At 41.9% G+C, this 72,089-nt stretch overlaps 2 protein-coding genes and 1 non-coding gene across 3 annotated transcripts; 1 reads left to right on the top strand and 2 right to left on the bottom strand.

The window, feature by feature from the left end:
- The first annotated feature begins 6,439 nt into the window (after positions 1–6,439).
- Positions 6,440–6,604, top strand: LOC125446686 (U1 spliceosomal RNA). The gene has a single exon (XR_007246456.2). It is a non-coding gene; the product is annotated as a U1 spliceosomal RNA (small nuclear RNA).
- Positions 6,605–33,615: 27,011 nt separating this feature from the next.
- On the bottom strand, positions 33,616–62,824 carry LOC132206215 (uncharacterized). Its single transcript, XM_059639520.1, has 14 exons — positions 62,718–62,824; positions 59,940–60,278; positions 57,836–57,949; positions 54,094–54,112; positions 53,686–53,723; positions 50,150–50,190; positions 47,926–47,967; positions 47,795–47,838; positions 45,840–45,877; positions 40,358–40,386; positions 39,061–39,158; positions 38,304–38,338; positions 36,656–36,696; positions 33,616–36,062 (listed from the first exon to the last, which is right to left on the bottom strand). The coding sequence occupies exons 1-14, from the start codon at positions 62,788–62,790 to the stop codon at positions 36,015–36,017; spliced, it is 999 nt and encodes a 332-aa protein (XP_059495503.1). The 5' UTR covers positions 62,791–62,824; the 3' UTR covers positions 33,616–36,014.
- On the bottom strand, positions 62,798–70,166 carry LOC132206234 (natural cytotoxicity triggering receptor 3-like). Its single transcript, XM_059639608.1, has 5 exons — positions 69,904–70,166; positions 68,042–68,088; positions 65,497–65,835; positions 62,958–63,056; positions 62,798–62,814 (listed from the first exon to the last, which is right to left on the bottom strand). The coding sequence occupies exons 2-5, from the start codon at positions 68,082–68,084 to the stop codon at positions 62,798–62,800; spliced, it is 498 nt and encodes a 165-aa protein (XP_059495591.1). The 5' UTR covers positions 68,085–68,088; positions 69,904–70,166.
- Between the last annotated feature and the right edge of the window lie 1,923 nt (positions 70,167–72,089).

The raw sequence follows: 72,089 nt of genomic DNA, 5'->3' as shown, positions 1-72,089 counted from the left end.
AATTCTATGATTCTACCCTGTCAAGACCTCAATAAAACTTGTATGTTTTAATAAGGTTGCCAAGCATTGTTTTAGCATGCAATGAGTACAGACCCAACAGATGCAATCTCCATCTGATAAGACAGTTCTTCCATAGTAGTGACCAATCTAGTGAATCTTTGCTGTACTGCCTCCAACACTTGGACATCCTTTCCTAGATAAGTGGACCAAAGGTATACACAGTATTCAAGAAGTGATCTGAATAATGACCTATGTAGTTCTTTCAAAACCTCCCTATAATTAAATACCATTCCCTTTGAAAAAAAAGCTGCCATTCTGTTTGTCTTCTCTACTGTAAGTTTTTTTCAAAAGAACATCAAACATTTCCTCGACGACAGATGATAAAGTAATCAGACTATAGTTTCGTACTTTCCCCTTCACCAATGTCCCCACCCACACCCTCTACATCATAAAGAAAGTATATTCACTACCATCCAAACTAATAGGACAGCTCTGGAATCAAGTGAGTTTTGGAAAATTAAAAACAATGCACCATGGTCTCAGTCTAAATTTTTTTAAGAACACTAGAATGAAGTTCTTCAGGACCCGAGCTTATATCAAAATACAACTCCAAGAATTTCCACACTATGCTGGTGTTTGCTATTTTCCCGAGTTCCTCCCGCCATGTTCAATTAATTTGCCATTTCCTTATTTTCGAATATCAATGCTGTGCCCTCATTTGCTCTCGATACTGTGCTCATTTTCTTAACTTGTTGCTTCTTTAGATATATATAGAGACAGTTGACATCTAAATGCACATTCAACAACTGAACACCATAAGAACTGTGAAGCTGGAAATCATGCATGAGAACAGAAGCTGTTGGGAAAACTCAGCTGGTCAGGCAGCATCCATTGAGTGAAATCAATTAATGTTTCAGATCCAGTGACCCTTCTTCAGGCTCTCCTAATTTTATATTGTTGGTTAGCTTTGTCTTGTATCCTACTGTTTCCCTCTCAATTGATTTTGGTCATAGAACAAAGAACAAAGAAAATTACAGCACAGGAACAGCGCTCTTGGCCCCCCAAGCCTGTGCTGATCCAGATCCTCTATTGAAACCTGTTGCTTATTTTGCAAGGATTTGTATCCCTCTGCTCCCTGCTCATTCATGTACCTGTCTAGATACATCTTAAATGAAGCTATCATGCCCGCTTTTATCACCTCTGCTGGCAACACATTCCAGGCACCCACCACCCTCTGCGTAAAGAACTTTCCACGCATATCTCCCTTAAACTTTTCCCCTCTCACTTTGAAATCATGACTCCCTAGTAATTGAGTCCCCCACTCTGGGAAAAAGCTTCTTGCTATCCATCCCGTCTATACCTGCCGTGATTTTATAGACGTCAATCAGGTTCCCCCTCAACCTTCGTCTTTGTAATGTAAATACCCTAATCTACTCAACGTCTCTTCATAGCTAGTGACCTCCGTACCAGGCAACTTTCTGGTGAATCTCCTCTGCATGCTTTCCAAAGCATTCCCATCTTTTTGGTCATGTGTCGAACAGAATTGTACACAGCATTCCAAATGTGGTTGAACCAAGTCCTATACAACTGCAACATGACCTCTTGTACTCAATACCCCATCCGATGAAGGAAAGCTTGCCATATGCCTTCTTGACCACTCTATCGACCTGCATTGCCACCTTCAGAGTACAGTGGACCTGAACACCTAGATCTCTCTGTGCATCAATTTTTCCCCAGGGCTTTTCCATTTACCGTATAGTTCGTTCTTGAATTGGATCTTCCAAAATGAATCACCTCACATTTGGCTGGATTGACCTCCATCTGCCATTTCCCCACCCAACTTTCCTAGCTATCTATATTCTGCTACATTCTCCGACAGTCCCCTTCACTATCTGCTACTCCACCAATCTTAGTGTCATCTGCAAAGTATGTGATCATACTGTGATAGCATCATTATATGATTTTGTTCATATTCCATGAAATCATTTATCCTGACACTGTTCTGTAAGCATGTTATATTTTTGTTCATTTTGGCCAGAGCATAAAACATATCACCTTATCTTTCTTATTATTATTGATCTATTTTCTTTCACTATCCTTATATCTTGTTTATGCTTGAATTTTTCAAAATGGTACCAGTTTGTGGCAACAGTTGAAGCTTTTCACTGTACTTTGCAATATTACTCACTGTTAAATGCAAGTGACATTAAATAAATCATTCATCCATTCAATACTTTCCAGTGGTTTTCATTTCTGAAGCACAGTTACAATGGACGTGAAGGTTGACTCTGTTTCTCTATGCACAGAAGCTGTAAAACCTGGAGCATTTCTCCGGCATTTTCGTTGTTTTCTTCCCTACCGTATGTCTCTCACCTCCGCAATACTTCAGTTATGTGAAAAGCCAATCACATTCAATCACTTACAACAATTGATGCATTGACATGTTAATGGGACGAGCTTTCAACTTGCCACCTGCAAAATACTCGCCCTGAGAACTGGACACCCGGTATAGCAAAGTTCTGATATTCGTGGCCGCTGATTACAATGAGGACAAAATTCATCAGTTACATATTGGGACCGAGAACGCATCAAAATTTAGTGATGACTGAATATTGGGTTTAGCACATAAATGCCACTTCATTTTGATGTTTTTGCCATGATTACCAATGGTAGATATTGAAATGTGTGCAGGTCATACATAATGTGTGATTTTACAACGCTGTGGCCACTGCCTGGGAGAAGCAGGTGGAGTCAATGATAGGTTGTCAGTTCAATTGGGCCAATTTGACACAGAAAGTTGCAACTACTCTCCCACAACAAGACTACGTTCTGACGAGTTGTGGTGAAATTTCTACCTGTGTGCTGACATGAACCAGTTCTGTTTAATTTTTAGGAAACTTAATTTCAAAATTTAGCTGCTAAATGAACCAGCAAGGTCATAAGTATGGTACAGGACTCATGATGATTCATGATCAATTTAATATTCACATTGGTTTGCTCTTCAATTATTCCATCTTTCAGTGGTCACTTTCACAGTCATCCAGTCAATCGATGTTGGTTATGTCATCACTTCTTTTTTGGAGTGGAGAGGGCTGAAGGGGGACCTGACTGAAATGTATGAGATTATGAGGGGCATCAACAAGATGGATAGGAAACAACTGTTCTCATTTGAAGGATCAATGATGAGAGGGCATCATTTTAAGGTGAAAGGTAGCTTAATGGGGACTGTTAGTGCCTAACAACAGGGTGTGTGTAGTGGCAAGCTGTGTGGTAACAACGCCCGGTGTGTGGGGTGGGGGGGGGGGGGGGCGCGCTGGGACATCAGGGAGTTTAGGCCCAAAAATTATTGAACTCAATATTGAGTCCAGAGGGCTGTGAGATCCTCAAGTGGAAAATGAAGTGTTGTCCTCCAGCTTGTACTCAGCTTCGGTGGAACACATCAGCAAGCCAGAGACAGAGATGTTGGTCAGCGAGCAGGATGGTGCTTTAAAGTGATAGGCAACAGGTAGTTCAGGGTCTTTTTTGCGAGCAGAATGTAGATGTTCTGAGAAGCGGTCGTCAAGCGTACATTTTGTTTCCACAGTGTAAAGGAGTCCACATTGTGAGCAGCGAATGCAGAAGACCAGATTCTGGGAATTACAGATGAAATAGTGCTTCACCTGGTAGGGCCCTTGGATACAGGGGAGGGAGGAGGTAAATGAGCAGGTGCTCCACCTTTGTTAGTTACAGGGGAAGGTGCCGTAGGGCTATGGGGAGGTGGCAGGGGTGAAGAAAGTGTGGACCAGGGTGTCCCGGAGGGAACGGTCCATGCAGAAGGCAGAAGCGGGAGGGGAATATGCGTCTGTTGGTGGCATCTCATTGGAGGTGTTGGAAATGTCTGATGATCTTGTGGATGTGGATGCTGGTGGGATGGTAGGTAAGGTTAAGGGGAATCCTATCGCTGTTATTGGAGGGAATAGAAGAGGTGCGGGCAGAAGTGGGGGAGATGTGTTGGACCTAGTTGAGGGCTCTGTTGACAACAGAGGTGGGGAATCCTCCTCCAGAATCCTCCAGCGGTTGAGGAAGAAGGTGGACATTTCAGAGGCTCCCTTGTTGAAGTTGGCCTCACCTGAACATGTGCGACAGAGGTGGTGGAACTGTGAGGATAGGGTGGAGTCTTTCCAGGAAGCAGGGTTTGAGGATGTATAGCCTGGGTAGGTGTGGGAGTCAGTCGGTTTGTAATCGATACTAGTGGCCAATCTATCCCTAGAAACGCAAACAGAAATGTCGAGGAAGGGAGGGGAGGAGCCAGAGATAGAATCATAGACTCACAGAACCATCTGGGGGAGCACGGTGGCCCAGTGGTTAGCCCTGCTGCCTCACAGCGCAAAGGACCCAGATTGAATTCCAGCCGCAGGTGACTGTGTGGAGTTTGCACATTCTCCCTGTGTCTGCATAGGTTTGCTCCGGTTTCCACCACGGTCCAAAGATGTGTGGGTTAGGTGGATTGGCCATGCTATGTTGCCTATAGGAATGTGTAGATGAGGTGGGTTCTCGGGGGTTGGGTCTGGCTGGGAAGCTGTGAGGTTCGGTGTGGACGTGTTGGGCCAAAGGGCCTGTTTCCACACTGTAGGGATTTTAAGATTCTGTGAATGTTCCATGTACCCCATGAAAAGACAGGCATAACTAGGGTCCAGAGATAATGGGAACTGCAGATGCTGGAGAGTCCAAGATAATAAAATGTGAGGCTGGATGAACACAGCAGGCCAAGCAGCATCTCAGGAGCACAAAAGCTGCCGTTTCGGGCCTAGACCCTTCATCAGAGAGGGGGATGGGGTGAGGGTTCTGGAATAAATAGGGAGAGAGGGGGATGTGGTGGGGGAAGGGGAGATTTTGAAGCTGGTGAAGTCCACATTGATACCATTAGGCTGCAGGGGTCCCAAGCGGAATATGAGTTGCTAACCCTAACCTGTTCTTCCTCTCACCCATCCCTTCCTCCCACCCCAAGCCGCACCCCCATCTACCTACTAACCTCATCCCACCTCCTTGACCTGTCCGTCTTCCCTGGACTGACCTATCCCCTCCCTACCTCCCCACCTATACTCTCTCCACCTATCTTCTTTTCTCTCCATCTTCGGTCCGCCTCCCCCTCTCTCCCTATTTATTCCAGAACCCTCTCCCCATCCCCCTCTCTGATGAAGGTTCTAGGCCCGAAACGTCAGCTTTTGTGCTCCTGAGATGCTGCTTGGCCTGCTGTGTTCATCCAGCCTCACATAACTAGGGTCCATGTAGGTACCCATGGCAACCCCTGTCGCCTGAGGAAAATGTAAATTTCAACTTGTGTGTGTAAGAGATATCTTTGGTTTGTTGGGATTGAGTCAAACTCAAACATTTTATTTGGTTAAGATTAAAAAAACTGCAGATGCTGGAATCCAACTTAGACAAACAAGACACTGGAAGAATACAGCAGGCCAGGCATCATCTGGAGGAAAGGATCAGTCAATGTTTTGGATATTACCCTTTGTAAGGACTTGTTTGCTTGATAAGATACTGTGTAGAATCAAACTGTACTTGTGACAATGTGTATGCACATTTTCTTTTTAATGAATAAAGTACATTTTTGAAATAAAACTACAAAAAGTAGATTGTAAACCAGTCTGAGGGCATTTAAGAAGTGTAATGTTACTCAGGAATTTAAAGGGTAAGACGGCTTTTGTAGAGTTGGGCACATATGTATCCATCTTGAGATTCGACGATAATAGACGAGGTCTCATGGTGAACCATGTCTCATTGTTAATGTGAATAAGTAAATCAGACACACAACCAACGTTATTTAAATCTTAATCACAGGCCCTTTTTTTGGACACAGAGGGTGATCAGTGCCTGGAGCGTGCAGCCAGAGGAGGTGGTTATCTCAGTTTAATGTCTCATCCAAATCTTGTTGAGAAATATTCACTTCTCCCTGGCACCCCTTAATCTTGAATAACATTTCCGGCGAAGTCATGTATCAAATTGAAGAGACATTTGCAGAGCTAAAGGTAAACAAAGTGTTAACTTGTTCACAAAAATAAAAGCTTCAGGTTTCACGAGGCAAGTTTGGAAGTTGCTTTTATTCGCGTTCACATCAAATTGTGAAAAGTGTTTTGAAAACAGTGAAGTTCGAACTTGCAGCGGGTCTGGGGAAATCTCTCTCCACGAATCAGGAGGCAGCGTGAAGGCAGTAGAGGGCGGAGCGTTTCCTTTTCAGGGATATATGCAAATAAGGAACGCATCATCCATCTTGTGTATTATTCCAGTAAAACATGGGATTTGGAGATGCGCTGTGATCTATTGGAGGAATTGGGCTGGGGCTAAGGCAGGGAAGCTTCATTAGGTGACTTTCCGATGTTAGAAAACGAAGTGAATGTGAGTGTGAGAGGTAGCGGGTGTTGTGGGATGTGAGCGTGTGAGTCGTAAGAGCCTACTTACCTGGCAGGGGAGATACTATGATCAACAAGGTGGTTCTCCCAGGACGAGGCTAGCCCATTGCACTTCGGGTGTGCTGACGCCTGCGATGTCCCCAAATGCGGGATACTCGACTGCAAAATTTGTGGTAGTGGGGTTGTGATTTTTGAATGAGACAGTAGTTACGTAATGTTTTTTTGGTGCAGGCGTTTTCTGCCGTTCTCTGTAACTGTGCTGCAAGTTGTGTTCATCGCTGTTGGTCAGTTTTTTTTGTGCAAATCCACTAGCTTCATACTCAGCTGGAAAAGGAGGAACGTCGAGATTGGACACCAATTTCACTACTGAATGCACCTTACAAAAATCAAGTCTAAGGTGGAACTGAACCTGAGTTCCCGCGCTGTCAGATGGCACTGAGCCAACATTCCACCTATATCATTGGTTAAGATTGAGCAGCTGCTCCAGACAGGAAGTGATGCCATGCTTGGGACTTTATCCTCTGGAATGTTGAAGACAACAAATGGGGATCTTTAACTTTTGGAAGGAATTTGAAAGAGTGGGTTTAAAAAAAAATTCTGATTTTTTGATAAGTCTAGATGAAACATTTACAATTGTTGCATGGGAAAGAATACAGAATTTTTGGGATAGCAGGGACTGCAGATACTGGACAGATAACAAGGTGCAGAGATGGATGAACACAGCAGGCCAAGCAGCATCAAAGGAGCGGGAAAGCGCTTGTTTTCCATGTAGTGCTGCGGGTATGGAACTCACTGCCGAGTGGTGTGTTTGTAGCAGTCTTCATGATTCTTTTGGCAGATAGTTTTGTGCATTTGCAACAGAGTAGGGATGTAATGGATTATAGAGTGTGGCGTATGGGGGAGGCAATGGGAATACCCCCAGATCAAGAGATGTTCTGAGGTGCAGGTCTGAGTCCCACTCTGGCAGATGGTGGTATTTGATTTGGATAAGATCAGCAATTCAATGTCTTTAGAAGTTAAATTTTTGTGTACAGTTGGCAAAAAAGATTATGGGGATAGTGTGGCTAAAAGCAGAAGTTTTCAGTGTATCAATGCCAACATTTTGCTGGTTTTTGGGCTGTTGCTTCAAACAGCTCTTAATTGCAGTACAGGGTCGACTCCAGTGAAGGAGCAGGATGATCCATCTGTTTGGGCCTGTGGAGCTGAATGTGACTGCAGCCTCTGTTTTGACAGCATTAGGGAAGACGTGCACTCCAGCTGTCAGCACAGCCACAGTGGTCGTATCATAACATAATAACAGGAGTGGTCCATCCAACCTGATGATTCTAACCCACTATTCATTCAGGTCATGGCTTTTCGTCATTTATATCAATGCTTGGCTGTAAATGTAGGAAGTATGGTTCATAAGTTTACGGATGACACCAAAATTGGTGGTGCAGTGGACAGTAAAGAAGATTATCTCTGTGTACAAGGGGAGATTGATTAGATGGGCTCAGGAACTGCAGTTGGATTTGAATTTAGATGAATGTGAGGTGATGCATTTTGGTAGGGCAAACCAGGGCAGGACATACACGATTAATAGTAGGGCCCAGGGAGTGTTGCTGAACAAAGAGACTTTGGGGTGCGGGTGCATAATTCCTTGAAAGTGAAGTTGCTGGTAGACAGGGTGCTGCAGAAGGCGTTTGGTACGCTTGCCTTCATTGGTCAGTGCATTGAGCATAGGAGTTGGGATGTCACGTTGCAGCTGTATAGGACATTGGCTCGGCCACTTTCAGAATACTGCATTCAATTCTGGTCTCCCTGCGATCGGAGAGATGTGGTTAAACATGAAAGAGTTGAGAGGAGATTTAGAATGATGTTGCCAGGGTTGGAGATTTTAACCTCTAGGCAGAGGCTGAATAGACTGGGTCTATTTTCCCTGGAGCGTCGAAAGTTGAGGGTTGACCTCAGAGAAGCTTATAAAACTATGAGGGGAATGTACAGGGTGTCCAGGTCTTTTCCCCAGGGTAGACAAATGCAAATATAGAGGGCATAGGTTTAAGATGGCAGAATAAAGATTTAAAAGAGACGTGAGGAGCAACTTTTTCATGCAGTGGATGACGTGTGCATGGAATGAGCTACCAGAGGAAGTGAAGTGGAGAGGTGAGTAATTTATAAATTTATAGAGATTCTGGAGTTTGTATAAACACTGGGCTGGGGTTGTTATAAACTCACTGGGTGTTATTGAAACACTGCGCTGGGGAGTAATAAACCTACTGGGGATTTTATAAACACTGGGCTGGAGGAGCTGTCATAATCTTACTGGGAGCTACATATACAGTGGGCTGGGGAGTTATTATAAACTTACCGGGTGTTATTTCAACACTGGGCTCTGGGAAGTTGTTATAAAATTGCTGAGGCTTATATAACACAGGACTCGGGGAGTTGCTATAAAATTACTGCAGTTTACACAAACACTGAGCTGGGTGTAGGGGGGGAGCTGTATGAACTCCCACTGCTGCAGTAACAGGAGATAAGGCGAAAGGGCCATATGTAGGCTGTACAGGTACTGCTAGGCCCCAGTCCAAATCTGAAAGCCTGAGTTCATGGCAGCCAGGAGACGGGAGGAGCAGTGCTAGGGCCTTGATCCCTGGAGCTCGACGAGCAAGAGAGCTCGAGGAGACCATGAGGGAATGTAGGGTGACAGAGAGAACGTAGGGTGAGGGATAAATGTTAGGATGAGAGCGAGAAGGTAGGGTGAGGGAGAAAAGGCGAGGTGAAGGAGGGAAGGTATAGTGAGGGAAAGAAGGTGAGTTGAGGGAGAGGAGGTAAGCTGAGGGAGAGAAAGTAAGGTGAGGGAGAGAAGATCGGGTGAAGGAGACAAGATAAGATGTGGGAGAGAAGGTAGTGTGAAGTAGACAAGATAAGGTGAGGGAGAGAAGGTGAGGTGAGGGAGAGAAGTTTGGTGCAGGAGAGAAGGGGAGAAGGCAAGGTGAGTGAGAGAAGGTGGGGTGAAGTAGGGAAGATAGTGTGCAGAAGAGAAGGTACTGTGAGGAAGGGAGACACAAGCAGGCAGTTGTAACAGGCAGGTGGTATAGATGGTAATATAATAAAAACAGCAGAAACCTGGAGAAAACGCGAGTTGGTACTGACTGGGAAGTTTTATGAACAGCAGGTAGAGGCTGCAGGACATGAAGCAGAAATCAGGGAAGTGGCACCGCGATTCTAGTTGACCACGACGGAGTGTTGAAGACCGGCACATACCAAAGTACAGAGCCACGTGCTGTGGGACGCACTAAAGCTCGGGGCAGCTGGTGCCGAGGCTCAGTGCGGAAACAGCACCATCTAAAGGTCTTTCTGACGGAGTTAAATGGGTTAAATAAATAAGCGAAATGAATCAGACTTGTTTTATTTCCAAAGTAGAGATTTATAAAATGCCACATTGTCTACAAATTGTGTGCTTTCTGAACAAAATAGAATATATGTCCATATTCGTGTGCTTATGACTGTGTGTGTGTGTGTGTGTGTGTGCGCGCGCGCGCGCGCGTGCGGAGTGTGTGTTTGTATGAGTATGTATGTGCGTGCTTGCGAGAGTCTGTGTGCCACCTGAGAGTATGTGTTTGTGAGGGATGAGTCTATGTGAGAGTGTGTAGTGTTGTAGGGTCACCTGTAGTGCGACATGAACTCAAGATCCCGGTTGAAGTCCTCCCGATGGAGACCGAACCGAAAGCCTCCGCTCGGCCGCTCTGCGTAGTGGTGTGTCCCGAAGTCCGCCCTGGACGGAGTTTACGCGAAGTTCCGAGGCCGGATGGCTTTGGCAGCTGGGAGGGAGAAGCAGTTTGTTTAACATTTCAGATCGACTCCCTGAAGCAGGAGCAACTGATTCCGCAAAAGAAACCATCCGGCCCGTTTGTGTGCTTCTCGCATTTCCTGTTTTAGTGCGGCTCTGCTCTAACGGCAGACAGACCAGCAGAGGTGGCTGTTCAGAGGCAGACAGCCGGGATGAAGTTTCCATAGGAGATCTTCTCATTGACTCGCCCATTAATCCGCAAACCATCGAGTACAATGGTGGCTGTAATTGGAAACACGGAGAATGAAATCTGCTGACATCTTCGTTGCTCACTCCTTTTGCTGACGAATATCAATGTTGATTACCGCTTGTAGGAAGTTCTCAGGATGTCAGGAGCACAAAATGTACTGTCTGGCCGCGGCCTTCGAAGTAAATGACCAAGATCGGCTCGACAGCAACACTATTGACCAAGCTGATCGAGTCCGAAAGGGCATGTTTGTTAACTGAGTCTGTAGCAGATGGTGAGGGAACAAAGGAAACGGAGTGGAGACGTTCCTGACCTCATCTTCACTAACCTGCCTGTTCAAGGTGTATCTGTCCATGTCAATAGATGTCGAAGTGATGACCTCATGGTCCTTATTCGAACCAAAATTCTCAACTTCACACTGAGCGCACACATCATTCTGTTTGGTACTATTGCCGTGCTCAATGTAACAGACATCGATCAGATCAAACAACTTAGGACTCAGCTTCTCTGAGGCCCTACAGACCATCACCCGCAGCAAAATTGTAATCGAACACAATGTGCCCCTCCTGGCCTGGAATATCAACTTCTCTATCATTACCAAAACATCAGGGATCAGTCGTGATTCAAATGAAGAATTCAGGAGTAGATATCTGGATAGAAGCAGGGATGGCTAAAATGAGATACCAATCCCTTGAAGCTACAAAACATGATTACTTCTACAGCAGACAGCACAAGAAAGAAGTGATAGACAGAGCTGAGTGACTGAACAACGAAGGGATCAGACCTAAGATGTGTCTTTCTGCTACAATCAATCGCGAACATTGGAACACAAAATTCACAAGGGAAGGAGGCTTCAAAAATATTTCCATCCTCAATAATGGGCAAGCCCAACACGTTGATGTAAGAGATAAGACTTGGAAAGATACCTCTATACCTCCACTGTGACTGGGTTAAAATCCTGGAATTCCCTACTGTATGGCATTGTGGGTCAACCTGCACCAGTTGAAGAAGGCAGCTCACCACCACCTTCTCAAGGGTAACAGGGATTATTGAGAAATGCTGGCCAGCCAGCAATGCCCACTTCTCACAAAATGGATAGAAAAAATGCGTCAAGTATTTGTGACCATCTTCAAACTGAAATGCAAAGGGGATGATTCATCGTAGCTTCCTTCAGAAGTTAAGGAGCATCGCAACTCACTGTCTCCAGCCTTTTGATTGACTCAATGTGACATCAAGAAACGGATGCAAGCAATGGATACTTCAAAGGATGTGGGCTTTGACAACTTTTCGGCAATAGCACTGAAGATTTATGACGCGGGATTAGCCACACTCCTAGCTGAGCTGCCCCAGCCCAACGAGAATATTGACATGCCTCCAACAATTGCTGTTGCATGCTCTGTATTTAGAAAAAAAAATACACAGGACAAATCTAACCTAACCAAGAGTTGTTCAATCCATCTACTCTTAATCAGCAGTGCTGTCAACAGCGTAATGGTTGAACATTGCCTCCTCACCACTTTGTTTTCATGCCGTTCCAATTGAGGTTGGTTCTACCACTTGTTCGACCATATTATATTCAATGACAGAAGATTAAGTGCCCACCAATTAACCTTCTTCTGCCAATCATTCTGCCTTGAGTTCCTAATTCAATTACTCTAGTATTGGTGTTACTTATTAAATCATCTTGAGCAACTCTATGAATAAAGTGAGCCATAGTATCTAGTCAAAAATGTGTTCATCTTGTTATCTGTACTTCGGGCACTTGGACCAGTTTATGTATTAAAAGCACTTTACCCTTGTACGTTCGTCTGTGAGGTGGACAGAGGGACACATAGCTTAGTTTGCAGTTCTATACAACTTTATTAGCAAAATTATTCCTTATTAACGTCTTGCAAACATTTCCCAAATTCCCACATATTTACTCTATATTAAGCACTATCGGCCTGAGAAAGGATAATACCTGCACCAATTACTTCTCCTGGGCCTTCTTGGGTTGTCTTATTGTCTTCCGTGATGACTCTTGCTGTGTGTCTTTGTTGAGGGAAAAATTGCCAGTGGGGTGATGAGCGGGGTTCAAGGTATCCAATGTGGTCCTGCCAACACCATTCACTGGTGCCATTCCGGGGAGGTGTAAAATGCACATACTCAGGCACTGGCTGGTAGTTAAGCTGCTGGAATTCTGACATACTTCTTTCAACATGCAACCTCGATCTGATTGTACCCCAAAGCCCACCCCCCAACCTAGCTTTGTCTGCCAAATCTGATGGAGTTGTCGCTGCTTGCTGGCGTAGCACCCTGGAAATACAGCCTTGCTATTCCCGGAATCATCACAAAACTTAAAGACTTCTAAATGATCTCAACGTCCCCAGTGTTATGAATTTTCTGACCCATATTGGTCGAAAGCAACGACCAGTTTTCTGTACTGAATAAGAATCATTACTACAAGTGAATTGATTATACCTTCAGGTAAACAATTTAAAATAAAAATGTCAGCATGTACGACTCATTAAAACTGTAATCTCGGTGCCCTTGTCCATTACTCCTTGAAAGTTAACCTGCACATGCAGGACCAAAAGACTCAGAAGTCAAAAGATATATAACCCTTTATCGCAAGAAGAGATTAAGCACAGGAGCAAAGAAACTGAACTTCAGTTATTTATAACACTGATGAGACTGCCTCAGGAGCATTGTATGTGTATATCATCCCCTATTATGTGGATGGACAGACCTGTCCTGGAGGGAAAGCAAAAAATACTCACTAAACTGACCAACTGATGTTGGTACTTTCCTATGATGACTAAGGAGGAGACTGAGCCTTTATTCTCGGGAGTTTAGAAGAATGAGAGTCAAACTTATTGAAACATATGAAATTATTCAAGCACTATAATAAATGGAAAAAAAAGCACGGTCATCCTAGCCACGGGGTCTAGAACCGAGGGTCACAGTCTTAGAATAAAGGTCAAGTGATCTAGAACAGTGTACAGAAGAATTTTCTTCACTGGGAGGTGATGAATTTGCAAAATTCTATGCTTCAGAGGGCTCTGAAACCTCAGTCATTAAGTTAGTTCAAGGCAGAGTTTGATAGATTTCTATTCTCTAGAGATATTAAAGGGGATGGGGATAATGAGGGGTTTTGGTAATGGATGATCAACCTTCGCCTATTCTGTCAGTGCAAGCTCGAGGGGCTAATTGGCTTATATTGCTCGTACGATAGACAGATGGATAGATACACAGATAGATGGATAGATATGCTGAATTTCACTTCTTTAAAATATGCAATCATTTTGGAGATAAAACTATTGAGCAACTTCAAGTTTGTGACATAATTTCCCAAATCCAACGTAATCTTCTCTTGTTCTTATCTTCAGACGTACTGGTTTTCATTCTTTTCATTTAATTTTAATGATCAATATTGTAAATTGTCCTCTGCACCTGTCTGTTTGAGGAAAGTAAAATATGAACATAATTAGTATTACATTATTATTTCAATAATACTCGATTATTAATTCAACAATATTTCTCTTGTGTGTTTCTCCAGCTACACTTCAGTTTGCTTTTCATATATTGAAGAATCCGTGGTACATTGCCATGTTTTCTGTTCAACTGGTTTAGAGTAATTTTTTAGCAGCGAGTGTTTAGAATTCAAACGTGAAAATAGATAACTTGTAATTAACCAGCTACCAGGAACGATGCACTTGCTTACTCTAATTAATTCATCAGTGAACTTGATCTCCATGTTTTATAACATAACCACATTCATCGACCAACGTTAAATTACATCATGGTTAATTCAGTGTTTTGGAGCCATCAGAATATATTAAGGGACAATAACAGTTTTGAGCATTCCACGTAATTATTCTGATGAATTTTTCAGTGTGATTTCTAATATTAATATTAATATTATGAAGGATAGGTGGATACAGACAGACCACAATATTGAACGTTTGAATGAAATGCTTCCAAATTGCGTAATGTCATATATAATTCGGTGATATCAAGGTAAATAACATGAATATAAATCTTTCAACAAATTGTATACCACCTTGTCTTTCTCTAAGATTGTTCGTTCCATTTTTTTAAAGTCCAGTGTGCAACATTGGACTTTATCTTCTCCATTTCCCTGGTTGAACAGAAATAGAATACGTTACAAAATATACCAAGTGGACAAAAATGGTTAACAAATGGCATACAAATAAATCGAAGAATGCATAAATATATATTCATGTTTTCGATATATTCACTCAGTATGTTCGTCTTCTTTTCTGTTTCCTCTGCAAATTGTTCTTAGTCAGCGTTTTCATTCAAAAATTGACAGCCTAATGTTCAGGAATTTTTGGCAAGTATGAAAACAGACCTAATTACTAAGTCAACTATTATCCTGAAGATGAGAAATATTTTAATTTATTGACTGGACATCGTTGTAGGCATACTTTCTTGGAATCAGCTTATAGTGCGATTAAATGACAAGAACAATGAAATGTTTCATTTGAATAAGTCAAAATGATTTCTAATAGTTTTTGTTTTGTTTTTAAAAACTATTTTACGTCTAAAAACATGCAGTTGTTACAAGGGTTGCTTGAAGAAACAATAAATGACGGCAGATCAGGACTCAGGAATTTTCCAATTAACCAGCTCAGAGATATTAATACACACCGCTGAAGGAAGTGGGACCTGAACTCAGGTCTCCCAGTACAACGGTTGGAACGCAATCAATGCATGCCAAAAAGCCCCTGAGGGCAGAGGACGCTAGGCTGTTCATTTTGCTGCTCACAAATGAGACGCTGAGTTGGTTCTACACATAACTTCAGCATTCAATGGCTAGGCCAGCAGAAACAAGCCGTGGTAACTTTGTTAGCTGTGCAATGCCAATAAAAACATGACCAAGAAAGAGATTTTGCTTTGACTTCCATGCATTAGAATCTACGGACCACAGATTCGGAAGTTAGGCGCTAACTGTCTGAGTACTAGGAAACTTTTTTCCTTATTCATTCACGGGATGAGGTCATCACTGACCAGGCAGCATTTATTGCCCATCCCTAATTGCCCAGAGGACAGTTGAGAGTCAACCACATTGCTGTGGGACTGGAGTCACATGTAGGCCAGACTAGGTAAGGATAGCATTTACCTTTCCTAAGATACAATTACTGTTACTGCATACGGTGTTATTGTGTGTTGTTTCGTAAACTTTAAGAAGGCGTAAATTATTACATGGTTGTAAGATCATAAAATAGCTTGAAGAAGAAGAAGATGTCGAGTTAAATATTAGGTTTTAAACCCGGTTTGTAGAACATGTGGGAATTGCTTGTTTTTCAAACGAACGTAATAAAAACAAAAGGGGCACTTCATTTATCGAATCTCTTCAGTGTCGAAGCGAGCCCTTTGGCCCAACGAACGCACACTGACTTACAGAAGAGCGTCCCAATCTACCTCAGAACCCTGCATTTTCCATGTTAATCTACCTAGCCAGCGCATCTCTGGACACTAAAAACAATTTAGTGCAGCCAATCGCCCGAAGCTATAGATCTTTCGACTGGGGGAGGAAATCCACGCAGACACGTGTTCGCTCAGACGGCGGTATTAACCACGGAGCCACCAGGCCATCTAACTTCTTTCATGTGATAAAAAGACAATGATTTGGAACAAGATTGAAATGATTCTAAAGATGATGAGCTGTGCGAGAAAAGCAGAAGTTGCTGGAAAAGCTGAGCTGGTCTGGCAACATCTGTAAAGAAAAGAAGTCAGAGTTAACATTTCGGGTCCAGTGACCTTTTCTGAGAACCGTACCCGAAATGTTAACTCGGATATTTTCTTCACAGATGCTGCGAGACCTGCTGAGCTTTTCCAGAAACTTCTGTTTTTGTTCCTGATTTACAACATCCTCAGTTCTTTCGGTTTTTAATGAACTATGCGAGCTATCCCAAAGGTAAAGTCATTGTTTGTAAGGAAACTATTGTACTAATTGAAGATGTTGATCAGGGTATGGAGACTCTTGGACAAAGTTGAATATTGGCATAGAATGATACCAATCGAAGTGAGGGCATAGTATAAATTGTATATGATGTTGGGTCAAAATTCTGGAACTCACTCCGTAACAGCCTCTCAAACACCCACACCCGACTGTCATACCAGTGGTAACAAATCTATTGAATAGAATTCTGAAGGAGAAATGTAATTTCCATTTGAAGAGGCAAGGTCTGATTATGGATAGTCACCATGGCTTCATCAGAGTGAAGCCATGCCTAACAATTTTCGAGGAAGTGACCAGGTGTGTACATGAGGATTTTTATAGATGATTCGATTGTATGGATTTCAGCAGAGGTTCCCCAAGGAAGACTGATTGAAAAAAAAAGCCACATGGGATCCAGGGTAACTTGGCAAGGTGGATCCCAAGTTGGCTTCGTGCTAGGAGATAAAAGGTGGTGGAGGAAATTTGCTTGTTTGATTGGAGGCCTGTGCCCAGTTGTGTGCCAAGACGTCATGGCTGAGTCCTATATTGCTTCTGATATTTACAAATGATTTACACATAGAAGAAAGAGTGTGAGGGTGGGCAACATCTGATAAATAAGTTTTTGGATGACACAAAGATTGACCACATGGTCGACAGTGAGGAAGAACATCCTAGTTTACAGTAATGTATAAAAAGATTGGTTATACGGATAGCTTTATGTTAGATGGAATTTAATCTTGATAAAGGTGAGCTGATGCAGTTCAGAGAAATAAAATGCCAACCGGTATGCAACGGATTGCAGGGCACCGAGAAGATGGGGTGAAGAAAGGGATCCTAGGGTGCTTGTCCACAGATCCCTGAAGGTGATAGGATATTAGTAGTTGAAAAAACATCGGGGCCCTGGACTTTATCACTCGTAGCATAGGATATGAAAACAGTGAGGATATTTTAGACCAGTTTCGTTCTGCATCACTAAAGAAAAGGTGTCATTGGACTGGAAAAGATGCAAAGGTGAATGTTGATAACTAAGACGTTGTCTCAGGTGGAATGATTTGGCTATGAAGTGAGGCTGGATAAGCTTGGGTTGTTGTCGATACAGCCGCGAAGGCTAGGCAAGGACATTATTGATGTGTAAAAAATTATGAGGCGCATGGACAGGGTAAAATGAAAGCAACTGTACTCTTTATTTGAAGGGTTAGCAATAAATGACTATAGTTTTAAGATAAAAGGTATTTGGAGGTGATTTGAGGAAACCAAAATTTCTCCCAAAAGGTGTTAGAAATCTTGAATGAAATTCCTGGGAGCGTAGTCGAGGCTGGAAACCTTACAACCTTCAGAAAGGATTTGGATAAGCACTTGAAATTTTATAACATACATAAGCCAAGTGCTGGAACATGGGACTTGTGTGGATTTGGAGTAGTTTTTGTCAGCGGAGTCTTGTTGCGTCCAAACGCCTCCTCTCTACTGAATGGTTCTGATTCTACCCCGATAACGGCGTTAAGTTCCAGAATGTAGCTCACCACCAACACCTCAAGGGCAACTAATGCTCCCCTGGAGCATCCAATGAATGATTCACGAGAAATATGGTCTGAAAGGATGTTAAAATGAAGTATGCAGTTCAGAACCGTGTTGTGTTTCAATCGCCGTGTGACTGCAGTTATTATCTACTCACTGTCGAGTTTTACGCCTGCTCCCTGCTTAATAAATCTATGAATACTCGATCCAATGTTTGAAGATTCATTTTGGTTTTGCAGGTTATAGACATCAACAAAGCTAACAGGTACCACAGTGCTGTAGTGATATAACCAAGCTCAGTTATTCTGGAATGCTACGTACCTGATCTTCAATTCTGCACAACGGTCTTCTGTGGAATTTCTCTGCACGATGTGGAGGGAGAAAAAAGCAAAACATCAGAAATGTAAATGACTTGAAATCGCAGCTCAACATTTCCAAACTCGCTTCCGACATATAATTCCCTTACTCCCAAATTGTGACTTTAAGTCATCTTGTCTATAACCCACCATAACTGTCCTATTACATACGTGTGTTACCACACAATAAAAAATACAACTGCAATATAGATACAAGTCCGAGGTAATTTTCATGGCGGGAAGAGAAAACAAAGGAAACATTTGGCCGATTTTTGCATTCAGTTCAGTAAAACATAATTAAACAGTGCTGTAAAACAAAGAATCCTATCCATTCATGCTTCAGTTTTATTTTTGTAGCAATAGATTAATCATAAAACGTTTACCGAGTTGGAAAGGAGAAGTGATTTGATTTGAACATTGAGTTAGGAAGATGCCGTGAGACGCAGGGTATGGGCACAATTAAGTCAGCAGGGACGAAAACATGCAGCTGAATTAAGGCGAGTAGTTAAAACTAGTTTTCGTTGTTAATTGGAGTTGAGAATTCGAAATGGATCCCCAAAATTGTGAGAAAAAGAATTTTTTTTCAAAAATCAAACAACAATGGTACCTGGAACAAGGGCTCGCAGTCTCAGTTTACAGGCTGAGATGAGGGGACAAACAATTTTCACTTACTGGGCGGGCAAAAAGCGTGAGCGTGGCGCTGAGAAGGAGAATCAACCAGGATCGTTTGAAAGCTGCAGCATGATGTTGAGTGGCCCACTGCTTCTCACATTTGCTGCGTTTCTGCGTTTCCCCCTCCAATTTCACTTCCCTTTCTGAAACACTGAGGGCATTACAGGTTTTAAACGTTGCCATCTATAATCAGAACTAAAATAAAACCCACCCCAGGAAACCCTCTTTACGTTCCCAATCTGTAATTGTGGAATTTCCAACGTCGGAGAGCTGGGCATTCCAAACACATAACGTAACATCCTAGCACTGATGCATGGAAATGTAAGCGACATGACGAGCAGTGTTGAAGGATTGAGATTATGTAATGAAGCGATGCGCACCTTTCCTTTTGTATCGGTAGATGACAGCGATTATCAATAAGAATACGGTCAGTAGAAATCCCGCGGCTGTAATACCCAGGACTGTCCGTCTACCCTTGGAACTGATCGATGCGTGATTTCTGCTCCTCGCTGTCGGAAGGACACAAATGTCATTGATATGTTTATCCTAGCCGGCTTTCATAGAGTCAGAGAGTACAGAAACACACCCGTTAGTACAACTCGCCTAAGCGAACCAGTTTCCCATACCAAACGAGACTGACTGCCTGTGTTTGGCCCATTTCCCTCTAAACCTTCCCTATTCATGCACCTATTCAAACGACTTTTAATGTTGTAACTGCACCTGCATACGTCACCTTCGCTGGCAGCACATTCCACAAACGAACCGTATGAAAACGTTGCCACTCAGGTCTCTTTCAAATCCTTCTCCTCTGACCTAGAAGTTATACCCTTCAGTGTTGAACTTCTCTAAACTGATTGCATTGGTACGGGTGGATTACTGGGCAGTATTCTGCAGAACAAAACGCATTTTTTTTTCATTCACTCACAGGATGTGCGCCTCTGGCTGGACTAGCATTTATGCACATCTCTTGCCCGCAGGACTGTTCAGATCTCAGCACGTGCTGTGAGTCTGGAGTACTGTACAAAACTCTGGTGCGGCCGCACTTGGAGTATTGCGTACAGTTCTGGTCACCGCATTATAAGAAGGATGTGGAAGCTTTGGAAAGGGTGCAGAGGAGATTTACTAGGATGTTGCCTGGAATGGAGGGAAGGTCTTACGAGGAAAGGCTGAGGGACTTGAGGCTGTTTTCGTTAGAGAGAAGAAGGTTGAGAGGTGACTTAATTGAAACATATAAGATAATCAGAGGGTTAGATAGGGTGGAGAGGGAGAGCCTTTTTCCTAGGATGGTGATGGCGAGCACGAGGGGGCATAGCTTTAAATTGAGGGATGAAAGATATAGGACAGATGTCAGAGGTAGTTTCTTTACTCAGAGAGTAGTAAGGGAATGGAACGCTTTGCCTGCAATGGTAGTAGATTCGCCAACTTTAGGTACATTTAAGTCGTCATTGGACAAGCATATGGACGTACATGGAATAGTGTAGGTTAGATGGGCTTCAGATCGGTATGACAGGTCGGCGCAACATCGAGGGCCGAAGGGCCTGTACTGTGCTGTACTGTTCTATGTTCTATGGAGTCACATGTGGGTCAGATCAAGTAAGGATGGACGTTTCCTTCCCTAAAGGGTATTCATGAATCAGAGTTGGCATATTAGATATGGGTTGCATTTCAGGCGTTTTTAGATATTTTGTATTGCAATTGGGAGGGGAGTTTACTCAACATTGAAGATATAGTCTCACCAATATAAGTGATTCATACCGGGTAGAGCTGGATGAACACAGCAGGCCAGGCAGCATCAGAGGAGCAGGAAAGCAGACGTTTCGAGTCTGGACCTCCATTCACCACCACTGGCAGTTCCTACTATCTCGGATGCATAACGTACCTACTTTTATTATCGATTTTATCGCATTAAAAGACCATCAGACCAGAAATCCATGAGACATAGGAGCAGAAATTAGGCCATTCGGCCCATCGAGTCTGTTCCACCATTCAATCGTGGCTGAGGAGTTCCTCAAACCCGTTCTCCTATATGCTCCGCTTAACACTTGATAATGAAGATAAGGCCATAAGAGATGGCATTGCTTTAGTCAACTGAATTAATTTCTGACGAAGGGTCATTAGACTCGAAATGTTAGCTCTATTTCTCTGTCCCAGATGCTGCCAGGCCTGCTGAGTTTCTTCAACAATCTCTGCTTTCGTTACTTTCTGTACTGCACGCTAACTCTTGTGATTCCTGCATTAGATTTATTTCCGCTTATAAACGTTACATTTGTTTGCCATTTAGGTAAGGCGAAGACTGTTGTATTGACTTGTTCCCCTCATTGAACTCCATCTGCCAGATTTCTGAGTAATCTGTCAGTAAAGTCGTCTGCTTTCGGTCGGCTCATTCATGTTATTGATATAAAGTGGAAAAAGATCGGCCCCAGAACAGACATTTGTCGGACGCCGGTAGTCACAGTTTAGCAAACAAAACGGAATTATTCTAACAGCCAGCGAGCCAATGTCTATCCGTACTAACATTGTAGTCCTGACTTATATTTTCTACAAGGACTTGTTACCTTGTAAAATGCCTTCTGGAAATCCTAGTGCAGTTTATCCATCGAACTCGTGTAAACTATTAAACCTTTCCAAAACACCGCACTGACACTTCCCAACGACTTTGAGCGTTCCTAAATTCTCAGCTAAAACTGATATTGCTGATCAATTACTAGCGACATGTGACTAGTGTACTGGCTTATAACTTTGGGATCGCTGCTTCTCTCCCTCTTGACTCGATTTGTCTAAATCTTTCCTCGAAAAAGCTTCCCAGAATTCAGCGAACTTCGGAAAGCCAGCATCAATTCACCTACAGTCGAAGTGACCATTTCTTTTAAGAAGGTATGAGAGTGCGATCAGGACCTGGGGACGTGTCAGCTCGCTTCCCTGCTGATTGTAACTTGAAAAGCTTCTCCCCCTTTTCTACTTCCTAATCTACAGCTGTTGGTGCAATGTTCCTTGCATCCTCTAAATCGAAGTTATAATCAAAATAATTATTCTAGCTATTGGGTTATTGAACATCATTCAAGAAATATAGTGGGATAAGTAAGCGGAGTATATCTCAGCGTTTGTAATATCCGGTTTTCTAATGCCTTAACTTGCGAAGTTGTGTCTGTAGGACCTTTACTATTATAAGATTGACAACTGACAGGAGATGTGAACTAAAAGATTCCTCAATTCTGTAGTTTTGCTCCTTCATTGTTCAAGTTAGCAGCGTATTGCAGGCTCACCTGTCACACTAAGCGTTGTTCCTGGGCCATAATGTTCACCGCTTAAGACAAACTCCACCTTGCAATAATAGGTCGCCTCATCGCTCAATGTCACCTTTGTTAGTTGAATCCAGGAGCCCGTCCTTCCGTCGATTTTTTCCCTGATTGGCCCAATGACCCGGCCTCTGTACTGTGCTGTGCTGTTACCAAGTTCGGCTCCATTTGCATAGTCCCTGAACCACCTGAATGCACTCGGCCCACTAGATCCTTCGTAAGCACAGTGCATAACGGCCGTCGCCCCCTCGGTTACATTAACAAATGCCGGGCTTTGAAGAACTTTGATGTTCTCAGCAGTCACTGCTGTAAAAGAACAAGCAACGTTTCACTCTGAAGTAAGACACGTGCGACGTTGTGGGGTCTGCATGAAATATTCTCGCTAAAATCAATTATTGGAATTCAAACGACGGAACGGTCACGTGCATTTGTCTAAAGTTTGTGCAGACATTCACACACCAAAATGAAGTGATTAGCTCTCCCACTATGGGAAATTTAATTCAACGACTTTACCGTTTTGTGATCGGTTTAGAAATAAGATGTAATTACTTTGATGAAGATGATGGAGGATAGTCGCGGCATTGAGCTAATTCATTTTCGGAGATATTAATCTTTGAGGTCGTCCAGTTTTATCGAACATTGGATCATGAATTTTAAATGTATACGGTATTCTGTGCAATCCTTCCATTGCAAAACCAGAGCAACAGCACATTTTCGCTAGGTGACAATATCAAACTGCGTGATGATATCGCTGATGTTACAGTCATATATTTTTGAAAGCGCACCAATTACAAAGATAGTAAAACATTAATCACTGTTCTTTACTTCCCGTGATCCCAGAGTTAACTGCACGCAATTGACAGAAATTAAGCCAAATGTCAACTTTCAAGATAAGATTTAGTGCTAAATCACGACTGTAAAGAACTGATTTTAAACTACTAAGACTATATCTCACCTGTTTTAATATCCTTGTAATTCGTTTTGCTTCCAAATGTATCAAGAGATTTTGGCTCTCCCTACCTCCACATCCCAATGATCTGGCAAGCATTTTACCACATTTTGAAAAAGCTGTGATAAACGTTGCTCTGTTTCTTTTTTGACATATTTCATGGCATGCTGTTTAGTTCAATATTTAAAGCAGAAACACACTTGGCTTGACGTGAAGTCTCAAGCTGTGCCATAGATCCAGACATTAACAACATTGCTGAGGTACTTTTTCTTATATGGATGCTATCACCAGTGGGGAACTGTTGGTTAAGAAACTGAAATAAAGTAGCGAAATAATTTTTTTTACTTCCCATGATTCCCAGCTCGTATATGCTTTAGAGTAGAGATTTAGTGAAGGCGAATGGAGTTGATCTGTGAACCCATGCATTAAAATTAATGAACGCTTGGTCAGTCATTCACCAGCCACCTTTAATAAAATAGCATAACTAACTAAGTAAAAGCATACCTAGTGATAAATTGCTAATATGACATGTTCCATGCCACGACAAATACAAGTCTCATACATTTCAACGTTTGCCTGGCGTCCCATTTAATTCCAGTAAGTGCATTAATTAGACTCCTTACCAAAGCCAAGGCTAAGAATACAGAACGCAGCGCCGGAACCCATTCTTGCCGCTGTGCGAATGGAATGGTATTGAATACAGATTGATCACGGTACTGGTGAGAGAACATTACAACACTTAATGACACCGACAGCATGTGACACAATGGAAAATGTTACTCAAAATTTTTTTTTCACCTCCTAGTGCAGCGAGGGTTCAGCTTGGCCGCTGTTTCCACTGGTTTGAGGTTTTCATATATTCGTCCTTGACAGTTCCTGAAATATAGATTGAAAGAAACCTATTGATGACAATCATGCAATAATGTGGACTCGTGGGACCTCAGAGCTTCGAGTGCTTGCAACCCATTTGCTTCATGTCAACAACCACTCTAGAATAATGGTTTATCAAAGAGTACCCAGATCGTGAGACTGGAAATTAGACTTCCTGACAGGTAAGGAAATTGCGTTCAGACATATTTCCAAAAGAACAGGAGAACTTGCTGTCCCTGGCAATTCGGAACAAAGAATTGAAAATCAAGGATATCTGCCTCTGTTGTTATCCACGTGCGCCAGGGAATCTTCTGACGTGGAACTTGGAAAGCTCATTTGTTCTGTTTCATCATCACAAACCCATTGTCACTCGGCTTCAAACATTATGTTACATCCACTATCCCACTGGGATAAGCCAGTAAACTGCAAACCAAGCCTTTTGTGCTGTAGAGCCCTATGACTTAAAGCATGTTTTCCAAAATGAGTTTAGTTAGGATTAGGGTTAAATTTGATTAAAGGGAGAAAATCGAAATATTAATGTGGGAAACAAGACGCCTTTTTTGCCATTTTTGCAAGCACATCGATGCATGGTTCTCTCTTTAAGGAATCGGTACAAATATTTCAGATGTGAGAAACTGCAGGAAGTGACCCTTCTTATTGGATTTTGTGCAGGAATATTTTAAGTTTTGTTTAACTTCTTTCGTTTCATATATCTTCAGATTTACTGCAGCAATTTGAAAAAAAAAGGTGTCCTTGTCATTTCAGTATTTGATCAGTTTTGTGGACTGTTTTTAATGTGAAAATTATGTGGGACTGCAGAGATGTGCACGTAACCATCAGATAAGGGTTTATTTTTGGATAAGTATTTATATCTCACTTTCAATCAGACCGGCTACGCTTAAGAGTCGTCAATTGTGTATCCTAACAGCAAGAAGTGTACTCAACTGCAAACGATGGTTCTTTTTTTAAAAGTGCAAATTGCTATGCTTCAGTAACACAGATGCAGTTATCAACATCCACAATATAAGATACCTAACATAATGTGCAAAAAGAACTTCAGAATTTGAAAAGTCAAACTGCATGTTCCTGGTCATGTTGAATGTTTTGGTACAGGTTTAGTTAACTGAACTAACAATCCTTTCATTCATTAACTGAAGGCATTTACATGGAGACTAGTTGTTTTAATACATGCGAGGAATAGAGAATTATTTTGAGTTCATCTCTCCCTTGTGAGGAAAATGTGAATGCAATTCATTCCATCTCCAGATAGATACCAGAGAACAAACCCAGATCCCAACTAGTATCAGCAAGTTCTGAGATCACTTAGCAGAACATTTAACCATCACTGATTCTAGGCGGTTGTGTGTATGTATCCAGGCAGAAATTCATTCAGTATTAAGGCTTATTTAAGTTGTCTGCTGAAAATCCCTGACAATGAAAACTTGACTTGCAAAGTCTACAAAATTTGAAAGATTTCTAGGGATAAGGAAACTATGATAACGAAACATTGAAGTTATAAGTACAAATATCTACGCATTTCACAGCGTCCCGACAAAGACTTAATCCCTAATAAATAGTCATTCTTAATTTTATATCACCTGACATAAGACCACAAGACTTAAGAGAAGAAATCGCCATTTCTTCCATCAGGCCAATAAGATCACGGGTGACCTGATAATCCTCAACTCCAGTTCCATACCTTTACTCAATAACTCTGCAATTATGTGGCTAGAGCCTGTTCACTGTCACAAGGGGAAGGAATCTTTATGATTCTACTCTGTCAAGACCTCAGTGAATCTTGGATGTTTTAATAAGGTCGCCATTCATTGTTCTAAAATGTAATGAGTACAGACCAAATAGACTCAATCTTCATCTGATAAGTCAATCCTTCCATACTAATGATCAATCTAGTTCATCTTTGCTATACTGCCTCCAGCACTAGATCATCTTCTCCTAGATAAGGGGACCAAACTTTTCACAGTAATCCAGAGGTGATCTGACTAATGAGCTGTGTAGTGCTTTCAAAACCTCCCTAGCATTAAACACCATTCCCTTTGGGGAAAAAAAACACCATTCTATTTGTCTTCTCTAGTGTAAGTTCTTTCAAAAGTAAGTTTATCGAACAGACATAAGAACATAAAAACTAGGAGCAGGAGTAGGCCATCCGGCCCCTCGAGCCTGCCCCGCCATTTGATAAGATCATGGCTGATCTTTGAGACTCAGCTCCACTTAACCGCCAGCACACCCATAACCCTTAATTCCTTTACTGTTCAACTATTTACCTAGCCTTGCCCTAAAAACATTCAGCGATATAGCTTCAACCACTTCACTGGGCAGGGCATTCACAGATTCACAACCCTTTGGGTGAAGAACCCTTTATTGTGAGGCTATGCCCCCTAGACCTAGTCTCACCTGCTACTGAAAATAACCTCCCTGCTTCCACATTATCTCTTCCCTTCATAATCTTATGTGTTTCTATAAGATCTCCCCTCATTCTTCTGAATTCCAATGAATACAATCTCAGTCTACTCATTCTCCTCATAATCCAACCCTCTCAGCTCTGGAATCAACCGAGTTAATCTCCTCTGCACCCCCTTCAGTGTAAGTATATCGCTTCATAAGTAAGGAGACCAAAACTGCACAAGTACTCCAGGTGTGGCCTCACCAGGACCCTATATGGTTGCAGTATAGCCTCCCTGTTTTTAAACTCCATCCCTCTAACAATGGCGGACAAAACTCCATTTGCCTGTTTAATTACCTTCTGCACCTGCAATCCTACTTTAAGTGACTCATGCACAAGGACACCCAAGTCCCTCTGCAGAGCAGTGTTCTGCAATTTTTTTCACATTTGAAACATATGCATTTTGCGGTTATTCCTACCAAAATGGATGGCCTCACACTTGTCAACATTGTACTCTATCTGCCAGACCTTTGCCCACTCACTTAGACTATCTATATCCCTCTGCAGACTTTCAGTGTCTTTTGCACACTTTGCTCTGCCACTCCTCTTCATGTCATCTGCAAATTCTGACACACCACACTTCATCCCCAACTCCAAATCATCTCTGTAAATTGCAAATAATTGCAGTCCCAACACTGATCCCTGAGGCACAGCACTAGCCACTGACCACCAACCAGAAAACACCCATTTCCCCCCTCTCTTTGCTTTCTACTAGTCATCCAATCCTCTATCTATGACAATACATTACCTGTAACGCCATGCAACTTTATCATATGTAGCAGCCTTTGGTGTGGCATCTTCTCAAATGCCTTCTGGAAATCCAGATACACCACATCCACAGGTTCCCCATTGCCCACTACGCAAATAATGTCCTCAAAGATTTTCTCCAAGTCAGTTAAACATGACCTACCCTTCATGAGCCCATGCTGGGTGTTCCCAATGGGAGATTTTGTATCCAGATGTCTTACTATTCTTCCTTAGTTATAGATTCAAGCATTTCCCCCACTACCGAGGTTAAGCTAACTGGCCTATAGTTACCTGCTTCTTGTCTTTATTTCCTTCTTAAAACAGTGGGTCACGCTGACTGTTTTCCAAACTGCAGGAACCTCCCCAGAGTCCAGTGAAATTTGGTACCTAGTTACGAGTGCATTTGTTATTTTCCCGTAACCTCTTTCAGTATCTCTTTTAGACAGACGGGTGCCTGTCTGGTAGATTTTGCTCCGATTAAGAATGTCTGGCACTCCGTTTCAGCAAATGTCAGCTCCCAATCACAAAAGGCCCCATTTCCCTTCCCAGTCTTAAGTCCAAACTTCGGATACTGTAACGTGGGACCGACAGGTTTAGGCGAGCCTCCCATCTGAATTGCGAATCTCCACAGTTGCACAGACTTTCGCTCCTTTCAAAAAGCATTTCTAAAGGGGTGGCTTGATTGTCGATCTCGTAGTCCACGCCATGGCTGGTAGAGCCTGTATGATGCTGGATTGGTCAATACATCTGACAGACAGGACGGACAAGGCTAAAGTTTCAGGGATATTCGCAGCAGCGTTGTAATACACCGTAAGCATTGCTCCCGTTCAGGGAAAGCCTGCGTACGTTTAATGAGAGAAAGTGCGACAGCACTAAGAGGGAAATGTCACACAAAAATTCATACAAATTTGCACCCGAAACAGGGTTGTCTCTATGTTGAAACAGCAGAGAGTAAGAGTTCATTTAAAAAAAAGAATTAAATGCTATAGGTAAGGCAATGCATCGCTTGACCGGGTGTGCCCTCTTGATGGAGCATGGAAGTGGAGAGATTTTTCAACGGTACCATCATCTCGATTTCCACCGTTTGGATGGAAAGTGGTGGGCGGCTAGCTGAGCTATTTCTGCTGCCACTCTAGCCATTAGTCTGACAGGCCCACCCACACAACCACACGGCACGTACGCACTGCAGCGTCCGACATTAGCCCTTCTGTATTATAGATGCGAGCCGAACTTATTCACCACCGCAATGCTCTGGCACAGTCAAATCAAAGCTCGTTCGCAGTACCAAACAACGCCAGTAAAGCAAGCTGTGGGAATATCTGCAGTCATCTGATCTATTACCGAAAACACAAGATAAAAGGAGTTTAGTCATTCCGCTCTGCGTTATCGTCTTAAAACTCGGGAATTATAATTTGTATCCTCGATGATTAAGGGAACGGTTCCAGGCGAAAATTACAGGCGTAAAGCTCGTCCATATCCCTGTCTCAGTGACTTTTATAGAGCATTGGGAGAATTTCATCTGGGCTGGAAAATCAGTCTATTTTCACTCGTCTTTCCTCGCTATCCCCATTTGTGTAAATATTAATAAAATTGCGAATAGTGACAAACCTTTTGGTGTCGGCTCAGCATCGGATTCAAGTGCGAAAGCTGTTCCAACCAGTTTGTTTTAAATTTGTTCCAGACGTTAGAGACCCTCGGAATTCGTGGTATAGAATATTTCAGTGATCGAAAATCACCCGTAAGAGGCTCGAGGCTCTTCAATTGGCTTCAGAATGCCTTTACTCTGCTGTTATCACAATCGTCTGTTCTTCTTTCAGCTCAAACTTTGAATTCATCTCGTAGTAGTCTTAAGTTTCCTTAATTCTTAAGGCACAAGTTAGATTTTACGTAAAGTGTCCCATTCATAGTTTTTGGACCCGTGTTTAAATGAAGTAATACGCCAATTATATCTTTTATGGTCAGACAACAGATGCATAATTACACAACTCCCGAACACAAACTAATTCGCGAGAAGATGTGCGGGTAAATAAATTCAAGTTGGTTATTTAGGGCTCTCTTTCAAAATATGCACATCTCCAACTTATCGCATTGATCCCAGGTACTTATGACTGATGAACCCACGTGATGGCTCAGTTATGCCATTCCTATTTCTGAGCACAGATTCAACATCAGCTTCAAACAGAGATGGAGGCCCAACTACTGGATTAGCATCATACGTTTGCAGAATTAACCACATCTGGAAACTACTAAAATCATATTGCCATTATATGCGTTATAAAATATTGTTTTTCTGCAAGCCCTAAATTTGTTTTTATTCATCATTTATTGTATTAATATATTTTATTACCAGTTGCTGACAAATGTTCTTGCGGTCGGTGTGGATTTCAGTTCAAACGTTTGAACTACGGAGGAGTTCCAGGCAAATTTTTCCTGGACCTAGTCAAGCAGAGCACTTCACCCGAAGTTTCACCTTCGATTGTTCTTGAAATCTAATGCATATGTTTCTGAAGATCCTCTTCCAAGAGCCTTTGATACTTGTAAAAAAATTAATAAAACTGACTGGATGAGGATAAAATGCCCATACATTTATCTCTCTGTTAGGTAACTAGCATTCGTATTGTGGATGTAAATATTAATGTTGTACAGGGCCATTAAACGAGCATCATATTAAGTGATTTAATGGAACATACGTGTAGCGTTGGTTTGCTATGGTTGCATGTGATATTGGGGCGACCCCTTCTGGAGGACTGTGTAAAATTTTGATGTCCTCATCGGTAAAGGATATCAATGCGTTGGCTGTTATTTGAGAACTGTTTCGCTTTACTGATACCTTGAATGGGAGGTTACTTTACGAAGAAATATTTGACAGCTTGTCTCTGTATTCTTTGGAGTTTTGGAGACTGAGAGGTAAACTTAATGAAGCTTACAACGTCCTGAGGGAACATGTAGGGCGATGCTGAGAAAATGTGCCCCCTTACGGCAGAGACGTTAACAAGGGGCCAAAAACAGATAGTGCTGGAGAAAATCAACAGTTCTAGTGGCATTGAGAATCATAGATGGATAGACACATGGATAGGGTGAATAGTTTGAATAGCCAAAGTCTTTTCCTCAGTGTAGGAGAGTCGAAAACCGGAAGGCATGGGTTGAAGGTAAGAGAAGAAAGAGAAAAAAGGGATTTAAGAGATTTTTTTTCACTCAGAGGGCGGTGCGTGTATGGAATGACCTGCCCGAGGAAGGGGTGGAGGCTGGTACAATTATGACATTTAAAAGGCATTTGGATGAGTACGTGAATAGGAAAGGTTCAGAGAGATATGGGCCAAATGCTGGCAAATGGGACTGGATTAATTTAGGACATTTAATCGGCATTGAAGAGTTGGAATGAAGAATTTGTTTCCATGCTGTACATTTCCATGATTCTATGACTTATTCAGTGCGGAATGGAGATAGAAATACAAAGTTAACGCAGGGACTCGATAATGGACTTGAAACATTAAATCTGTTTTGTCTCGACAGATCTGCTGAGTTTTGCCCACAATTTCTGATCTTGTTTCAAGTTTCCAGGATCTGGAGTTCTTTGTTTACATTTTCCTTGGAACTAGAGGGCACAGTTTAAAAGTAAGGAGTCTCCCATTGAAGATGTAGTGAGCTGGAACTTTTCCCAGACTGGGTCATGGCACTGTGAAACTGTCTTCTCCCAAAGGTAGTTAAAGGTGGGGCTAATTAAACACATTCAAGGCAGCGTTGAATAGTTCTTAGCTAACAAGGAAGTTAAAGATTGTCGAGAGGATCGCTGAGCTGAGGCCACAAGCGAAACAGTTATGATTTTATTGAATGGTGGAGTAGTTTTAATGCACTAAAAGGTCCTCATCTGCTCCTGATTTGTTTGTTCGGAGAAGAATTCATTTTGGGTCTTTAGTTAGATTTTGCCATGTAGACCATCCTTTATCCTTAAATTTCTAAATTCTGCCCTGTTCAAGTTTTAAAAGGATTTGTTGTTAGTTTCTATGTAATTTGCGTCATGTTTTGAGGAGATGGCATGACAGGGAGTGATGTGTATAATGTCCTTCAAGTGCTTCCTATTCCTGATTTCCACCCTGACTTTAGCATGATCGGAAGCATGTTCAACTTGCTGGTAACATTCACATTGGCCTTCTTTGGTCTCCCTTAGCATTGAACGACAGCCAAAGCTTTATCACAGGTTACAAAGTCAAAAATGACTCACACAATGACGCCATGGATACTACACGAATGTGCCTTACTCGTGAACCCCACAGCTTCTTTGTATAATGCAGGCAGAAGCAACTACAGTCGTTGTAACTATTCACTACTCAGTGATATCTGTTAGATGTGGTTGGAAGTGTGGTTGAGATGGGTAGCTGAAGATTCACCACATAAAGTGGCACTCAATGAATCCTGGTCAGAGATGGTGGATGATCTCTGGTGTAACGCGGCCTGCTTTAGCTCGGCAGCATCAGGGACAATAGCGGAGTACTGGAAATGGAATGACATTGCTGAGGAACCAGCTTAAACCAGCTTTTCCAGGACAAATACTTTTACTTCTTGTTCGTTTCCACCAGAATTTCACCATTTAGTATTTTATTAACTATTAATTTGACCTCTGTTTATTCGTACTAAATTAATTCCAAAGGTCCTACATGGAAATACATATAAAACTCATGGGTTTGGTATTCCCTTCAGATTTTCTTGTTTTTCCCAGCTGTTGGCTAACATTCCAGAGACAGTCAGAGCTTTGAAATCACTCAACAGGACAAATTATTTGACTCACTTCCTGGATTCACTGTTCAGGCTAAGAGCTGGAGAATGTGCTTAATACCCTACAACTTCAAGATGCTGCTGCAGGATAAATTCACATGATCTCCAACCTGGATCTTCATATTCATATTAATTACAGGGTGATTGTTATGGATTTAGGGAGAAATGTCAAAAGGAGTCCTGATGTCAGTGTTCAGCTGCACAAGTAGTCTTTATTCAGAATGCTTCTTCCACATGAAGGAGATTGCAGAGACTACTCTATATATGGCTTTCATGTGGGGCCCAGTTGCCCACACAGCTCAGACCTGAAGAGAATTCAATGACACTCTGAGTTCCCCAGCTGAGCACCACCTTCTCTGTTATAATAATTACATGCAATATTGATGTCATTGTTAGCCACATCTCCGCAATTTATACGTCCAATCCTGAAAACACACGATCAATGATGGACAACTCTATGGGCAGACCTAGGTCCTCCCATAATCTCATGATGTCTCCCAGATACCCCCATCATCTGTCTTTAGAATATTACAATACTTCTGACTGTTACGCCGTTTCCCAGATATTTACCAGCTGCATCACATTAATTGTCAATAAACTGGACACTTATCAAGATGAACTCTTCCAAATTCTGTGACAACTTTAATATGACTGATGAGGAAGGATATTGATTTCTACTAATTGTTATAAAGTCTTTAAAATCAACTTGAATATAAAGTGACAGCAATTCTACGACACAGCTGAGAAATTGAGAACCAGCTTTCTCTCATTTCAAACAACAGTCCTTATGACTTGCAACTGCAGTTTACAATCCCACATTGCTTGGCTGGTGGTGAGAGGTGCTCTGCCAGTGAGATCCTCTATGCAGGCCCGGAATCTCTGTGCCACCGCACGCTGCCCTCGAGGTGGCTGCGGGGGGGATGAGACTGTCGATTACCTCCTTCTGGAGTGTGCCTATGCGCAGGAGGTCTGGAGGGGGATGCAGTGGTATTTGTCGAGGTTCGTCCCGAGCAGCTCCGTGACACGGGACTCTGTGCTCTACGGGCTGTTGCCCAGGACGCACACCGAGGCCAACATCAACTGCGCCTGGAGGACCATCAATGCGGTGAAAGACGCTGTTTGGTCTGTCCGCAACTTGCTGGTCTGCCAGCTGAAAGAATTGACCCCAACCGAGTGTTGCAGACTGGCACACTCCAAGGTCCAGGACTACGTGCTGAGGGACGCGCTAAAGCTTGGGGCAGCCGCCTCCAAGGCGCGGTGGGGAAAGACCACCGTATGAACCCCCTCGTCCAGAATAGAAAAAAGGGCCCCATCTGGTAACTGGGCCCAGCTGGCGCCTTCCCAACTGGTCAGGGGGCCAACAGGGACTGTGCGGGGAGACAACTGCTGAGGCTTTTTCTTTGTTTTGTTTTTTTAAACTTTTAGTTGGTGTACGTACCCCCTGGGTAACCCGGAGCGGCTTGCATGACTGGGTAGGTGTATAAATATGTTTTATTTTTTGTACATTCTATGAATAAAGTATATTATTTCAAATAAAAAAATGCAGTTTACAAGCCCTTCTGTTTGCATGCTTTAAGTGAACTTTAAACAAAATTTTCATTTGTAAATAAATCTTTACTGTTTCTACCCTAAGCACTTTCCATTGCTAATTTTCATTTCTCAATAAAAAGCATCCATTCGAATTCCATTGACAGTTGTGAAATTTAATCATTTTACAGTCTTACCACGTCTTTAAATGAAACTTGTTTAGATTCCACAGATAACTAGGGTTCATAACCATATTTTCATTCTGTATTTTTAATCTTTTTTGTCACTCTTCCCTTGATCTTTGGATGTTAGAATTTGTTCAAATTATCTACATCTGCACTTAAGCTACAATTTTATATCTCTCCCTAGTCATGACCTCTTTTTACCACCTTCCACTGCCCTCTTCCTGTGCCAATAGTCTTTTAGAGGTTGTGTTTCTACCATTTGTAACCTTATCTTCCCTAATAACACAATGGGTGTCTTTACTGCCTACACACATTACCTCAAGGAATGCAATTAACCTTTCACACTCAGGTGTTGTTGCTTTTCTAATTCTACAGTTACCTAAAAAAAATCAGAATTCTGTAGAATCAGACACTCCATCTACTTTTCAATAAATAACAAACTTGGGACTGTGGCTAAAGCACGACTTTCAAAATTACCCCTTATTAAAATGCTTCTTGTTTAGAATTGCCTGTTCACAGAAGTCTGATTAACTTCTGTAATGTTTCTTTCTACGGGGAATCTTATCTTATTCACTGTCTCTAAATGGAGACCACAAGTTTGGCTTTGAAACTTTGCTGTATGTAGCTGTCAACCTTTGTTTGGCCATCTCGTCAACTTTAGGCTTGGGTGGCTACAACAGTTCTGATTCATTTTTGAATATGTTGTCAGTCATTGATAGACATGAGTCACTTTCATTTTGTATCAGGTGCAACATGGTTTACAGAGGATATTCAATGTTAGAGAAATAGCAGATGCAGAACTGAACCTTCTTTCTCATGCTTAGAAACATGCTTTCTTAACTACGTCACTGGACCTCACTCCTTCATTCAGAATAGTGTTTCCAGTCATGAAAATTTCAATTGTAAGCACACCATTTCCCTATTAGCCTTCTGGCCAAGCTCCAAACTTGAAATTAATGTGGAGAACCAGGCAGCAGCATAAGTGACCTTTACTCAGAGCTCTGCTCCCACCAATGTAGAGGAGGCCAAAGACCACTCCAAATCTGGCTTTCAACATGGGTTCTGTCATCCTCTTAATCACAGCTCAGATCAGACGTGCGGGAGCATGGCACCAGCCCAATTATACTGACCACGAAAGCCATTGAAGGGTGATGTTGGCTGATGTACAAAATGAACTTCCACATAGCCTGTGGGTTTTCTGTGGGCCTGGTAGGTTAAGACAGATAGTTTAACTGTGCCTGTCAGTTTCAGGATAAAAACATGGGCATATATAGCAAAATATGGTTCAGGGCTGTCAACGTCAAATTGACATCATCCAATTATTTATTTCTGTCCAGCATTTAATGCACTAGTCAGAACCTATGTGTCAAAACACTTCATTGAAATTCCCCAGGACAGATGCAAGAATTCCAATTTCCAAAGGAAACATCAATTTGTACCACTGGAGAAGCAGGGTGCTTATTGTTTGGCTAAAGAGGCCAGGCACCAGTTCTGTTTGTTAACCCTGAACCCAGTGCCAACCAGGAAACAATGAAAATAAGAAACATTCTGATTTAGAGAACCAAATAGTATCCCAACGCAACATTACAGGTCAAGAATGTGTAAAACACATCAAAACATTGATACACTATGACTCATACAGTGAGTTACAATGCTTATCGGATTACACAAATACATTTTAAAATACAGAGAAGGACATTTGCTATCAGATGCCTTCAGTGGCTGTAAAGTGCTTTGAAATGTCCTGGAAGCAGAACAGGCACTGAAAATAAAAACTTCTTCCTTTGTTTCTCAAGAACAAGAAATGAAAACAACAATACAAGTCAAGGAGAGTCTCAGTGCAATTCTTTGAAATTATGAACAGTTTTAACAAAGTAGATCAAGAAAGAATGTTTCCTTTTGCGGGGAAGAGCATAATTATGAGTCTTCAGTATAAGGTAAATAACGTCCAATTGTTATTAGATGCTTCATCGTGTCAGCTCGGTCAGAATGTGGAACATCTTACTATGCGGTGTGGTTAAAGCTCAAAGTATTGATGCACTAAACAGGAAACTTGAGAGGCAAATAAGAGAAATGAGCATAAAGGGTTCCGATGATAGATTTAAAAAAGAAAGATGGAGACAGGTTCGAGTGGAGTCTCAGCACAGGTCTGAAATGCTTGTACTGGACTGATTTTTTCTGTTGTATATCATGTCTAATCCTGTGTATCAAATAAGAATTAAACAAGGCCTGATGTCACACCAGATATGTTCACGAGCCTCTGCACTGAAATCAGAAGATTAGGTGCAATTTCTCCATTGTCCTATTTATTCACTACTTCAGTGCACTCCTGAGGATTTTCTCCATTTTCCTGCACAAATTATAAAGGGGAACCATGGTTAAGCAGTACAGTTGAACACCAGTTAAAGCAAACCACACGAGTGCCCCATCCTACAGCATTTCACGTTAGCACAGGGTGCATATAGTTTGCTTTAATTGCAAATGCAAACAATAAGCCTGATACAATTTGCTGTTTGGTGTGAAAGAGGTGAGAATCACAATCTTAATGACTGTCTGCTTCCCTCAGTTTTATTTTCCAATGGCTCAGAATATTCCTTGTTTGCTGCATTGACCAATGTTCAATTTGATGAGATAATATTAAATATAAATAATTCTGTTAAGCGCAATAATCAAAACACACTTTGGAGGGATTGCATAAATGCTCAAGGATAATGGACAATGGATAAGGAACTCCAGTTGACCTTATCCATCTTTTCAGCTTCCTCCATCAGAACAAAAACCCTCCTAAAATGAATGCCATCTTGCATGTGCTTTCCAACCATTAATTATCACTTTCTGCAGATGGCAATTAGCCACCAGTCTTTAATTGGAACTGGCTCATATTTGTTGAATTAAATGCCAACTTGCTCACACAAGCGAAGGGTACTGTCACTGTTATCTTACCTCGTCCTTTGGTATGCCTTCAGGTTTAGGATACCGTTTTGCTGAGAATTAAATGAGAGAGAAGTACAAGTAAATAGTTTTATGTCTCATTCCCGCAAGGAAACAGTCTCAGAACAACTGTGTCAACCCTTAGTCCCTAAAACTTGCATTGATATCATACCCAATTTTAAAGATCATGGCAGGAATTTTATTCTAAACATTTGCAGTTAAATTGATCAAAGCTTTTCCTGCCGAGTTGCGGGTAAATGGGATTAATTGGGTCGCTGTTTGACAGTGTTAACACAGGTGCAGTGTCCTGAATAGCCTCCTTCTGTGCTGTTTCACTCTGTGGCAACTGCAAGATCCTCAAGGCATAAATGCCAAGCGACTGATTACCTTTGTCGGCACATATCCGAGTTTTTATGGGCACTGTATCAAAATCCTGACATTACTAACTGTGCAAAATGATGGAAGTACTTCCGCCACCAGAACTGATACCACAGTTAGCTTTACAGAACTACTAGCGATGGCTAATGAAAAAGTGGTCCTGTTCACCTTGAACACATTATAAAACAAATTTAATTCCGCAAAGAGATATTACGTAAATTCTGTAAGTTTTGAAGTGAAAGTGACATCGGCACAGCTAGCCTTCACTACCATCGTCATAATTTCACTGAAACTGGCATTATCTTTTGGAGACCGTACATGTATGGAATAATGTGGAGGACCCCAGAGCTGCTGCTCTAGTGATTCTGCCTTGCTCCAGAGAATGTGCTTCTGAAATACCCCAGACAATGGAATATTACTGAGCTTCTCAGTCCTACACTATCAGTCAGAGTAAAACAAATGCCTAAAATACACCTTATTTGAAGAGACCCGTATTAGTGTTCACTTGGAAATGGCACTGTAAGGATTCTTTTGATGGGGAATCTCAAATTTCTCCACAGTGAGAAAAGAAACATGTATTTTCAAATGATCTTTTAGAACTGTATCCTTATTTCATCAAATTTTAAAATCAATGATGAAGACATTCTCAATTTAAATTCCAAAGTTGCTCACTGTGAGCATTCTTCAAATGGAATAGTCGATTAAGTTGCTTAACTACATCAGCACTGCTGCAAGGTTATAGATCACTTCCATTTAGCGCCATATTCAGTGTAAACAGGAAAATATGCAATGTGTACCACAGAAACCATTACATCTGGGCAGCTATTTCAAAGGGAGCTAAATAGGCTGTATTGATTTATATGCTAACAGTAACCAGCTTTAGTTGATGCAAAGGGGCCTTTAGACAAGTCTCTCCATAATCATCACTTTCACTTCAATCTCCTGTTGCTTTATGTCCCTCTGAGTACTACAGGGAAGGAAGGTCAAATTGTAACAACTAAGAGGTCATTTTCTGATCTGGGAAGATGGGATCGAAACTCGTTTTGTGGGAAGTTATCAGAAATACCGAATCAGTCAGCATTTCACTCCACTGGTTCTAGGAAACTGTCTGCTTCACTCACAACAATATCCTGCACCAATAACCAAGGGGTACTTAATGGGCAACAGTGGGAGCAAAGCCTTATTGGATTAATCACTACTTGCCTCAAATTCACAAGACAAAGGTTGCAAGATATAGTATACCATCCAGCTTCCCCAAAATATATACTTTCTTGTTAGTCACCTGTTACATTAAGCTCGTCATATCCATAATCATGCCTGCAAAAGGAGAGGAAGAGATTGCAAACATGAGAATAAAATACACATCAAGGAATTAAAAAGCACTGAGAAGATAGTCAATATCAAAAAAGTCATAATTAAACAAAAATGCCTCAGAAACTCAAGGCATATGTTCTAAAACAAATATCTTCAGCCTCCCCAACCACCCACTGTGCCCCATTTTATTTCAATAGAGCTTCATTTTTACTTCTGGTTATGGATGAGACCAAACCCCCTCAAAATATATTAAGAAGGTAGTCTAACTTTGCCTTAATTTAAAGGTGAATGTAAGGTGTTGCAGTCCAGATGTAACTCGACTCGTCAAATCACCAGATCTGAGGCAGGATCCAAGAGATCCATCCAGCACCTTCCAGGCATTGCTCAGCAGTGGGCTAATTGATGTGTGTGCCAGAATTTGGGAAGAATTGAACTCATTGACAGTAGTCAACAAGAAATAAACTGATTCCAGTATATCATATTGACTAATGGGCTGAGGCTAGTTACATCAAGAGTGGTTTTGGAAAGGAAGTGTGCATCTAGAACAATGTTTTTTCAATGATGTATTGAGTGACAATGTTAACTCCCCAACTGTGATTGTTGGAGCACTGTAGATGTGCTGAATAAAAGTTTTTTTTTAAGCAGCCCTCCAGTCATTACAGTTTCAAGTGAATAAGGCAAATATGACATATGAGTCGTTTCAATGAGAGAAATTTTTGACTCACTCTAAATCATCGCCTTCTGCAATCATGTTCAGAGAAGATGATCCGCATGTCTTGTCTAACACTAATGTTGCGTATTGTACACCAAATGATGAAGCTCTCTAATTAAACAAAATGTTCAGTTAGCCTAAATTGAACATACTCTGCATGCTTCGGTTATATAACATTTGCACAAGTTACCAGCCTTTTCAATTGAGGTTAAGCAAGGAATGTTGCCAAATGTAAGCAATTTTGAGAGAGTAATGGCCATAAATGCAACTAAGATTAGAAGGAGAGGCAATGGCCTAGTGGTATTATCACTGGACTGTTCATCCAGAGACCCAGGAAATGTTCTGGGGGCTCTGGTTCAAATCCTGCTACGGCAGATGCTGGAAATTGAATCCAATAAAATATCTAGAATTAAGAATCTAAGGATGACCATGAATCCATTGTCAATTGTTGTTAAAAACCCATCTGGTTCACTAATGTTCTTTAGGAAAGAAAGTGCCATCCTGGCCTACGTGTGACTCCAGACCCACAGCAATGTGGTTGACTCTTCACTGCCCTCTGGGCAATTAGGGATGGGCAATAAATGTTGGCTTAGCCAGTGATTCCCTCATCCTGTGAATGAATAAAGAAGAGGAAAAAGTGCCCAGTTAAGGATTGGTTCAGCGGTTAGCACTGGCACCTGACAGTACCAGGGATCTGGGTTCAATCCTACTGTCTGGCAATTGTCTGTGTGAAGTCTGTGCAGTCTCTTACAACTGTGTGTGTTTTCTTCGGGTGACCCGCTTACTTCCCGCAGCTGAAAGATGTGCAGGTTAGATGTATTTTCCATGCTAAATTGGCCAGTCCAGAGATGTGTAGGTTAGCCATGGGGAAATGTAGAATTAGAGATCTGGGTGGATGTTCTTTCATGGGTCAGTGTAGCTTTGAAGGGCTGAATGGTTTGCTTCCGCACTGGAGTGGTTCTACTCTAATTTTGTCTCATTCTCATAATCTTTCAACTAAGTGTGCTGAGTTCTTTATTTTCATGTCATTTCAGTCATGTTCTGTAATCGTTCAGTCTGTTGATTTATGAAAGCCAGTCAATTTGCACACTAATTTACATGTGTGGAAAATCTCATCTGAAATTTGGTGAAAAATGCAACTGTTTGGGTTCCTACGGGTTACAATTTTGAAAGGCAGTTCGATCAGGAACAGCATGGATTAAATAACATATTTACCAATGGACACAGATACGCCTGTGAAATGATGGCAACTAAAGATCACATTTTTGTATGATTTGTCAACAAACTATGCACTTTCGATTACTGCTTACCCATAGTTTGGGCGGAGGAATTTGGCAATCTGCAAGAACAAAATATAATGTGTAAGAAAGAGTCAATGGAGTTCAACCCAGAAAGGCAAAGTAAAGACTGGTTGATTGGTAATAAAATGTGAGGCTGGATGAACACAGCAGGCCCAGCAGCATCTCAGGAGCACAAAAGCTGACGTTTCGGGCCTAGATCCTTCATCAGAGAGGGGGATGGGGTGAGGGTTCTGGAATAAATAGGGAGAGAGGGGGAGGCGGACCGAAGATGGAGAGAAAAGAAGATAGGTGGAGAGGAGAGTATAGATGGGGAGTTAGGGAGGGGATAGGTCAGTTCAGGGAAGACGGACAGGTCAAGGAGGTGGGATGAGGTTAGTAGGTAGGAGATGGAGGTGCGGCTTGGGGTGGGAGGAAGGCATGGGTGAGAGGAAGAACAGGTTAGGGAGGCAGAGACAGGTTGGACTGGTTTTGGGATGCAGTGGGTGGAGGGGAAGAGCTGGGCTGGTTGTGTGGTGCAGTGGGGGGAGGGGACGAACTGGGCTGGCTTTGGGATGCGGTGGGGGAAGGAGAGATTTTGAAGCTGGTGAAGTCCCCATTGATACCATTGGGCTGCTGGGTTCCCAAGCGGAATATGAGTTGCTGTTCCTGCAACCTTCGGGTGGCATCATTGTGGAAATCTCCCCTTCCCCCACCGCATCCCAAAACCAGCCCAGTTCATCCCCTCCCCCCACTGCACCGCACAACCAGCCCAGCTCTTCCCCTCCACCCACTGCATCCCAAAACCAGTCCAACCTGTCTCTGCCTCCCTAACCTGTTCTTCCTCTCACCCATCCCTTCCTCCCACCCCAAGCCGCACCTCCATTTCCTACCCACTAACCTCATCCCACCTCCTTGACCTGTCCGTCTTCCCTGGACTGACCTATCCCCTCCCTACCTCCCCACCTATACTCACCTCTCCACCTATCTTCTTTTCTCTCCATCTTCGGTCCGCCTCCCCCTCTCTCCCTATTTATTCCAGAACCCTCACCCCATCCCCCTCTCTGATGAAGGGTCTAGGCCCCAAACGTCAGCTCTGGTGCTCCTGAGATGCTGCTGGGCCTGCTGTGTTCATCCAGCCTCACATTTTATTATCTTGGATTCTCCAGCATCTCCAGTTCCCATTATCTGTGGTTGATTGATGCTTTGTTCGTGAGTTTGGAAGAGAGATTGAAAAAAATAGCAAATTTGTTCTGGATTCAATTGAACTACCTTCTAATTGTACGATAGAATAGTCAAGAATAGCCTGTCCTTACATTTCTATAAAGTCTATTCATTCCAGGATTGCCATAACCCTTCCCATAGAGATAATTGCTGTGGCTATCCCCACCTAACCCCTCCAGTGTAATGCTGATTGCTGCTCAAATGAGATATGCCCTGTCACCTGTGAATCAAAGACACTGACTAATTCTAATAGATGTACCGTGGAAAGCATCCTATCTGGATACATCACAGTGTGTTGTGACAATTGCTCTTCCCAATACGACAAGAAACTACAGAGTTGTGAACACAGCCCAATCCATCACAGAAACCAGCCTTCCTTCCTTTGACTCAATCTAAACTTCCACCTGCCTCGAGAAACTAACCAACATAAACAAAGACCCCTCCCACCCTAGTATACCCTCTTCCCCACCTCGCCCCCACTTCTGTTGGGTGGAAGATTTAAAACTTTGTACACGTACGCTCGGATTCAGGAACAGCTTTCCCCCCGCTGTTATCGGACTTTTGAAAGGACCTCTCAAACGTTGATTCTGATCTCTCTCTCTCTGCATCTTCCCTATACCTGTAACACTGTATTCATTCTATTCTGGCACCCTGATGCACTTTGTATTATACAGTCTGCCTGCATAGCACGCAAAACAAGGCTTTCCACTGCATCTCAGTAGATACGTTAACAATAAATCAAATTAAATCGAATCAAAAGTTTCTGATGTCAAGCTCCACCTCAACCCTCAAATCCAGACTGGAACTCTAACGCAATGCTATCAGAGTGCTAAATTGTCATCTGATTGCTATCCCACCCACTTCACCACATTAGCTAAGATGTGGTAACAGCACCAGTGAGCTAGCATTCCAAGATTCATTCAGTTGGGCGTGTATTCAAGTGGCTCAAACAATGAATCTGGGATTGAAAGAAGCAATCTCATTGTTTTGCAAAAATCCTACTTGTTGTATTTCCGTTGAAGGAATGAAATCCGCATTTATCATCTGGTCTGACTTACATCTTGCTCCAGACTCACAGCAATGTGGCTGACTCTCAATTGACCTCTCTCCAAGGGCAATAGGAATAGGGCAAAAAAAAATTCCATTTCCAATGCACATCTCATGACAGAATAAGAAATAATGGTGATTGCATTGAGTGAAATCATTATCGTCATGAATGTTTACTTTAAAAATAACAGTTCCAGATACAACAGTAAAGTAACATAAATGACCAGTTCATCTCATTGATATGCATTTGGATGCCTCAGTGTTTTTTTATGAAAGCAACATGCTGGAATGAATGAGGTTTGTCAAAATGCCTACAACGTTTAGCCTGAAGAGTGGACATCTTGAGAGGTGGAACATCTTGCATCTTAGCATACTCTCATCCCCACACAATTGCAATAAATCACAATCATCTATGGAATTTTTGAAGTAAAACTTAATTCTGCAAAAGCTTGCTTCAGAAGCAAGAAAGCCAGTAATGGAGCCAAACTGATGGAAAAGAGATTAATACCAATGAACACACCTATATTTATATAATTTTTAACTATCATGTTTTTAATAAAAGCAATAGTTGGCTTGCATCATGAATGCCAATGACTTAAAATAGCAAGTAGAGAGCTGTGAAACAGACACGATTAGTGTTCGCTATGTCTTATACCGAAGAGAGAGGATGGCCTAGCGGTATTATGGGGGGATTGTTAATCCAGAGACCCAGGTAGTGTTCTGGGGACCTGGGTTTGAATTTCGCCATGGCAGATGGTAGAATTTGAATTCAATGAATATCTGGAATTAAGAGTCTGTAGATGACCATGAATCCATTGTCAACTGTCAGGAAAAACCCACCTGGTTCACTAATGTCCTTCAGGGAAGGAAACTGTCAGCCTTACCTGCTCTCATCTACATGTGACTCCAGACCCACAGCCAATATGGCTCACTCATAACTGCCCTTTAGGCAATTATGAATGGGCAATAAATGCTGGCCTAGTCAACAGTGTCGTCATCCTAATGATGAATAAAAATAATTACCAAGTTACATCTACCATGTTGTTACAATTTCTAGGTAGCATCTTTCATTCGCCATTGCATATTGAGACAGATGGTTACTCTGAAAATTTATTCCTTTGTCATTGGTCAAATGAAAGCCACTATTTGTTTTTACGTTCCATATTAGATGTAGCGTGGGTCCAATGTAAATCTCAAGGAAGCAAATTCATTGTAATGTTTCTGTTTCTCAGAACAGAGAAGGGGATAAATGGTTTTGTGGTGATTCATGAGTGATTTCCAGTTAGGAACCAAGCACACTAGAGATTGTATCAGAGATAATAGGAACTGCAGATGCTGGAGAATCTGAGATAACAAAGTGTGAGGCTGGATGAACGCAGCAGGCCAAGCAGGATCTCAGGAGAACAAAAGCTGATGTTTCGAGCCTAAATGTCAGCTTTTGTGCTCCTAAGATGCTGCTTGGCCTGCTGTGTTCATCCAGCTCCACACTTTGTTGTCTCTGTTACACTAGAGATTGTGTTAAGGCACTTCAAATCAATTCTACATACTATATTTAGGCCATGCACTGTGGAGAATTTACTCTTCTCTCTCTATCACTAATTCACATAAAGATAGTAGAAACAAGTTGCTTTCTGCATTCACCCAGGAGAACTACTGAGTCATAAAAGCTTCACTCTAATCTCAAACCCAGACTTGTGAAATGTCACCTGAGTGTTACCGAATTTTGTAAATTACAGTGGATGTAAAAGCTCAACAACAACTCAGCTTCCTCAGGAGCCTAACGAGATTCCACATGTCCATTAAGACTCTTAGAAATATTACAGGTGCACCATAGAAAGTGGCTGATTTGGATATATCGCAGCATGATATATCTCTTCCCAACACCACAAGAAACTACAGTGTTGTGAACACAGCCCAGTCCACCGTACAAGCCTAACCTTCGATCCATTGACTCCACCTATACTTCCCTCTGTCTCAGGAAAGCAACCATCATCAAAGACCCCTCATATCCTGGTTATACTCTCTTCCATCTCAGAAGATACAAACATTTGACCAGATTCATTAACAACGTCTTCCTTGTTATCAGACTTTTGAATAGACCTTTTAAATGTTAATGTTGATCTCTGTCTGCACCTTCTCTGTGGCTGTAACTCCATAACATGCACTCTGTCCTGCTACCCTGATGCACTTGTATAGTACCATCTACATATAAAGCACATAAGACACCATTTTTCATTGTAATAACAGTGTGGAGCTGGAGGAACACAGCAGGCCAGGCAGCATCAGAAGAGCTGGAAAGCTGACGTTTCGCGTCTGGACCCTTCTTCAGAAATGGTGGAGGCGAAGGAGGCTCTGAAATGAATAGAGAGCGGGGGGCCGTGATAGCAGGTAGGTAGTGATGGGGGTTGGTCAGTGAGGTGGGAGGAGTGGATAGGTGGGAGAGAAGACAGACAGGTCAATGAGGCGGGGATCAGAGGAGAGGCTGGTCTTGGGATGAGGTCGGGGGTGGGGAGATTTTGAAGCTTGTAAAGACCACATTGAGACCATTGGGCTGTAGGCTTCCAAGGCAGAATATGAGGTGCTGTTCTTCCATTTTACGGGTGGCATCGTTGTGTCACTGGAAGACGCCCAGGATGGGCATGTCATCCAGGGTGTGGGAGGAGGGAGTTGAAGTGGTTCGTGACTGGGGGGTGTTGTCATTTGTCATAAACAGAGCATAGGTGTTCCACAAGGCAGCCTCTATGCCTCTGCTTAGTTTCCCCGATGTGGAGGAAGCCATCGTATCTCAGCACACGTGACAATATTAAATCAAATTCAAAGAAATCCCATGACATAATTTTGAAGAACAGCAGGAGAGTTCACTCTAGTGGTTTGACTGATGTGCTTTCCTGAACAAGTGACATTAGACTTTATCATTATCAATTACTTCCTATGGGACACTGCCTTATACAAATCTGTCTGTTTTACACTGCATCAATGACTACACTTCACAAGTCCCTCATTGGCTGTAAATCATTCTGAGCTTGAAAGGTGTTAAATGAATGCACTGTCATGACACCAGAGCAAAACCTTACCATATCATTGTCACTTGAAAAGCCATGAAAGGTATCTATTTCCAGAAGATCTCCCGATAGATGGTAAGAAATTAAAAGCAAGGTTTAAGTGGGTTATGTTAGTCCACAAAAGATGTACTTCTAATTTCTCACCAGCTCTTTTAAACATTTAAATGAATTGAGGTACTTGCCCATCTCAGTCGCTGTTGAGTTGCTGAAGGTCTTTACACTGTCAGAAACCAACAAAAGATAATACTATTTTCTTCTTACAGACAATGCAATCAATCACGTGTGTTTCAACCTTTCTTTTATAGATACTTTTAATCAACTAGCTGAGGCATGTTGTGACACTCCGCTGGAGCAGCTGAGGCTTGAATATTTGTACAGCTGGCTTCTTATTAAAGTGGACAAACTGAGTAAATGGGCAAATTAATCTGGACCATCACTGCTGAGGCCTAATCCCCTCTAGGCCACTTCCTAGTAACTGTACCTCCCCCATCCCCATCATGATGCTAGTAGAACACTTCTGAAGAATTTATCCTTGACCTACAACACTATCCTGTATGGTGAACAATGACAAAAGATTGAAATCCTAAAGAACACCTCACATTTATACTAATGACTGGGGCCAATTTTTTTTTAAACACTGTGTCATTCATGTGTAGAATAAACTGCCAGAATCAGTGGTAGATACAGGGACATTTACAACAATGTTTGGAGAAAGGTTTGGAGGGATGTGGGCCAAACGCAGACAAATGGGACTGGTTTAATTTTGGAATATGGTCAGCGAGGACTATAGTCGGATCAAAGGGACTGTTTCCATGCTGTACGACTCTATGCCAGCAAGATGCCTTCAGAGGCACTGGGAGAAATTGTCACCTTCCCCACTGACAGAAGGCCAGAGGTTCAGAGGGAATGCCAGTTTTGTATCCTACTCAATATTAATGTCCAGCCAATGTCATGTGGAGTAAAATTTGCTTCTCCCTAAATCTCTACCTGCACCAATCCCCTCAACATCCCAAATAGTAGGTCATTTCCTCCATTTGTTTTGCATTGCACCTGATATAACTCCCTAGTGTCAGGTGATGCAGCTTACAACATAAAACTGGGATTCCACCAGCTCTTCTGCTCATCTAGCTTTCGGTTGAAATTAGCTCCTGCTCTGTCATTAGCACTTTTACATGAACGTAACTTCGTATGAAACCCAACAAGAAGCAGTCAAATACAGAGAGGGATGTGGGTGAAAATGAAACAAATTGTATGGAGTAAAATAGCTGGGGTGAAAGTCAACTTGCTGGGAATCACCAGAGGAGCGATTCCAGGACAGCATTGAATTGACTGGGAAGAAAAGCTGATGGAATGCAGAATGAACTGCTGATCTTCTCCCTCCTGGTTTGTGAGCTTTAAAGCCCAAGTGTCCTAAAGAGGCTAAATTGATGTGCAGTGATGATTTCATGCTCCACTTAGTAACGCTTGGGACCACGTCTTTGAAATAAGTGCCTGAGCAGACCTCGCTCCACAGTCCGGTCCACCAGCTGCTTTTGCACATTGTTGGGGGGGTGGGGGGAGCGGGGAAGGCTTGCTGAAAATACTGTTTGTTGCTGGAGTGCTCTGGGAATCCTTGTGGCAGGATTAAACCATATACTTCCTATTTTTCAGCAATGGGCATGTGTTGTGACTTTCCACTAGTGCAAAATTGAAATATTACGGTTTCTCTGTGAAAAAATGAAAAGTGAAAGAAGATCATGTTCCTTATGGTTACCTGATGTTTTAATGTCGTTGACCACATTTGAATTCGGAAAGCACAACCAAGTGTCTCTCGATAATCGCCAAGGCTTACTTTGTTGTAACAGAATGATGCAAGGTTGTGTTTTTTTTAATCAGTTTCCAGCGTATCCAATAGATTACCCATGAAATGTAACAGGGAATCCTGCTCTTCTCTAGTAGACCTAAAGTTCAGCTGTTGGGGGAAACCCTGGAAAGCCCATACATTTGTACATTGTTGAGCTCAATGCCGTCCATAAACACACTATGCTAGCTTTATAACATGCCTCAGCTGACTACTATGCTTTCCACAGGCAATACTGGAAGACAAATAGCTACGGTCTGTAACTGTAACTGTTGCAATGGAAGAATTAGGATTCACCTTTCCATAGGTGTGTAAATCGATGTGTCTTCATTGTTTTCAACCTTTGGAACACAAATTAAACTCTGTTAATGATTACTCTGCTTTCAATGAAGGGTAACATAATTGAACAAAGTGGAATACTTCCATACCATGCACAGTGTGTCAGATTCCAGTTCACTCTCGTCTTGATCCTGTTATAAGATAAAACATTACCAAATGAAATGGACATTTTTATAGACCAAGACATTTTAATGCACTGACATGATCATACATCTATGAACTGTCACAGAAAAAAAAACATTATTCTCTACTGTTGGAGTTAAAGTTATACATAGAATCCCCACAGTGCAGAAGCAGGCCATTCCGCCTATCAAATCTGAACTGGCCATCCAAACAGCATCCTATCCCACCCAGATTCAACCCCCTACTCTATAACTCTGCATTTTCTGTGGCTAATTCACCTAATCAACACATCCATGGATACTATGGGCAATTTAGCGTGACCAATCCACTTAACCTGCACATCTTTGGACTGCGGAAGGAAACCCACACAGACACAGGCAGAATACACTAATGCAAAACAGACTGTTGCCCAAATTAAAGCCAGGTCCCTGCCTGGATATGAAGCAGCTGTGTTAACCATTGAGTGCCCATGCTACCTGCATGTGTGTATGTACTCCAGTTGACATTGTGCTTTACTGCAGCTTAAACATAACTGAATAGAGCTGGTATTGCACTAATGAATGCTTCAAATGTGGCCACCCTAAAATAAATGTGGTAAAATTGGGCATGAAATTCCTCTCACTGTGTTTTAAGTAATCACTGGTAAAAAAGAAATATCCCAACTATGTTTAACACATTGTGAGAACAGAGTAAGAAAATCCCTTTAGCTCCCATGCTTATGACATCATCAACATACTTGGACCCAAAGAATCTCAATGGCATGTTTCCCATGTCACCAACATGCTAGAACAGCTCACTGTTTTGATATTGTTGTTAATAAACATGCAGAAATTTCATGTCATTTTGGGTCCAGAGAGGCAAATTTTCTCCTGCACAAAGTAAATGTCTTCATATGACTGGAAGGAGTCAGAATATCAAGGGTATTGATGTTAAAATGTACAATTTAACTAGTAGGGATCAGTGAAATGTAGATGTTTAAGGTAATCCTCACCACAGATTAAACAATCACTCGATTGTTATTGGAGATTCTAAGAACCTTTGGCACTGTCTCCAAATAAGATTCAACCATACTCTTCCCATTGTTTGCCAATGGATGGGTGTTACAACTTCCTTCTGGTAAAACATTGAAATAATATGTTTTCTCCGTGAACAATTAGAAGTGAAAGATGATCATATTCCTTATGGTTATTTGGTAGCAGTTGTATTGATGCATAATGTAATGTCTGAGTTTTACAGTTGATTAATGGTGATCATTCATTGTCTCACCTACAGTTGTATACAAATTTGTTTTACAGACTTTAGTCTGCAGAGAAGTTTTAAATTAATTTTAAGCTGAGTGCTATCTATTGGTAGTCTAACATATCTAGCAAGACCAGGAACTATCCAATTGAACAATCCACTTTGACTCGCATAGGGATGAAAGTTATCCTAACAAATGGCAGTAAAGCAGATGGTGTGAAATTGACTTCTGTACTTGATGTTTAATCCTGTTGACAACAATGGAACTGAATATTATCTGCTGGCTACCAGCAATTAACGCTGCCACTTGTAATTCCAGAATGCAAACTGTAATAGATAAAGCATAGTGTATTAACTGGATTTAAATCAAGAACAGAAAGTGAAATAAGATTGTGAAATACAGTTAGTATTAAAACATGTACATATGCTCTGAGTACATATACGATGATATTTCCAAACTCATTACCTGCTTCAGAAGTGAGACTTCATACTTGTAAAGTTCTTCAGAAGCAATACAGTTGTTGGTCAGTGTTTTTTGATGCAGAGGTCACTTACTTCTCAATGCATCGGCTTTAATTGTTATCTGCCATCAATATACTGGAAACTAAACATCAGTTATCCCAAGTTCAATGTGGTGCATTGATCCCAGTGATGAGACATTAATATCAGAGCCAATGGAGAAATGTGGGAGGTCTGACAGCAAATTATTAACTATACTTTGAATTGAGGCATCAGACATTGCATATAATAGTGACCAGTGTCAGCCTCCCAGTTATTTTTAACAAAATCTCCTTCTGCTCTTTAACGGCAATCATTTTCAGGAACAGTCTAGGTATTTCTGCAACCTTGTGCTTGATTTTGTATCTGGGGACTTGGGTATACTTTGTTTCAGTCCTAATGTGCAAATGTAGATTTCAAGTGCAGTGATTGTCTTCCTATTAGGTTACTTACCAGATTCTGCACTTCATCCATGACAGGTAAAGTTAGAATATCTAAAAGACAAAAGCACGAGAATACAAATATAGAACATAGATGAATGGCAAACGTTTTGGGGGATATGGGCTGGGAGCAGGCAGGTTAGACTAGTTTAGTTTGGGATTATGTTCGGCATGGATTGATCAGATTGAAGGGTCTGTTTCTGTGCTGTATGACCCTATGGCTCCATAATGGAAGGTATCTGCTGGAATTGTTAGAAATGTTGCATTATAAGCACTTTTATGGAAAGAGTTTCTTATAGTTGTGGTATTGTTACTGTGTGGATACTGGCCCACTGGCCCAACAACTCCACACCAACTCTGAGAGAATCCCACCCAGACCCATCTAATCCACACACCCCTGAACACTACAGGCAATTTAGCATGGCCAATCCACCTCATCTGCACATCTTTGGACTGTGGGAGGAACCCAGAGCACTGGGAGGAAACCCATGTAGACACAGGGAGAATGTGCAAACTCCGCACAGACAGTCGCCCGAGGGTGGAATGGAGTCCGGGTCCCTGGCACTGTGAGGCGGCAGTGCTAAACACTGAGCCACCTTAAATATGAATAAAAATAAGATACTACTGCATAAGTATGTCCTTAAGATTGTTTAATGCTTCCAGTTGTGCTTAGTTTGCAACACTAAATAGTGAAACATCTGGATTCAAGTGATAATCTACCATTGGAGAACAGAAAAATGGCGTTTTATTTCTGTCTGGAACTGAGGCCGCATTGTCAGACATTCTTCATTCAATTAAACAGAAACCATTTCACTGTCAGTAAAATTTCCTGGCATCTTTCAAAGAAGAGCAGGGTACCCTTGCATTGTACTGTTCAACAATATTCCCATAAGTAAGTCCAGCATGAACCAATGTTGATATTAACACTCACAGTTGTTGTCTGTAGGGCACTGTAATGTATAAATTGATAAGTCCCCAGGGCCAGTAATAGTTTTGCAACGTTGATACTGTTGCTTCCTTACGTTACGGTAAAAGCATAAGCTCACTGCAACTCATAAATTGTATGAAATGCATACTGACTGTCTTTTAAAAGATGCAGCATCCATTTGAGGTTTTACAGGGTGCTGGTGAGAACTCTTCCGGAGTACTGTGTTCAGTTCTGGTCAGCCTATGATAGGAAGGATGTTATTAAGCTAGAGAGGATTCAGAAGAGATTTGCCAGCAAGTTACCAGGAATGGAGGGTTTGCACTCTAAGGAGAGGCTGGATAGGCTGGGACTTTTTTTTCACTGGAGGTTGAGCAGTGAACTTATAGAGGTTCATAAAACCATGAGGTACAGACAAGGTGACTGGCAGGTGTGTTTTCCCTCAGGTGTGGGATTTAAAGACAAGAGGACATATTTTTAGAGTGAGAGGGGAAATATTTAAAAAAGATACGAAGGGCATTTTTGTTCGACACAGAGAGTGGTCCGTGTGTGGAACGAACTTCCAGGGGAAGTGGTGAGATAAGCACATGATTAGGAAATATTAGGAAAAAGGGATATGGGCCTATTAACTAGTTTAGTTTGGGATTATGGTCAGCATGGGCTGGTTGGACTGAAGGGTCTGTTTCTGTGCTGTACGACACTATGACTCAAACTATGCATTTTGAGAAATTCCACTGAAATAGTTGCATCTTTACCCTAAACAGCCAATTGTGAAAACCAGCAAGAATATTCGGAACATTGGCTCTATACCCTAAATAATCTTACCCCTCAATAAAAATCAACAAACAGTGCTATTGTCTGAGAGGTAAAGCTATCTTTCACCCAGTTCTGTGGGATACTCCCCTGGTCAATGTTCAATCTTATCTTTGTTTGGAGTGTACGTTCATCAGCTGGTGTAACAGTCAGTGAAATACAATTTCCAGCATGTCCTGTAGCTCTGTTCACATCCAAATTCAACCCCAATGTATCCAACAGTTGAGCATCTCAGGTATTCTCACATTCATGTCACAATTAGAATAGAACCATAGAATAGGCTGATACAGCTCAGTAGAAAGTGTGTCAGCCCATGGAGTCTGTCTTGTCCCTTTCACAAGTCTCCCCACTCTCTCACTACTTAAATTTTATTAATGTCCATTGTCAAATACTTAATGTAGTTATAGCTGAAGAGAATCATATTTTATTGAAAGTTCATGTGTTGCATACCCCCAAAGATTATTTTGAAAATGTTGTTTAATCACAGGTTTCACATCTAATGTTTGGTTGGCATTCTGCCTACATGGGCTGGTTGCACATAGTCAGCACCTGCTTGTGGCAAATGACTGTAAGGATATGTCATTTTATATGATATTTGGTCTTTGTCTAATGAACATATGGCTTACTTGTCGAGCCTCGCACAGGTATTGACAGGCATATACCACATCATTAATTTCAGTCATAGCAAGCACATCGGTTTCATTTTTCCTGCCAAGCTGAAAAGGCATTCTGCCTATCACACAGCTAATTAATGTGGCATGTGAATTTCATTGTTGGTCCGATGCTAGGAAAGTTAGCCATTTCTCCCAATGAATGGCAAACTTAGAATCATAGAATCACAGAATATTACCTTATAGAAGGAAGCCATTCAAGTTATCATGCCTGTACTGGCCCCCAGAAAAGCTACCCAGTTAGTCCTACTCTCCGGCACTATCCCTGTAGCCCTCTAGAATCTTATGACACTGAATATCCCTCCAACTCAGTGAAACAAGAAAGGTATTCAACTAATCTGCATTTGCAAACCTCACGATGCAGCGTCCAACATTACGGTGATACTGTGATTGGAAAACATTTGCTACATAATACTGATTCGTGAAGAGTTACACTGATAACCAATTTAGGATTATCAGTTGGGCAATGCTCTGATCAATCAGGGTCAAGCTGCCTAGTTGAATATTTGATGAAAGTTTGGCAGTTAACTGTCAGTCGTCCAGAACTAGTTCATCCTACATCTCAACACGTCTGTAGTCAGAGGCAATTTGCCAACCAATTAGCATTTTCTCTCATACAATACTATGATATACAATATGTTTTCCATTTACTTTCATATTTACATTAGTGAATTGTCCTAATGGGTACAAGAGAAATGTGACAAAGTGTATTCTTTTTTTCCAGAATATTCATATCCACATTCCTGCAATTGTATACTGTTTCTGCCACAGAACTTTACTTTCCTCTAACTTGCGTAAGTGGACACCATGACTAAAAAAAAGGCAGAAAATTGTGATTATCTCTAAAGATCTGATTTCTGTTCAATGGAAGAGTGAAAATAAAGTGCTGCCTTTGATTAAATCAGATGCCATTGACTGAGAGATAAGTACTTTGTGGAAGTGGAAACAATTATAAGAAGGTATTAAATGAGTTAAGAAAACTGTAACGTTTAGGGATTTTTTTTCTGAATCATAATTCGGGTGCCAAACTGGAAACCTTTCAACCATTTTAAACTCAGTATCATGGTAATCCTGAGGGTTTTAATAACCCCATAGAAGTTTATATTATTTTCAAATATAACCAAAACCAGCTTTACGTACCATCTACGCAGAATATCTCTGAAACAACTTGGACTTGTCTGCAAAACAATGAAAAGGAAGAACTCAGCCACATTTGCTGATAACATTTGACCACAGAAATGTGGATGTATTTAAAGTAGAGATAAGGCTGTTCAACCCATCATGTCCGTTGAGATAAGCTGATTTTCCTGTTTGACTATAACTTCTCAAACTTTGACCTTTAACTTTGTCGGATGGGGGCATCTCAGGGGTATTTACCAGGAGCTCTGTCTCAACTCTGATGACTGTTTCAGGCTCCTGTATCCTTGCAGAAAATGGGCTGCAGACAATCTGCATGCAATAAAATTTACTGCTAAACTGTCCACAAATATTTCAATCACTTCAAACGCTAACAGAGTGCATTTGTTAACCAGTAAATGTGTACCTCACCTTTGAGCCGGTTGAGCACCTAAAACAAAGCGACACAAAAAAAATATTGGATTACAAAAGAAATTTCTTATTCCTTAATTCTTATTATTCATTGATGCCAGTTTTGTGCATGGAGCTGTAGAGACTGCACTTCAAAATACTAATTGCTCAAAGTTATTCACTACAAATGACAGACAAAATAAATAACAATAAAAATGCATGTGATTGACTTTAATTCAATTTTTTTTCTCTCAAAAGGTATCAGCGGAAAGAATAGACCAAGGGACAGCCTAAAAGAAGTTCTGAGAGCATTTGATGGTAGAAACTGATGAAACATTTCTATTCGTGAGGTTACAAATGCAACAGTAAATGCAACAAGGAGAAACTGATTCAACAACAGAATGGGCAAAATGTCACTGTGGGTTGAAGCAGTTGAGGCAAATTGCTGAGTACCTAACGAATAAAGCCATGTAAATTATGTTGAAATGGTGAGAGGGGGCTCAGACCACTGCCAGAATAGTCTAGTTGCACAGAGTCCACATATTCTGTGTTGTAATGCATTTAGAAGTATTAATATTTTAACTGCTGGCGTGATTGCCATGGGAAACTCAGCATGCCCCGTGGTCAGCTGGCCAGCAGCAGAAATACTTACAAGACTGGCTAAGAGCTTCAATGAAGCATGCTGGGAATTGGGTCAAGCTAGTTTAAGCTCTGGCCTCAGATAAAGTTGTAACCAGGGCATATTGTGACCTGCAGTTTCCTGTGTTGATCAAATAAGGAAAGTGTTCTGATGGTTTCTCGACATGCTGGCACCACTATTACCTTATACGGAACATGGAATGTGGCTGTTTATTGGCTGTAATTATTTGGGAGATGTTTACCAATAAAGCTCATTAGCTGAGATTGAACAATGTGATCTGGCTTTGGTCAATTCATTGGCTGAGCATCAGAGAAGTCTCTGTAGGAGGTGAGTACGTTTTGAGATATATTAGCAGAACAACGGAATTTTTTGCAGGAGAAACCTTCAAGACCAAATTTCAGAAGTCTGGCCCTGATGTGATCTTCAGAGAAAATTTCGAACCACAAGGCAATATCTGTACTGAAAACAATGTTGGCCATTTCACTCAAATTTTATTCGATTCAAGCCAAACTTATAGAGTTAAAGTATGAATTGGGGTTCAATATGAATTAAGCAAAATAAGATAAGGTGAATTTAAATGAAGTGAGTTACAGTTGAATTTAAGTTAAATGAAGTAAGAATTAAAGTTCCAACTAATGTGTGCTTCTATTGAGTCATGGTCATAGCGCCACACAGCACGAAAACAGACTCTTCGGTGCAACCAGTCTGTGCTACCATAATTCCAGGGTAAACTAGTCCTATTTACCTATTCATGGCTAAGAACCACTCCCCCCACCCCCAAACCTCTCCTATAAATGTACTTATCTCAGTGACTTTTAAATGTTGTAACTGTGCCTCTATCCATCACTCCTTCTGGCAGTTCATTCCACATGGAACCACTCTCTGTGGAAAAGATTTTTCCCCTGTGCCTCATTGAAATCCCTCTTGTTTCACCTTAAAGGATATGCCCCTTAGTCTTGAAATCCCTAGAATGGGAAAAGACACCGTTCCATTTACCCTATCCATACCCATGATGACGTTATAAACCTCCGTAAGGTCAACTCTCAACTTCTAATGACAAATGTCTCAGCTTTTACGCAGCCTTCCTTTAAAACTCAAACCCTCCATACCCGGCAACATCCTCGTAAATCTCTTCCGAGCCCTCTCCATCTCAATAACATCCTTCCTATAACTGGGAGTTAAAATAATGAAGACCTTGTTTAATGAAGTTCCCTGTCCTTTGTCTGTCACATATCTGAGTAAAAAAAAATCTGAGTACTCCTTTCAGGCATCACTGAGTGGCCATTGATAAGCTGAGGCTTTAAGTTATTTTGAAGTTGAATTCCCCAGCCATAGTGAATTGATCAGCAGTTGGGAGTAATGCGGGTGTTTGCTGAGTGTGCCGAACAAATGGCAGAATTTGTGAAGTGAATCTGGTTGCTTCTTGTATCCCCCAGAAGATGCCTAAAGTGTTTAGAGTAAAGAATGGCAGATCGCCAAGCACGGTCAGAGATGTTAAGGAAGGAGCTAAATAAGACACAGCCCTAGTTGTTGAACATTGCAGTAAATTAGTAACAAGTCTGGGTTCCATTGGCCAGAAATGTTATGAAGTAACACGTAGAGGGCAAGGAAAGCATGCTACCAAGCTTACTTAGTAAGGCTACAGCAATAGTCAGTTGTTTGCAGCAGTTAATGGGCAGAGAGTTGGAGGATAAAACATTACACAAAGAAAATGAGAGATTACATGAGGAAAATTACATGAGCAGTTGGAAATGTTACTGAGAAAAGTGGTGGAACAGGCGCAAGGGAGTTAGATAAATGTGTTGTATGTGGGCCACATTCTGATCCAATGTGTGAAGGCTTACCAAGGAGTACACAGTGCAAACAGGGGTCATGACTTGACCAAACAGAGACAGTGAATGAACTGAATGGGAAATGCGCCAATTTGCAGGCTGCTGTTAAAATTCTGTATCAATTAGGCAGAAAAAGAGGAACCTCTGGCTGACTGTTCAAAATGTCAGCAGCGGATTGATAAATTAAAATCTCAGCTGTTGATACAGAAAAGAATCAAGTGGGTAATTGGGGCAGTTCAGCCGGAGGAGCAGAGTGACTACGGAATGGATTGGGGAAAGCTGGAACAGAATGCCCAGCAGTATGTTGCACGCGGTGATGACTGGGGACCCCCTACGTCCCTAACTAGCGGCACTGAATCCCTCAGCGCCCCCACACAACCATTGCCTTCCCCAGTGAATTCTATGACTGCAGTGAGGGGAAGTTGCTAAAATGATTTTGTGATAGTGCAGTGGCTTTAAAAGGTTATTTTCCTCTTATTTTTTAAAGAGAGGGATAAAACGGAGGTGCAGAGCTGGCTAGTTGGAAAGCCAGTAAAGTAAACAGCTTGTGAGGCCTTGGGTGATTTTTTTTAAAAGTTCAAACAATGGAAGCAGCCTGTGAAGGTGAGGTCAAGCTCTCAAAGAACCAGGGTTTTTAGTTTTAGCTCTCAGCAGTTGCAGTTGAAGAAGTGCAAGTTATTTGTTCCTTCTCTTGGATATACCAAAAATTGAGTATTCTCTGCCTGCTATGGGAGTTGCATGTGAGACAACGTGTTTGCTGAATTTGCCTTTTATCAAAGCTGTGTTTACAGATTATTACTATACTGGAACGGTTAATTATTAACGGTTATGCTGTCTATTGGAGATTTTGAAGATATGAAGGAAGCTATATTAGCTGCGACAGGTTGTAACAGAGGGGATCCAACAGGCGATTTAAATAGGTATAGTTCCCTGATTGCATGTGCAGATCAGTATGGGGTTGATTTTACTCAAGTTTTTGGGAAACGGACTATACTCGGTGAATTGGATGCGATCACTCTAATTGGCTAAGGTCTTTAGTAGTGTGCGCTTTGGAAGGGGGGAGAAAAAGTGCATGAGAATCTTGGCCCACAAGTGATACACACGATGAGGTACAGACAGTATGGTGAATGGTTTGAGCTTGGGAGAAGGAAATTCAAGAGATAGATAAAGGCGAAGCAAATAAGAGTGCCAATGAGATACGCCAACTTTAAGAAAACAAATGTAAATGTTTGCAACATGATATCTCACAGCCATTACATCTGCCATACAGCAAAAAAAAACACATCCTTACCTTTTGCTCTGTGTAACTTCACATAGTAGAACACAGCAATTAACAGGAGAGCTAGTTCTATCAAGCCACCAATCAACAGGAATAACCATAGCGTAGTGCTACTTTTTGGTTTCACTAAGACACAAAAAGAACAAACCAGAGCACAACACAGGTAAAAGAAACATGCTATTCAGCCCCTTGCATCTATTCAGACATTTATGTAGATCATGTTTGATCTGAACCTGAACTCAAACTGCTACAACAATTTACATACCCTTTATTAACACTGTCTTACAATATCCATCAACATTGCCTTTTCAAGTTTCAGTATTTTCAGGCTTCCCAAGGATGGTTCCAGATTCTCACCCTCTTTTGTATTCGAGTCTGCTTCCTGCCTTCACTGTTTATTTATCAGTCTCTAATTTTCAGATCATGTTCCATTGTTCTTGATGCTCCCGCTAAAAGAAATATTTTTTTCCCTATCTATAAAATCTAAAACTGGGCATCAGCTTAAACTCCGAGCTGCAGTGCCACACAAGCAAGTCAGGCTTGTGATCTCATAAGGCTAATATATCCTTCTGGATCTAAAGCCACATGCATCACTCCAAATTTGGTTCAAGTGTAATTTCAAGCAACAGAGGAATATTTCCTCCACTTTTATACTCCATAATATTATGATTGCTTCCATTTGCATATTTAAATAATTATTATTCCTGCAACTTCAGAATTATCAGAATACTCTTCTTAGTTAATTTTCAAAGTGAAAATCAGGCTCCTCGTCTGGAATGTTGTGTCCCATTCTGGCCACCCTGTTACAGGAAGGATATTATTAAGCTGGAGATGGTTCAAAAGAGATTTACAAGGATGTTGCCAGGTCTGAAAAGCTTGAGTTATAAAGAAAGGATAGACAGGCTGAAACTTTTTTCACCAGAGTGTCGGAGGTCGAAAGTGACCTGATAGAAGCTTGTAAAATCATGAGGGGTAGAGATAGAGTAAATGGTGGGTGCCCTTTCTGTAGGATAGGGAATTTCAGGACCGGGGGTATATATTACAGGTGAGAGGAGAGAGATTTAGAAAAGAAATTAGGGGCAATTTTTTGTTACACAGAGAGTGGTTCGTGTGTGGAATGAACTTGCTGAGGTAGTGGATATGGGAACAGTTACAACATTTGAAGACATTTGGATAAGTACATGAATTAGAAATGTTTGGAGGGATATGATTCAAGTGCAGGCAAGTGGGACTAGCTAGGTTCAGAATTATGGTCAGCATGGACTGGTTGGATTGAATGGTCTGTTTCCATGCTGTTTGACTCTATGACTACATTGCTTCCATTTACACAATAAACTAGTTGTTATTCTACAATTCTCAATATACTCCTCCCAGTCAACTTTCAAACGACAATCAGTCTCCTGCGTAAATTATCGATTCCGACTTGATTATTATAATCTGGAACAATGGGTAATCAGGATGCTCATGGAAGTATGAGACAAATAAATGTGCAAATGGCTGATAATGTCTCCATAGCTAATTTAGAATGGAATCCCGACAGTGTGGAAGCAGGCCATTCAGCCCATCGGAAGGGCATCCCACCCAGACCCGTCCCTGTGACTCTGAAGTTCTCATGGCTAACCAAATTAACCTGCACATTCCTGAACACGACAGGGCGACTGAGCATGGCCAATACACCCTAGCCTACACATCTTTGGGCTGTGGGAGGAAACCCATGCAGACACGGGGAGAATGTGCAAACTGCACACAGAATTTAATACTGAAGGCACAATAGTAGCAATTTCCATGAATAGTTTACACGTTATTGACTTTATAAATATTTCAAACTTTAAAAATACACTTTATTCATTGAAAATGTACAGAAAAAGTCACTAAAGATGTCTGGTTCTGTACATGAAGAAAACCATCACTGGAGTTTGACTTGGTCCAAACAAACAAACCAAAGGCACCTCTTAGCTGTGCAAGATTGTACTTTTCTATGATTGTGTTACTGGGAGAGTGCTCGAACTGAATAGAACCCCGTCAGTGGAAGGACTTGGGAAAAGTTACCCAGTTGTGCTGTGGAGCTGATTCCTGCTGTCACACATGGCTATTTGCAGACAAGTGAATCGCTTACCTCTGACCGTGAGCTGTGTTCCATTCCCATATTCCTCACCCAGCTGCATGAATTTCACGCTGCATCTGTACATCCCAGAATCAGTAACCTTCAGCTCCTTCAGCAAGAGGGAAGCATTGCGGCTGTGGATGAAATCCTGTTGGGGTCTGTGCACTCGCCCTGTGTACTTCGCTGTCTGATTGGAAACTTCCGCACCATCCTTCAACCATTTAAAAGAGCCTATTGTCAGGGAGACATTGCCTGTCCACTCGCATGGGATGAGGACGGATTGACCCTCATCTGCCAGAATCCTTGGAAGTTTCTGAAAAACTTGGAACTTCTTGGCACCGATTCCTGAAACTTAGAGGGGAGGGAGCGATTGGAAGTTGGAACTTTGAGAGTCAACGTTAAAATGAATAAACAAATTACCAGCTCAGTGGAGGGAATATGCAGCAATGTTTAGAAAACCGTTTTATCACTCAGTGAGATGCTGTCATCTGCGTGAAAGTGCTTTGGGAGAAGATTCCAATACAGCCTGAACAAGGAAGCTGACTGCACCCTTCATTGGGAAACGATTACGTTCTAAGTTCAAAAGCGTTTTTTTAAAAACCTTGCACTGGCACGATGGGCAGAATGGGCTTCACAGTGCTGCATCATTCTATGGGCAGATCAACAAAAACAGCAAATCCTTCCACTTGGTTTCCAACAAGCAGGATAATGAAAGCGCTGTAGATGTGACATGTTATTCAAAAGAGCTGCAGTGGTGATCTGTCACAGAGATCACCTATTTCAAGGAGACCCAATATGTTATTTTGATATTACTAAGTCATAGACTTCTACAGCACAGAAACCGACCATTTGGTCCAACCGGTCCATTATTCCAAACTAAACTAGTCCCACCTGCCTGCACTTGGCCCATATCTTTCCAAACATTTATTATACATGTAATTATCTAAATGTCTTTTCAATATTATAACTGTAGCCACATCCACCACTTCCACTACAAGTTCATTCCACACACAAACCACTCTCTGACAAAGTTACCCCTCACGTTCATTTCAAATCTCTCTCCCCTCATATGCTCCCTACTCTTGAAATTCCCTACTGTCGGCAAAAGACCTAAGGAGGTGAGGTGTCAAGAAGTATGAGGAAGGACAGAGAAAGGAAGGATGACTCTATGATCACTCTGCGACCCTACGAGTGAGAAAGCTATGAGAGGCCAGTATTGTAAATACAGCAAAGCACTTGACTCTGCAATGATAGGATTTGGGAACATGATAAGTGATAAGAAGGCCAGTTTGAAAGGAGTGAAATAATGGTGGTTCAGTCAAATTCTCTGTTTCTGAACTGTGCACTTTACAGGGGATGTGAGTATCACTAGTAAGATCAGTATTGGTCGCCCATGCGTAACTGCCATTGAGCTGTATGGTTTGGTAGTCTATTTAAGAGTCAATTGTTATGGGTCATGCAGCCCAGACCAGGTAAAGATTGCAGATTTCCTTCCATAAAGGACATGAATGAACCATCAATAATAATTGTTACAGTACGAGCATTGAGACTAGCCATGTACTCCAGGTCTCCACAGTGATGAATCTTAATTCCACCACTTGCTTGGTAGGACTTGTACTTGTGTTATACAGTATTAGTGTAGAGCAGTGACATTACATTACCGTACACTCTGCCAGCAGGGCTGTGGGGGAGCACACTGTGAGAGTTATGGCAGGGCAATCAGAGGTTCAGATAAAATCAGGTTTATAGCGGGTGCTGTGTGGGAAGTGCTTATAGTACAGTCAAGTATAGATGTAACAAAAACATCTCTGATGGTTCCAGCATCAGATTAATTGAGATTTGGTGGAATCAGGCAGTTTCCTGAAGATGGAAGTGAGTGGTAAATGATACAAAGACATGAATCTCTATGAAGAAGTTCAACTCGAAGCCACATATTCACCAAGATTTTGTGCTCTGCTTTATCCTCAAGACACCTGCCATGGAGACAGACAGAGTTAGTTGTGGGGAACTGGAAGGAATGGTTTTGGTCTTCACAAGTATTTTACAAGAGGAAATTTCTGTTTTCCTAGAGTGGGGGATTCCAAAACTAGATGGTATTGTTTTAAGATGAGAGGGGAAAGATTTTAAAAGGGGTTTTGAGGTAACTTCTTCCTTGCAGAAGGTAGTGCGTGTATGGAAGAAGCTGCCAGAGGAAGGAGTGGAGGTGGGTACAATTACAACATTTAAAAGGCATGTGGGGGTGAAAGATATGGGCCAAATGCTGGCAAATGGGCGTAGGTCAGACTGGGATGTCTGGTCCATGTGAACATGTGAGACTGAAAGGTCGGCTTCCGTGCTGCATAATTTCCATCCTAACCTGCACATCTTTGGGCTGCGGGAGGAAACCCACGCAGACACGGGGAAAATATGCAAACTCCACACAGAATTTAATACTGAAGGCACGATAGTAGCAACTTTCCATGAAGAGTTTACACATTATTGACTTTATAAATATTTCAAACTTTAAAAATACACTTTATTCATTGAAAATGTACGTAAAAAGTCACTAAAGATGTCTGGTTCTGTACATGTTGAAAACCATCACTGGGGTTAGACTCGGTCCAAACAAACAAACCAAAGGCACCTCTTAGCTGTGCAAGATTGTACTTTTCTATGATTGTGTTACTGGGAGAGTGCTCGAACTGAATAGAACCCCATCGGTGGAAGGACCTGGGAAAAGTTACCCAGTTGTGCTGTGGAGCTGATTCCTGCTGTCACACATGGCTATTTGCAGACAAGTGAATCGCTTACCTCTGACTGTGAGCTGTGTTCCATTCCCATATTCCTCACCCAGCTGCATGAATTTCATGCTGCATCTGTACATCCCAGAATCAGTAACTTTCAGCTCCTTCAGCAAGAGGGAAGCATTGCGGCTGTGGATGAAATCCTGTTGGGGTCTGTGCACTCGCCCTGTGTACTTCGCTGTCTGATTGGAAACTTCCGCACCATCCATCAACCATTTAAAAGAGCCTATTGTCAGGGAGACATTGCCTGTCCACTCGCATGGGATGAGGACGGATTGACCCTCATCTGCCAGAATCCTTGGAAGTTTCTGAACAACTTGGAACTTCTTGGCACCGATTCCTGAAACTTAGAGGCGAGGAAGCGATTGGAAGTTGGAACTTTGAGATGCAACGTTAAAATGAATAAACAAATTACCAGCTCAGTGGAGGGAATATGCAGCAATGTTTAGAAAACCGTTTTATCACTCAGTGAGATGCTGTCCTCTGCGTGAAAGTGCTTTGGGAGAAGATTCCAATACAGCCTGAACAAGGAAGCTGACTGCACCCTTCATTGGGAAACGATTACGGTCTAAGTTCAAAAGCGTTTTTTTTAGTAACCTTGCACTGGCACGATGGGCAGAATGGGCTTCACAGTGCTGCATCATTCTATGGGCAGATCAACAAAAACAGCAAATCCTTCCACTTGGTTTCCAACAAGCAGGATAATGAAAGCGCCGTAGATGTGACATGTTATTCAAAAGAGCTGCAGTGGTGATCTGTCACAGAGATCACCTATTTCAAGGAGACCCAATATGTTATTTTGATATTACTGAGTCATAGACTTCTACAGCACAGAAACAGACCATTTGGTCCAACCAGCCCATTATTCCAAACTAAACTAATCCCACCTGCCTGTGCTTGGCCCATATCTTTCCAAACATTTATTATACATGTAATTATCTAAATGCCTTTTCAATGTTATAACTGTAGCCACATCCACCACTTCCACTGCAAGTTCATCCCACACACAAATCACTCTCTGACAAAGTTACCCCTCACGTTCATTTCAAATCTCTCTCCCCTCATATGCTCCCTACTCTTGAAATTCCCTACTGTCGGCAAAAGACCTAAGGAGGTGAGGTGTCAAGAAGTATGAGGAAGGACAGAGAAAGGAAGGATGACTCTATGATCACTCTGCGACCCTACGAGTGAGAAAACTATGAGAGGCCAGTATTGTAAATACAGCAAAGCACTTGACTCTGCAATGATAGGATTTGGGAACATGATAAGTGATAAGAAGGCCAGTTTGAAAGGAGTGAAATAATGGTGGTTCAGTCAAATTCTCTGTTTCTGAACTGTGCACTTTACAGGGGATGTGAGTATCACTAGTAAGATCAGTATTGGTCACCCATGCGTAACTGCCATTGAGCTGTATGGTTTGGTAGTCTATTTAAGAGTCAATTGTTATGGGTCATGCAGCCCAGACCAGGTAAAGATTGCAGATTTCCTTCCATAAAGGACATGAATGAACCATCAATAATAATTGTTACAGTACGATCATTGAGACTAGACATGTACTCCAGGTCTCCACAGTGATGAATCTTAATTCCACCACTTGCTTGGTAGGACTTGTACTTGTGTTATACAGTATTAGTGTAGAGCAGTGACATTACATTACCGTACACTCTGCCAGCAGGGCTGTGGGGGAGCACACTGTGAGAGTTATGGCAGGGCAATCAGAGGTTCAGATAAAATCAGGTTTATAGCGGGTGCTGTGTGGGAAGTGCTTATAGTACAGTCAAGTGTAGAGGTAACAAAAACATCTCTGATGGTTCCAGCATCAGATGAATTGAGATTTGGTGGAATCAGGCAGTTTCCTGAAGATGGAAATGAGTGGTAAATGATACGAAGACATGAATCTCCATGAAGAAGTTCAACTCGAAGCCACATATTCACCAAGATTTTGTGCTCTGCTTTATCCTCAAGACACCTGCCATGGAGACAGATAGAGTTAGTTGTGGGGAACTGGAGGGAATGGTTTTGGTCTTCACAAGTATTTTACAAGAGGAAATTTCTGTTTTCCTAGAGTGAGGGATTCCAAAACTAGATGGTATTGTTTTAAGATGAGAGGGGAAAGATTTAAAAAGGAGTTATGAGGTAACTTCTTTCCCGCAGAAGTTAGTGCGTGTATGGAATAAGCTGCCAGAGGAAGGAGTGGAGGTGGGTACAATTACAACATTTAAAAGGCATTTGGGGGTGAAAGATATGGGCCAAATTCTGGCAAATGGGAGTAGGTCAGACTGGGATGTCTGGTCCATGTGGACATGTGAGACTGAAAGGTCGGCTTCCGTGCTGCATAATTTCCATCCTAACCTGCACATCTTTGGGCTGTGGGAGGAAACCCACGCAGACACGGGGAAAATATGCAAACTCCACACAGAATTTAATACTGAAGGCACGATAGTAGCAACTTTCCATGAAGAGTTTACACATTATTGACTTTATAAATATTTCAAACTTTAAAAATACACTTTATTCATTGAAAATGTACGTAAAAAGTCACTAAAGATGTCTGGTTCTGTACATGTTGAAAACCATCACTGGAGTTTGACTCGGTCCAAACAAACAAACCAAAGGCACCTCTTAGCTGTGCAAGATTGTACTTTTCTATGATTGTGTTACTGGGAGAGTGCTCGAACTGAATAGAACCCCATCAGTGGAAGGACCTGGGAAAAGTTACCCAGTTGTGCTGTGGAGCTGATTCCTGCTGTCACACATGGCTATATGCAGACAAGTGAATCGCTTACCTCTGACTGTGAGCTGTGTTCCATTCCCATATTCCTCACCCAGCTGCATGAATTTCACGCTGCATCTGTACATCCCAGAATCAGTAACTTTCAGCCCCTTCAGCAAGAGGGAAGCATTGCGGCTGTGGATGAAATCCTGTTGGGGTCTGTGCACTCGCCCTGTGTACTTCGCTGTCTGATTGGAAACTTCCGCACCATCCTTCAACCATTTAAAAGAGCCTATTGTCAGGGAGACATTGCCTGTCCACTCGCATGGGATGAGGACGGATTGACCCTCATCTGCCAGAATCCTTGGAAGTTTCTGAACAACTTGGAACTTCTTGGCACCGATTCCTGAAACTTAGAGGGGAGGAAGCGATGGGAAGTTAACTTTGAGAGTCAACGTTAAAATGAATAAACAAATTACCAGCTCAGTGGAGGGAATGTGCAGCAATGTTTAGAAAACCGTTTTAACACTCAGTGAGATGCTGACCTCTGCGTGAAAGTGCTTTGAGAGCAGATTCCAATACAGCCTGAACAAGGAAGCTGACTGCACCCTTCATTGGGAAACGATTACGTTCTAAGTTCAAAAGCGTTTTTTTTAGAAACCTTGCACTGGCACGATGGGCAGAATGGGCTTCACAGTGCTGCATCATTCTATGGGCAGATCAACAAAAACAGCAAATCCTTCCACTTGGTTTCCAACAAGCAGGATAATGAAAGCGCCGTAGATGTGACATGTTATTCAAAAGAGCTGCAGTGGTGATCTGTCACAGAGATCACTTATTTCAAGGAGACCTAATGTGTTATTTTGATATTACTGAGTCATAGACTTCTACTGCACAGATACAGACCATTTGGTCCAACCAGTCCATTACTCCAAACTAAACTAGTCCCACCTGCCTGTGCTTGGCCCATATCCTTTCAAACATTTCTTATACATGTAATTATCTACATGCCTTTTCAATGTTGTAACTGTAGCCACAACCCCAACTTCCCCTACAAGTTCATTCCACACACAAACCACTCTCTGACAAAGTTACCCCTCACGTTCATTTCAAATCTCTCTCCCCTCATATGCTCCCTACTCTTGAAATTCCCTACTGTCGGCAAAAGGCCTAAGGTGGTGAGGTGTCAAGAAGTATGAGGAAGGACAGAGAAAGGAAGGATGACTCTATGATCACTCTGCGACCCTATGAGTGAGAAAACTATGAGAGGCCAGTATTGTAAATACAGCAAAGCACTTGACTCTGCAATGATAGGATTTGGGAACATGATAAGTGATAAGAAGGCCAGTTTGAAAGGAGTGAAATAATGGTGGTTCAGTCAAATTCTCTGTTTCTGAACTGTGCACTTTACAGGGGATGTGAGTATCACTAGTAAGATCAGTATTGGTCGCCCATGCGTAACTGCCATTGAGCTGTATGGTTTGGTAGTCTATTTAAGAGTCAATTGTTATGGGTCATGCAGCCCAGACCAGGTAAAGATTGCAGATTTCCTTCCATAAAGGACATGAATGAACCATCAATAATAATTGTTACAGTACGAGCATTGAGACTAGACATGTACTCCAGGTCTCCACAGTGATGAATCTTAATTCCACCACTTGCTTGGTAGGACTTGTACATGTGTTATACAGTATTAGTGTAGAGCAGTGACATTACATTACCGTACACTCTGCCAGCAGGGCTGTGAGGGAGCACACTGTGAGAGTTATGGCAGGGCAATCAGAGGTTCAGATAAAATCAGGTTTATAGTGGGCGCTGTGTGGGATGTGCTTATAGTACAGTCAAGTATAGAGGTAACAAAAACATCTCTGATGGTTCCAGCATCAGATGAATTGAGATTTGGTGGAATCAGGCAGTTTCATGAAGTTGGAAATGCGTGGTAAATGATCTGAAGACATGAATCTCAATGAAGAAGTTTAACTCAATGTCATATATTCTGTCATGGTCTGCTTCATCCTCAAGAGACTTGCTATGGATACAGATAGAATTAGTTGTGGGGAACTGGAGGGAATGGTTTTGGTCTTTGCAAGTATTTTACAAGTGGAAACTTCTGTTTTCCTCGAGTGGGGAATTCCAAAACTAGATGGCATTGTTTTAAGATGAGAGGGGAAAGATTTAAAAAGGAGTTATGAGGTAACTTCTTTCTTGCAGAAGGTAGTGCGTGTATGGAATAAGCTGCCAGAGGAAGGATTGGAGGTGGGTACAATTACAACATTTAAAAGGCATGTGGGGGTGAAAGATATGGGCCAAATGCTGGCAAATGGGAGTAGGTCAGACTGGGATGCCTGGTCCATGTGGACAAGCTAGACTAAAACATCTGTTTCCGTGCTGCATAATTTATAAATGTTTGGCAAAGCGTTTGAAAATTTAGCAACGGTTGATGAGTCGAGCTAGGTCATTGTGAAGTTGTGTTAGATTACAGCATAAGTGATTCTGTTCAGCTGTGTCTTTAAACTCAGTCTAATTTGCTTGTCGTTTGCACCATGTACTATTTGCCTTTATCTGCAAAATCTCCAACACCAATGCGTAAAGTTTATAAATAATGGAATGATACTCACCCAAGAAGACAGCCAATATCCAGAGGATCGGGCTTGGGTTCATCCTCCTGTGATGGGTAAACAAATGAATTGCATGGAATGTGAAATTAACACTCTTGGTACAAGAAACTAAAACTCATCATTGTAATTTGTTTTCCATTCATTCACAAGATGAGGGCATCGCTGGATAAGTGAGCATTTATTGCACAGATGGTGAGTCACAAGTAGACCAGACCAGGTTCGGATGGCATTTTCTTTCCCTAGTGCACATTGTGTGGGCTTTCTCCTGGTCATCATTAGATTTTTAAGTGAAGGTTTCTTTGAAAGACAAGAATTCAATACGCCATGGCAACATTTGAGCCCACATCCCCAACAATTAGCTGGGATCTCTGAATTGACAGTCAGGTGATAACACCTCTCAGCCATGATCATCCCACTTTAGATGGCTAAGGTCATTATGGGTGTTGATCGGGGGTTTGATCTCCATCTATGAGTGCTACATGGCAGCTACCCACCACATTTCACCCAACTGCACATCCATTCTGCCGCTGTTAAATTATCCCCAAGTGTACATTCAGTCCCATGAGAATGCATTCAAACTTAAGATCAACAAAAGTCTTTGGGGCCTGAATCAAAAGCAAGCAAATTCAACTTTGTGACTGAACACTTATGGGGTCACCAGTCCATGACTTTTAATTTCTAAGCATTCTTTTCTCGAAGCATTAATCCAGGAGCTTTCCCATTACCCATGTGGAAGATACTTGAGCACAAATCTATACAATGGAACTAATGCAAACAACAAAATCTCTCAGAGAACGTTAGTCCTTCGGATTGAAACAAACCTGAAATGCAATGAGAGAAGGTTAAAGCCAGTTTATTGTTTTCTAACACAATCAAAAATTGTTGGAAAGCCTCAGCAGATCTGGTAGCATCAGTGGAGAGAAATCAGGTGTAATCCTACTTCAGAACTGATGGTAGCTGGTAGCTTTTATGCAGAAGGTAGGGTGGGGGAGGTGGGTAGAGGCAAGGAGTAAATGGCTGAGCCCAAAGAGACAGGAGAAAGATTTTAAAAAAATGAGAGACAACTTTATTTTTACACAGAGAGTGGTTTGTGTGTGGAATGAACATCCAGAGGAGGGTGGATGCGGATACAGTTATAATCTTTAAAATGCATTTAGACAAGTACGTGAAATGGAAATTGAAGGGATATAGGTCAAGCACAGGAAGGTGGGACGAGGTTAGTTTGGGATTATGGCCAGTGTAGACTATTTGGACCGAGGGGCCTGTTTCCGTGCTGTATAACACTATGCAATATTTTCTTCCTTGAAGCAAAATAACAATTATCTCCGGTGATATTGCAACGCGAAACTTACACCCGTCCGCTATTTTCAAGGAAAATGCTAAATCTTCACACTGGGGCTTGGCGCTACATACATTCACATTCCTCAGCCACTTAATGAATGAAATTTGAGCCCACCACATTGAGTGTGTAATAACTTCAGCACAGGCAGCAAGCGTTTGTGAGTCGGCCTCAAACTGAACACCGGGAACTCTGAAGGAGCAGCGCTTCGAAAGCTTGTGATTTCAAATTAAAACCATTTGACTGTTACCTGGTGTCGTGTGACTTCTGACTTTGCCCACCACAGTCCAGCACCGGCACCTCCACATGATGAAATTAAAGTGAAAATTGCACACGAGGAACATTCCAAACTCGAATTCAGTTTCTTTCTCAGTGTCCACAGAGATCTGTTGAGTTTCCCCAGCAGACTCTGTCAACTGACTCACATCATACACAGTATGTAGCTTTTATTTAAAAAGAGAAAAGCCCTCCAGAGTGTTTTTTAAAAAATCTTACGTCAAGTTCCATTTCCAATGCAGCTCACCTTATTTCCAAATCCGCTTCCAATTTCGTCTACATTCTCAGTCTGTGCCCGAAAGGTCAGGGGCTTGTGATTTTTGTTCTGGCTTTCGGCGTATGCATCACACAGCCATTTGAAATTTGCAGTCTCCTCTAAAAGGGCTGGTTCACAGCAGAGCCTGTGACTGTATAACCCCAGGTCGTTTGCAGGCGAATCAATTTAAAAACAAAAGAGATAAAAACAAATCCTACACTCGCCTCAGTTTCCGCAGCGCCGGTCTGCTGGTGTGAAATTCCTCACGTTCGCATCAGCGCTCATTCCCCGCCTGTCCCCAAATAAACCCGCCGGTTTTATTTTCGTTTCCAGGGCGGTTTGAGATAGGGAGAGAGACTGCAAGCGGGACCCCGTCTCTATTTTAATCCGGCTGGTCGCGAGCACAGAAACATTTCTCAACGATAACCCGCGCTGTTTCTTCCTTTAGCAGAAATTAAAAGATAGCCTTCGCCGGTTCTGTGTCTGAAAGATCAGGGGCTGGGAGATGTTATCAAGAATGCGGAGAAGTTGTGGCAGGCTCTCACATATAGAAAGATATGACGCTGAAACTCTCTCTCACTCACACACACACACACACACACATAGAGTGGCAAAAAGTTTACAGAAATCTGCACAAACTATCGTCAAAAAAGCACAGTCGTGACAGAGACACTGTCATTTTGAGGTACTCGATATTTGCACACTCACTGGCTCATTTGTCCAGACACATAAACGCACAAACACACACACACACAGACACACACACATTAACAGGCGTGCAACACATACACTCACAGCTCACAGACATGCCCTCGGAAACACAGCGGATATAGTACATATACTCAGATGCACAACGCATACATAATGCCACAGACAACACTATAGTGCAGACACTTACAGGGACAGTCTCATGGATACAGCCTCTCGAACCTCTGTAAAAGACACACAGATACGTAACAAAAGATACACTCTCAAAGGCACATATGCACATTCTCACAGACCAACTCACAAAACATGCTCACACATATATAACACTGATATGCACTGTCAGATGCAGCAATACGCTGTCACAGAGACAGTGCACAGGGAAACACATGTACAGACATACAGACAGACAGCATATACATGTACATACCACAGGTACAGACTGTCGCAGACACATACAGATGCACACACACCACAGATACACACTGTTACAGACTCACATCACAAATACATACACACCACAGATGTACACTGTCACAAACATAACACAGATAGGTACACACCACAGATAGGCACTGTCACAGACACACAAAGCAAATATGTACACACCACAGATACACACTATCACTGGCACAAGTCACAGATACCTACATATACCATTGGTAGATGTACATTGTCACAGACACATAACACAGATACACACACATACACAGATAGACACTGTCACAGACACACCACACAGAATACGGATACAGACTGCCACAGGCATTAATTACAGATAGACACTGCCACAGACATACAACACAGATACATGCTGTCACAAATACTGATGACAGATACAGGCTTTCAGAAACACACACCACAGATAGTCGCACACAGACACATAACACATAAATGTACAGACAGATACTTTCACAGACTCACAGCACAGACATACACACGGTTGCATATAAATATAAAGATAGACATTGTCACAGACACACACACACACACAGACAGATGCTCCCATTGGCTCTCCCATGGACGCTCAACACAGATCCACACTCTCACAAACACACTCTCAAAGATATAGAACAAGATTCAGGCTCTCAAGCACACAGTCTCATGGACACATGCCAACAGATACATTTCCTCAGTTCTAAGGAAGGGTCACCGGACCAGAAACGTTCACTCTGTTTTCTCCTCCACAGATGCTGCCAGACCTGCTGAGCTTTTCCAGCAACTTTGTTTTTGTTCTCAACAGATACACAGCTTACTCACTTTCCAATGCACTCTAATAGACACATTCTCACCAATATATCGCAAGACATATGCTCAATTATGCATTCTCACAGACTCAAGTCTCACAAATACTGTGAAGACATGAACAGGTCAGAGGCTAGATATCCTGCAGTAACTCACCTCTTGAAATTCCCAATCCTGTCCACCATCTACAAGGCACATGTCAGTGGTGTGACGGAATGTTGTCCACG

The sequence above is a fragment of the Stegostoma tigrinum genome, chromosome 34 (assembly GCF_030684315.1).
Source record: "Stegostoma tigrinum isolate sSteTig4 chromosome 34, sSteTig4.hap1, whole genome shotgun sequence".
Classification (NCBI taxonomy): domain Eukaryota; kingdom Metazoa; phylum Chordata; class Chondrichthyes; order Orectolobiformes; family Stegostomatidae; genus Stegostoma; species Stegostoma tigrinum.
Note: the sequence above shows the minus strand (reverse complement) of the source record. Positions and strands in the feature narration are given on the sequence as shown.

Coding starts and splice junctions, on each gene's coding strand:
- LOC132206215 (XM_059639520.1), bottom strand. CDS start 62,790: ATGTACAGATGCAGCATGAAATTCATGCAGCTGGGTGAGGAATATGGG. Junction 47,839..47,925: donor AATCTGACACACTGTGCATG/GTATGGAAGTAT, acceptor TGTGTTCCAAAG/GTTGAAAACAATGAAGACAC. Junction 36,063..36,655: donor AAGGCATACCAAAGGACGAG/GTAAGATAACAG, acceptor TAATTTGTGCAG/GAAAATGGAGAAAATCCTCA.
- LOC132206234 (XM_059639608.1), bottom strand. CDS start 68,084: ATGAACCCAAGCCCGATCCTCTGGATATTGGCTGTCTTCTTGG. Junction 65,836..68,041: donor GATATTGGCTGTCTTCTTGG/GTGAGTATCATT, acceptor CTCCCCTCTAAG/TTTCAGGAATCGGTGCCAAG. Junction 63,057..65,496: donor AACACAGCTCACAGTCAGAG/GTAAGCGATTCA, acceptor CTCGCCTCTAAG/TTTCAGGAATCGGTGCCAAG.